The 71,250-nt window shown below is 47.2% G+C and overlaps 1 protein-coding gene and 1 pseudogene across 1 annotated transcript; one reads left to right on the top strand and one right to left on the bottom strand.

The window, feature by feature from the left end:
- Positions 1-4,388: 4,388 nt before the first annotated feature.
- LOC141955645 (hydrocephalus-inducing protein homolog) lies at positions 4,389-38,648 on the top strand (the record flags this gene model as incomplete). The annotated part of the gene is given in 12 exon segments (XM_074895305.1): positions 4,389-4,607; positions 10,438-10,562; positions 15,190-15,391; positions 17,620-17,748; positions 18,055-18,153; positions 18,155-18,215; positions 22,872-22,971; positions 27,214-27,332; positions 29,321-29,544; positions 32,211-32,278; positions 34,639-34,874; positions 38,557-38,648. Coding segments are annotated over 12 exon segments (1,618 nt in total), but the record flags the coding sequence as incomplete, so codon positions are not given.
- Positions 38,649-48,230: 9,582 nt separating this feature from the next.
- On the bottom strand, positions 48,231-49,443 carry LOC141955646 (uncharacterized; annotated as a pseudogene).
- Between the last annotated feature and the right edge of the window lie 21,807 nt (positions 49,444-71,250).

The following is a 71,250-nucleotide window of genomic DNA, read 5'->3' on the forward strand; positions in this document are numbered from 1 at the left end:
TGTCTGCGATGCAGCTGGGAGGCTGGGGCAGAGGGAGCGCTGTGCAGGTGGCAGGGAGCCAGCCTGGCACAGGCACACTGAGCTCTAGATGTCCCTAACTCGGCAGGAGGTTGTTGGGCTGCAGGTGGCTTTGAGACATCTGCCTGAACGAGCACATAGGGGAATAAACGGGCAGGTCCAAGCTGCAGGCAGACACGTTACCCAGAGCCTGCGCTGTGGCTGTGTCATCACACGTGTTACTGTGATTGCTCTGTCAGCTGGCACCTCTTCCATTCCAAACACGCTGTGCCTTTGCTTAAAGGTTTGCACATCAGTGCTGTGGCCCTGGCAGGTCTGATTCTCAGTGCTGTGACGTGAAGGGTCAATACTGTTATCTGGAGGCTTGTTAGTACAAAAGAATTTAATACCTGGCATGGAAGAGAAGCAGCACTGCAGGGAAACAAGGGCAGGCAGGCTGAGTTCTTCCACCAGCATCCTCCTACCTCTTAGCACTGTTCTTCGCATGACTGTTGGAGATGCAAGGCTAGGGGACAGCTCTGAGCCAGCAGATGTTTCTGCAGCCAGCCAGTGGTGCAAGATCTCTTTGGGTGTACCTGATTTTTCATCTTTCACTTCCTGCTTAGATATAGTTTACCACTTTGTCCTATCCTCAAACAGCACGGATATAGAAAACTAAAGAGGAAATGCCCTGTGGTCCCTAGCTCTCCATGCTTGTGAAATAATTTGTTCCTTTGGAGGGACTGAGAAATTATTTAACATCATTAATATTTAGGGTTAAAATTTTTTTGTCCTAGGGCAGTTCTCCTAACTACCCAAGTGACACAAGAGCTTAATCTCATTGAGGTAGGCTTTGCAAAATACACCAATGCCTTCAAAATGGGATTTATTCATATTAATTAGTGTTATTCTTGGGGGTGGTAGAGGTATATTGGCGCCCATGAAGGGCAAAGTGCTGCTCTTCAAGTTTAGAGAGGCAGAACAGCAACACATGAACATCACCACAAATACATGTGGGATGAGAGAACCCTCAAGAACCCCAATGTCCAATATTTTGTCCCTTGTCTTGCCCTTGAACTGTCGAGTGTATGGAGCGGGGAACTCTGCCAGTGACAGGTCCTCTGCAGAGCTTCAGTGACACACTCTGGTGGTTTCTGCTTCACTGGGGGTTGTGCAGGGCATGGGGAGAGGGATGCATGCTGCTCAGCAAGGAGCACATGGGGATTTATACAGCAGAATTAGAATTTTGTACGAATCGAACATTTTTTCTCATACTTGATGGAGTGTGGGTCAGCAAAGCACCAGAGTGCTGTAGCTCAGCTAGAAATGCATCAATGACGCACTCAGGAGGTGCACAGCACCTTGAAAAACCCTTAGCAAAGAGGCTTTGGGAAATGGTTCTGTAGAGCCACCTGCGTTGGGCTTGCAGTGTCTTGCACACAGAATACCTGTGTGTTAGTTGTGGAAGGCTTACAAAGTGCTGCCTTTGAAGAGCCTCTGCCCCTCTGCTGCTCCATCACATGCAAGGATGGTGGATAACCCAGTGAGCTGGGATGCAGGTACAAACCCTTCTGCCAGGGCTGGGCACTCCTCCTGCTGTGGAGTTGGTTTGAATCTGTTTTTCCCTGGGGTAAGTCTGACTTAGTGAAGTCACTCCTGATTCGAGGGAGTAAAATTGTGGCTAAGCCCTAAAAAAAAGGACCATGTGAGTTGTTAGTGGCTGAAATGCTACATGCCTTTCCTATAGTGCTTGCTTGAAAAATGAGCAGTTTCCTATTGTCTTGCAGTCAGTTGGGAATGTGCCACAGGATTGGACTGTCAGAAAGTAAATAAAGAGCTGACATGTTTCTGTTTATTGGCACTTGCCTTAGAAATAAGAAATGCTAATTTTTCTGTTGGGCAACATTTCCAAGTAGTTACTCTTGCTGCTTCTGATGTACACATTTCTGTTTTAGGGCTTCAGTTGCACGGTGTGGGTGTTCTCATGCCATCCTGTGTTCAGGAGTCCTTGCGTTATGGTCTGAGAGTCTCTGCCTAATTGGAAACCATTGTGGAACTGACTGGCAATAGACAGGAATACATACCTTTGTGTGTGTTGTTTGGCTTATTAATAGATTATCTTAAAGGAAGAAGGAAGCAAGAGGCACATGAATACATAGCACAGCTTATTCTGTTTTGTCCTCTTGCTCTTTTTTGCTGTAGCAATACAGTATATTCAAGCAATACAAGTCCAGTCTGTAAGGTTTGCCAAATTCACTACTGTTGCTCAGTGGAGACTGAATTAATGCTCGTTAATATGAATTATGACAGGCTGATGAGTTATTGCATTACTGAAATTAAAATTCAGTTGGGCGCTGTTAGATGTTTGGTACCACACCGAAGCTATTCCAAGTATCCTTTTAAGATGACTTTTGCAGGAGGGAAAGGGGCAGAAAATCGAGGCAAATGGCCCTGTGTAAAATGAACCTGGAGCCAAGTGACTGATTTCAAAGCCTGCTGTGAATTGGTGGCTGAGGAAGGCAGGAGAAGGGCCACCTCTTCTCATGGGAAGCTGTCTTCATCCTCCAGCCTCTCCTCTCTTTTAATGGCCCTTATTTTCCAGTTTTTATGATAGCCTGGTTTCAGTAGGGAGCTTTTCCTGCTTGACTTGCTATGTTACCTCGTGCTACAAGGATCTCTTCTTTGCAGTTGTCTGCTGCAAGTTCAGTGAGGTATTTAGGATTGGTTACACAGCAAAACCGACCCCTGTGTGTGCTGGTGTACTGGGCAGTGAAGGCTGCTGTCACTGTGACAGTAATTAACGTTAACCTGAGTTTGCAAAGAGCCTGAACTGACACCTCTGAGACACAAGCAGTTCTTCAATTTCATTGGGTGAAATTCAAATGCCAGTGGTGATACTTCGCAGGCCAGAGCTTGTAACTTATTGCTTCTTGAAGGTGAATGAGAGAAGAGGAACCATTGTACAGTGACAGGTGTTTTCCTTGAAATTGGGAGAGGAGTTGTATTAAGGATGAAGTTGTATTTTCATGAAAATCTGTAGACTGAAGCTGGTGGGTCTAAAAAGAATCTTTAAAGCGTGGAGGCGATGCAACCCCTCTCTTACCCAGGCATGTTTATTTAGAAACCTGGTTTGAAACCGTTTAAGGATTTGCAGTTGAAAAGTAAAACAAGGCTGTAAACTGGTTCCAGCTGTACCCATAGACTGTAAGCAAGTGCCTAGCAGAGCTGTTAATGCAGGGCAGTGCTGCAGTGGAGAACTGCAGCTTCTGTCTCTTCCCAAGGGAGGGTTATTCAGCTTGCAAATGCTCACAGGACTGTGGGTTCACAGCAGCCTGAACAGCCAGCTTCTGCCTGGCACTCCTCTTCTCTTGGCTTTCCCCCGGTTTGGCCTGAGGCTGCGTTCAGCTTGGTGCAGTGTCCCATTCTGGTGGGTCACAGAGTGTGGCTGAAGGTCAGGGCACTCTGAAAAGCTGACTCCAGCCTACAGGATGCAGCATCCCAGAGCGTCGCTGGAGAGGGGGCTCAGCACGCAACGTGCCTGCCTGTGCGTGAATGGTAAGAGGCAACTTTCTCTCTCAAGGTCATGGTTGTCTCTGAGGCCAAATCCTTGTTGCTTTAGCCTTGGCTTCGTGTACCTGAGATTAGGCACAGGAAGAACTCTTAAGTTAGTGTAGAGCTGGAATAGGCTGCTGAGGGCAGGGCTGGAATTGTTAGTGCTTTTAAGTACTTGTCAGACATCTTGCAGGAATAGTTTGGGTGTAGAGCTGAGCCAGTTCTGGGGTAGGGAGATGGATCAGATAGCTTTTTAAGGGTGTGTGACCCCAGCCTTTTCCCTATAATGCTCTGGGAAGGGGTGGGAAATACACACTTACCCTAAACTCACCTGACATTAAAAAAATTCCCATGTTCAGCTTGTTAAATATTTCACCAAAGACTGAGTGTTAGTTGTGCACGTGGCAAAGTCCTTTTGAAAAGGCATCTAAGCATCCCCAGGCCAGCGTCAGTGAGGTCACTGCGTTGTTGGGATTGGAGTTAGTGCTGTGGCACAACTTGGTTGAGTGCCCAGTGTTGAGCCTTTGATCATCTGCGGTGGTGATGAAAGCGGGTTCTTGTTACTGCTGTAATCCGTTCCATGAAATTGCTCTGTTTTCTTACCTCGAAATCAAAGTATCAGAAAATTTTGTCTGGTTCTGCCAGCTTGCTGTGAAAGCAGGTGAATCAATGAGATTGTTTCTTCTTTGCAAGTTAACAGCCTTGTTCAAGTCACACTACAGGAATGAAAGGTCCCTAAGGTAAAAATCTCTTTGATGTTACTGGATGCTACTGTTACAGTCATAGAAACCAGCAGGTTTTTTTCTGCCATGGGATGGTACTAAATGCACTGTGCTGAGATTGTTTCTTTCCCTGCAGGATTATTTCTACCAGCTCAACTGCATCACAGAAAGGGAAAAGTTTATTGTGCCAATCCGAGCTATAGGTGCCCAAGCTATCCTGGACTTCCCTGACCAGATGAACTTCTCCATCTGTCCAGTCAAGTACAGCTCCCAGAAAACTCTACTCGTTCGCAACGTGGGTAACTGGGAGGCTCGCTACCGCATCAGCGCTGAGAGGTAAAGGAGCTCGTCATCTTTGTGCAAACACTGTTGCATGATAACATGGTTGGTAACAACAAGGAACCAGAGCATCTGAGCTGCTGTATTGCATCCGTAGCTGGAAACAGGCAGGACATGTGGGTTTTGTTGTTGATTATAGTGTTTTAAGCATGATGCAACCTGTGATAAAACTCTGCATGCTGCAGCGAGGTTTTGTACTGCAGTGGTGTCTCCAACACAGCATCTCTCAAGATGGATTCTGTTAGATTGAAAGAGCACACGAAGGCAGGCAACCTGGCTGTCCTTGGGCTGTGTAAGATGCTGCGTGGCAGGCGACAGCTCTAGGAATTCGGTTCCTGTAGACCGAACACACTGTTAAGAGATGGGCAAGCTGTGAGCTGGTGAGAGAGACATTTAAGAATTTACCAGCAGCTGTGTCTTTATATGCAAGTGCCATTAGAGATCGTAGATCAAAGCAATTGGTATTGAGGCCCTGACAAGAAACTGTGTGGTCCAGGAACTTTGTTTTCCAGTAGGTTTGGTCTGGTCCCTGGGACCAGATACTAAGTAGAATGAACTTTCAGGTGGAGATGAGCAGCCACTGGCTTCAAATCTGCACCACAGCCCCAAAGCAGCATGCTAATGAGAGCACAGGCAAAAGATGCAGCAAGTGTCTGGTGCATGGATTGGGGGCCTTTTCTTCTAGAGCTTTATCTCTCCCAGATTTCCGGGAGAGTGCTTGAATCTGTAAGTATCCAGCTTGCAACCTCCTGATCCTGAGTGTCTTCTGAAGTGGTTCCATACCAGTGTCGGCCAAAGACACCCATGCTCTGGGAGGCTGCAAGCACATGGTGTTCCAGTGGTCCCGAATCAAATGCTTTACATGAGTTGTGTTGTGGACAGCCTCTTCTGCTCCTTCTGGTCTCAGAAGACAGTCACTGGTTTCCCAGTTTGCTGAATGGGAGAGGGTGATGCAGCTGCAGGGAAACTAGTTCAGTTGGCTGGTAATTCATGGTGACTTGCTTGGTCCCAGAGGTCTTGGTGTAGGAGCTGAAGTCAAGAATGCAGCAAAGACCAGCAGTCTGACTTGGTGCACCTGAGTTGCTTCAACTTCTTCTCCAGGAAAACAGGGCTCAAAAGGCTACTCTTTACTTTTCTCTTGTGAAACATGAGGGTTCAAGAGGAGCTTCCACCAAAGCCTGGCAAGGCTACTGAAGCATGCTTCTAGGATGCTATTTAAGGAAGCTGCTTCTTTTCCCTGTGGAAACACATAGACAGGAACTTGTAAATCACTGCACAGTTTTCCTCTGGGATCTCCAGATCTAGTTGTTGCCACCAAAACAAATACTCGGTAAAGTCTAGCATCTTTTTGCAGTGGACTCTCCAACTCTTCTATTGCGTGATACAGCACATGTCGTCCTCCTTGATACAGATTTTAAGAGTTTCTGAACTTGAGCAAATATTTCCACCCTGATTTGCAATAAAGAAATGGGAAGCATTGCAAACGTTTTATTTCAAACTACACAAAAAAATATTCTGAGCAACTGGATTGCATGTGTACAGGGATGGAAAGCTGATATGATTTTTCTTGTCAGCTGAGGGCATCTGCCATCTCTTCCATTTCATGATGAACTTTCGAAAGCCACTTTGAAATTTCAAACAGGTGATTTAAATCTTTGAACATAAGTAGCATTTTATTCTAATTAAGTTTTCCTGACTTTCATTCAGATTTCTTTTTAAACACTCTTAAAAGAGTATTTAAAAATATATGCTTGCATGTGAGAGGAGGAGGAGGATGATTAGTGGAATAGAAGGATTGCGAGATTTGTCTAAGCTGATAGATCCATCAGGTGACCTCTGTATCCTTTATTATCTCTCTAAACAATTTCAACTTGTGTTTTCTGGCCTGAGCATATTCAGGCTCTTGCCCATTCACAAGTCAGCTGCAGATGCCATCATTTCCTAGTCCATCGTGCTGCTCATATCACGTTTACATGCAGCTTTTCTCTGGATTTCCTTCTCTGTGGCATCAAGCATAACCTGTCTGCCTTCACCTTCAGTGCATTTTTCAGCCCATCTCCAATCCTAACCTTTCCCCTCAGCTCTTGCATCTGGTCACTTCATGATAACTTTCCCTGCCTGTTACTCATTTATCTGAAGGCTATGATGTTTTCTCTTGTGCATTTCCCTCCAGGGAAGGGCTCTAAAGTGAAGCCATGGGGCCAATTCAGCATCCTTCTGCTGTTCCCGTTTGGAGCTCTCCCTTGCCATGGTTTCTACCAGAAGCATGGCCGCATTTTGACCACTTTTCATGAAGGGAGAAAACCACCAAAGCACTCCCCGTTATGCAGTCTGGCTTAGTGCCTCTCCTTCCTCTGCATGTCCATACCCAGCTCTTAGCTGCATAGCAAGGTAATAAAAAGTAATAATAGTATAAATAGAGAAAGTCTCTTCCTGTTGTCTCTTTGTTAAGGCAGGATAATGAGTTTCTGCTCCATGACATTCACAGAGAGAAATGTCATTCCAGTACATTCGAGTTGAAAAGGGTGTCTGGAAGCAGATCTCAGTGCAGCACTGCCTTTTCCTGACATGGCTGACATTGTGCTGTGACATGCTATGGGGCTAGAGGGGATCAGTTTGAGGCAAGATCCATTTAGGAATGTCCCCACCAAGCTCTGAAGGCTCAGGAAATTATCTTGCGAGGCACAGTGCCTCGAGCCCCATTGCATCCCTCCCTGTAGTACCCATACGCTACATGGGGGCGTGAGACTGGCGAGTTCCCATAGGACATGCAAAGACCATCCAAGGACATGAAAATTGAGCCTAGGTGCAGTGAAAGAGGGAAATGCAGACCTTGCGTGATGCCGATTCCACACATGATTTTTTAGCACAGAGATGGAGTCTTGGATGCTTTGACTGTAGCGGACTGGGTTTACTGGAAAAGTTATATTGCTTGACTTTGGTTGTTATACCATTACTAAAAAAATAATATATGTGAAGATTAAATGACCATTGTTAGGGTTTTTTCCTGCAATAGATCTTAGTGGACAGAAGAGGCAATTCAATCACCAGTAATTTTACTGTCTTCCTTGGGTTTGGAGGTAGCTTGTAATGAAATCTATTTTCCCAAACTCAAATGATTTTATAATGCCCCAGTAGACCAAAGAAAGGTTGGCTGCAGGAGATAAACACTCCACAGCACTTGAAGTGTATTGCAGCCTCCTTGCACACTGTGTGTTCCAAAGGTGTGGTTCAGGAGAACAGGCAGCATGGTGGTTTGAGAGCCCGGGCCACAGAACTGCCAGCTTTGTTCACTTGTCAGTCGTGTTTCTCAATTCTGTCAGGAGTATTTGGCCTCTGGTATCATCACGGGATGCCCAACTGTCAAGATGGGGAGCTGTTGCCTGGTGAAAGTAAGCAAGATGTAAATGCCAAAATATATCATTATGAAATTGCTTACGAATCTAGTGTTGCTTTCTTTCTGAAGGGCGATAACAGGAAAGATCTCAGCAAGTACTGATGGGCAGGTCTCTCCTCAGTTGGTGTGGCTAGATAAGTTTATACAAGCTGGGGACTGCAAGGTGCCATTGGGAGATCTGGGCTTGCGAAAGTCTAGATGTTGTACAACAAAACAAACCTACAAATGGACATAGTTAAAAAGCATGTCAGAAGAAAATGCGCTATTAAAAAGCCTCCAAACCTTAGCTTTTCTGTCTTTCAGGAGCAATAGTGATTCATTAAAAGAATAGATCTAACAGGATGTGAATTATCCCAAAGAACAGCTCACACTTAATGGATAAAAAGCCAATGTCTATCCCGCTAGTGTCATCTCTTGGCAGTGGTTTTCATTTGGCTATGACGGTGTGTCAGGAACATCTCCTTAGCATCTCATCTGTAGGCTGCAGATAACAGCTTAGTGACGGTGACTGAAATTCAGGGGAGTTAAGTTTAACCAGGGAGCTTGCATCTTTGGGTCTTGGAGAACCAGGTCCATGTGAGGGATAACGAGCTCCTGCTACAGCAGGAAGAGAGTTGTCTTGTGGGTACAGCATGGGATGGGATGTAGGACAGGCAGTGTCTGATTTGTGCTCTGTTTCTCGGTCCTGAGAACTAAGTCCTGAACTTGGCTGGATCCTCTTCTGACAATTTGAAAAGGTGAAAGTATCTTCAGGAGGGTTATTCCCATCCTATCCCATCCATCTGAGGGCAGGAGTACGTAGACATGGGGAAGGCGCAGGAAGGTGATGGGATGGGAGGTAGTGCTGAAGTGTTGCCTAGGATCCCCTTTAACTGGCAGCTTATCTGTTCTGGCAACATTTCTGAAAGTTAAAAAAAAAAAAAAAAAAAAATCTCTGCCTTTCCCACACCAAGCAATGATCCCACCCAAGTCCTGGCAGAGACCTGCAGCAGTCCTGGCATAACCCTCAGTGCAGATGCAGGACTGTGTAGAACAGCCCAGTTCTGAGGCTGGTGGTGCCTTGTCTTTCTTCCTCTCTCCAGAGTCTCAGGCCCAGCACACAAACATTGCAGCCCCGTGCTTCGGTGGCAATGCACTCACTGGTTTTAATGGGAGCAGGGCAGGCCCCTAATTGCAGCAACATCTCCTTAATGAGCAGAAACTCCAGCAATTTCATCAGCTGTCACTACTTACATGAAAAAAGTTCATTTTATGCATGGCTCCAGTTGTTCTCAGTATTTTTCTGTGTGTTGCATGCTCTAATCATGGTAAAAGTCTCCAGAGCATGTTTTTAAGGTGACAAATTGACCACCAGCAAAGCACTAAAAGCAATAACTTCTGTTTTCTAAGTGGGGCTGTAGAAGAGCCACAAAGCCCAACTGCAGAAGCATGTTTCACCTGACTTGTCCCTTTGCATTAAAGCACTGAGTTTTGTGTCTGTCAGCCAAGAGCCATTTACCTGGTGACAAATCATAATTGTTCATATTAAATCCAAAGTACCCCAACAGATTTTCATAATTATTTCCAATGCATTGCACAGAATTTGCCTGGTGGGCCAAGCAAACAGTTATCGAGCTTGGATTACAACCCAGAGTCCCAGATTGCAGTGCTTGTGGATACACAGAAAACCTCCTGTTAAACTCACCTTGATGTGCTCCTGGTAATGGCACTTCATGTAGCCGGGAGTTTAATGGTTCAGGCTGTACAAGGGATCCTCCTGCCTTGTCTTGTTTCCATGTCACTGTATCTCTCTAATCTGTGTTTGCATTTATTCCGCTTTTTCTGATCATTCCTTTTCTTAGAGCAGCTTTCACTGCAATGCTGATGAAACGTGCCCTTTCTTAGGCTAAACTAGGATGTTTTCAAGGTAAAAAAATAAATTCTGCAAATTAAATCATATTTACTCTGTTTTTCAGAAAGACACTTATTGTCCCTCCTGTCTGATTGCTAGGCTGCAGTCTCACTGGGACAGGTAGTGCCCTGCATCTCTTGAGGTTGAGTTTATAGGTGGCAGGAAAAGACAGAGTCCTGAGGAAGTCAGTGTCAAGTTGTGCAGGCAGATAGCTCTCACCCTCTCTGTGCTCCTCAGAATCCGTCCTCTGGCTGTATTGCCAGCGGTTAGACTCCTGAGCCTCCCTGCAGAAAAGGGGATGCAGAGTATGGGGGAGGTGAGGTCGTTTGACACCACGGGATGTTTGGAGAGCTGGATCTCTTCAGAAGCGAGAGTCCGTAGCACCATTTCTGATCCTCTATGTTCTGTTCTTTTCTACTGGCTGTGGCTTGTTTGCTTCCTGCTTGCACAAGTGAGCTGAAGTGGAGTAGGCTGCAAAAGGACTGTAGTCCCCGGATTGCCCACAATAGCCCTGATGTGTCTCTTTCTCTGCTTTGCAGCCCCTTTTCTGTGGATCCCTCCATCAGGACTCTTGGGATTGGTGATGCCATGCAAGTGACAGTGGAGTTTCACCCGCTGAAGACAGGGGATCATTCTGGGTCCCTGGTAGTTCACAATGACACAGGTAAGTTCTGGGCACTGCGTGGTGCATGCTCTCTGCATCCTTCAGAACAGAGCCCCTTCTAAGCAGAATAATGTTAAACTTGCTTTGCAAACTACTTCTAAAAGTTTTTCTTTCAAAACCTCTGCACATCTCAGTGCTTAGAAGGGAGCAGATAAGGGGCAAAGGCTGAGCCTGTTCTGTGTGTCCTGTGTGACTGTGTGCTGGTCCATCCCTGCTGTCAGCACAGTGTTCTCCACCCAGCACGCCCCATGACAGTCATCTACCATCATTGCCCGTTGTCGCAGCCACCTTAATTCCCTCTCCAGGTGTACCTCCCCTGTCCTTTACCTCGGGGAAAAAGTAACAAACAGTTGGTGTTTAGGGAGTTGTTAAAGTGGGTCCCCCTCAAGCAAGAATGAGATCTTTGGCATGCTGCTTTCCTGGGAGTTGCTGAGTGGAGGAAGGAGGAACCTTGATTTTCCATTGCAGTGTGCACATGCAGGTGTGAAGTTTTATTCCTAGACAATGCTCTGTTTGAAGTGGAATGTGGAGAATGCATGTCTCTGTTGGACTCTCTCTAAACATCCCCTATCTCTTACACATCTCTGTCCCCTGTACTGCTTCTCTGTTGTCTTGCCACAGACCCTTTTTTTTATGTTGCCCACTACCCGTCTACATCCCACACTTCAAAGAATCAGGACTGAAGCAGCCAGGGCTTGAGGGCTCATGAGGTTTGGCAGAGAGTGCTCACTGCCTCCCGAGATAGGTATAAAATTTATACTAGGGTATGAGAAGCCAAGCTCGGGCAACAGAAATGGTGTGAGCTTTGTAAATCACTTTAAGAGTAAGTGGGAAATAAGAAAAGGTGTGATGTTAAAATGCTTTTGTCTGCCTTGGTTAAGCAGAGGTATCTCGTGATGCTGATCGAGACACTTCCTCAGTTGCCTGTGCATTTGGTGTGCATTTTCTCTTGCCTGAAAGAGAGGTTTGTTTTGTCCCTATTCCCGAACTTCGTTCCTGGGAAGTGTGATGTCCTCACCTAGGTACGACTGTGATGCTTTAGCCCAGCAATGAGCATTTTATTGTCTTGAGTTTGTAGAAGTTATAGAAATGCTCCTATATCTTCCAAATGTTCCTTGTAGCCTTCTGAGTTATCACAGCTTTGTTTAATATTTTTCAGTCAATGACATACTCAGAGAGAATGGTTTATGCTCATTCAGAGAAGCTCATTGGTTTGGGTAACACTTTCTTGACAGAACAACCGAAATTTCAGCAAACAACAAAAGGTGCCTCATTTGTCTGCATTTAGGGAACCTATAGGATAAACTTCAGAGGGATAGATCTTTTTCTGGGTTGGATCAGGGCTAACTACACTAGAGGTCAGGGCTGGTGAAATGAAAAGTCCAAGGGAAGAATCCAGGGCTGGGATCTTCACAGCTTGCTTTGAAGACCTGAGTTCTTGTTCTTACTGAAACACCTGATCCCTCCATGGTTAATCTTTGCAAAAGTGATTTTCATGGACAGGCCACAGGGACCAAAGTATCTGCAGGCTCTGACATGGGCAACTTCCCCAGAACATGGTGCAGCTACCTGGGAGATGAAGGCAGGATTTGTTCCTGCCTGTCAGTACAGTGCTGCAGTTATTTTTCAATAAACCACTGACTGAGAAGGAGAGCGAGCAATAACTAAGGGATTATTTCTCAAACTTTGAAGCATACAAAGAAGTAAAAGGCTGCTGAGATTAATTGCTGAAGTGAAACCAAAGCATTTAATCAATCAGTCTTAAAAGCTGCTTGTTGCAGGTGTAGTGCAGAGCCCCAGACTGTGTTACCCAGCCTGGTGGGGCGAGCCCTGGCTGCTTTGTCCTGCGCTGTCAGACTCCCTGCGACTCGCATACAAAAAGCAGCTGGGTTGCTCTTTCAGAGCCACCAACAGACTGTTTCTTATGAAACAGCAGCACTAAGAGCAAAAAATCAGTGTAGGGTGTTGTTTTCCTTGCTTTACTGTGTGTCTGTACTGACTTGCTCACAAGTGGCAGTAGTTCTCAGTGAATCCCACTGTTGTTAGTGTGACTGATACAGGATCAGGTGCGTGTTGTATGGCTTTAATTTTTGCTGAACTTGAGTCAAATCTGTCCCTAGCGTTGCTTAAGCAGACATGGAGCTCTTCCCTTTGCCTGCTATTTGGTTGATTAGAATTGTGCCTCCTTTACACTGTTCTGGTTAGGAGTGCAGGTGCTGTCCCCTGGATAGACTGTCCACGTGGTCGTAGTTGTGTTGATACAAACTTTACAGGTGAATGTGAAGAAAATGTCTTTGCTGCTAAGAGCATAATGATTTACAATGAAAATTTGACCTTCACTGCTTTACATGTCCCAACTCCTCCATTTCCCCCATGTACATGGATCTGGGTGTGAAAAATCCCAGCTTACACTCCAGCTGGGAATGTAAACATGTTGGGATGCTGAATCCCTTTCCTCAGGTAGAATTGGTGCTGGGTTTGGCTGAACAGGCTTACTTTGGTAATGAGGCCACCCATGCAGGGGCTTGGCGGTGTGTTAGTGGTCACTGTACACATGCAGGAAACTCATGAAATCCCAGCCCTGGCTGTTTATTGCTGTTTGAGGCTGAACAAGTAACTGTAGTGCAGATGTGCCAGCACCTCTGAACATCTCAGCTACCCATGAGGATAAAGCATCTGAGAAAAGCACTGCCTTGCTGTGATAGTCATCTGCAGTTTTGTGTAGGCTTGGGAGAAAACAACCACCTTTGTAGAGCTCTGTTCTCTTTCCTCTAAGAACCCCCTTTCGACCAAGGGTCTTGTCATCTGTCTTGCAAGGCTGGCTTTACAATCAGTGGGTTCCAGGAACTCGTTTGAAAATGAAATGAAAATCCTATTGATGTAGTCTCTAGATAAAGCCTTTTCCTTTCTCTTTTTTCTCCTTTGTAAATCCACTGATGCATGTGGACAGGCAGCAGGGTTTAACTGAGGTTTAGCCCTTGTTGTGCTGCATTTTCTATTCCTGAGATCACTCAAACAAGTTGCTGAGTGTTCTCAATTTGTACTGACTTCAGCCAGAATGGAGGAGGCTCAGTACTTGCCTGAGCAAAGTCCCTACCTCGTTACACACTTGAGTCGTCCCTGTATTGTGCAGGATACCGGGGTGGGAATACAGAAACCATTTTCTGGTTTTAATCTTAGTCTTGTGCCAGTGTTTACAGGGGCTCTGATATTTCTGTGAGTAGCGTTAAGTTACTGTTGAGCTAAATTCATGGCAACAGACCATGAGCTTCTGATGCCCACCGCTGTGTGCCACTGCCACTCCAGTCTGCAGCTGTTCATCTTCGTGCACTTCTCCATTCCTTCCACACCAGGCAGATTTATGGTAGCTGCTTACAAGTTCTAAGAGGTGGGGAAATCTTCCACTTCCTAAGCAGCAGCCCCTTTTGAATCCAAAGCTCCCCTGTGGTGCACTAACCAATGTAATTTTTTTTTTTTAATTTGTGTTTAGTGCTGGCAGATGGTTAGAAACTGACATTATTCTGTGAGTTTTTAAAGAAGGTCTTGTTTCCCATGTTATCCTAAGGTGTAAGCCAAACTGATGCTGTACAAGAGCCTTCTCTAGATTTTCCTTGGGCTATCAGGCATTTAAAAACTTTGCAAAGGGATTTTTCTGTCTGCCTGTCGTACGTGGTGAGTGCACGTTGTGCTTTTTTTTCCTTTCTTTCCAAGGAAGAGTGGGCTTGGTACTGAAGTTGCTCAGCTGGCTCCCAGGAGTTACTTGGCTGGGAAGAAGGAAGGTCTGAAAACTCTGGAAAGGAGGGAGCCTTTGGTGGGAGTCTGTTTGGGAGGGTGATGTGTTGGCAGGTACTCCAGCAAGGCCCCAGTCATTGGTCAGTTGATGTGCACAGCCGGGGACACTCTCCTCTTCAGTGGGGTCTGAGGTGGAAAGCAAAGATGCCCTCGCTCTGGTCGTTGAATGGCGTGGGAAGACGCAGTGTAGATTTGCAGACTCAGGCATAAGCAACAGGGTCCTGGCTGAGGAAATGGGCTTGCAGGGCTGTAATGGGCAGGATGGGGTGGGCCGTGCCCCACCAGTCTTGTTTTAAGACATCTTCACAAACCCACAGCAAGTGAGGGCTCTGCTTCTGCAACACAGTGAAGCTCTCTTCTGTGTCCCATCCTGCCCTGGGCTATCACTTGTTCCTCTGAACTTCCCTTTCCTGCCCACGTGCCCCCAGGCATCTTTGGGTGTCAGCAACAAGGGATCAAGAGAGACACAACACTGGGCAAGCCCTCACTGAGGTGGGACTCCTCAGAGTCACCTGAATGACTTGGATGCAGAATTCCCTGTGACTTGAGTGGAATGGCAACCCAAAGGCCACCTGGGCACATTGGAAAAATCTCACTGTAAATACTGTCGCCTTGGGGATAAATCTCTACAAACACACCCAGAAATAAGGTGCTGACAGTGGTGCCATCCTCATTCTGTACACAGGCAGCTGTCAGGATGTGATGAATCTGCTAATCTGTGGAACTGCTAATACAGCTAAAAGCTGTAACAGTTTCTTCTGTTACTGGTGGTTTGCTTTGTTCCTCGTACTTCCATCAGCGAGATGAACAAAGACTCTCCTGTGCTTTTTTCCAGGTGAAGATATTCACACAAGCCTTTATGGAGCAGCTGTAGATGTCAACATCGGGCTGGCCAGGAGCTCCCTGACAGTTGAGAAGACTTACCTAACGCTGTCAAACCACAGATCTGTAGTGATTCACAATCGGAGTGAAATCAAAGTCTATTTCCAGTGGAAGGCTTTTTCTACTCAGGAAGAGGAGGATTATCAGAAGCTGAGGTTCGTTTGAAAGATTAATTTCAGCAAGATACAATGCCCAGGGGTAAAACGAACGTATGGCCTCAAGGGGTATTGGTGCATTGAATGGTTTAAGACAAGTAAACCATCTATGACATCAGGTTGCATGTCCCTGGGCTTTAGGGTAACGGAGCTCAGTGCCTCCCATTCCAGCTCCCATCCATACTCCAGCTGAGGATGGTGTTTTGGGGAGGAAAGGTTGATTGCAGTGACTGGATTTCCTCAGCCAATTTGCATTTGTGGGAGCCCCAAACCACTGAGATCCAGAGACCCCTGGGCTATGAAGGGTCCATGAAGGTGAGGAAAGTGTCAGCACGCATTCCCTGGGACTGCACTGAGTAGCAGCACTTAACATAGCTGCAGGTAGCATAACTGTTACGATATTCACTGCAGCTTCTTCCACTCCAGCTTTGATAAAGTGACAGGCTCCTTCTCCAGTAATGTGCAGAGTAAAGGGCTTCGTTGGCCCAGCAAGTTGAGGCCATCCTGCTGTAGGATGTTGAATTGCCTTGCACTGTCCCGATTTCCAGCACAATGAGGTATTTCTACCCTTCCTCAGAGACTGGGGAGAATTTGAAGGTGAAGGGTTCCGCAGGGAAGGCAGGGCAGCACAGAACAGAGCACATTTGGTCTGCAGCAGCCTGTGTCTTCATGGTGCTGAGAGATGGGGCAGGTTCTTCCAAGGGTCTCTGTGGTGAAGCTTTGAAATTCCCCTTTCAGGCAGCAGAGAAACATTTATAGCCCAGGAGGATGAACTGGAAATGACACTTAAAAGTTTGGGTGATTAAGGGATCCTTGTGGGACTTTTCAGACTTGCATGGATGTAGGTGTATAGGAGTTAGCTCACAGCTGATCAGGAAACTGCCTTAAACTGGAGCACTTTTTAAGGGCTTCTGAGCCAATAAAGTTCAACATAATTAGGTCAGAAATGCCTCGAAGGCCAAAACTAGTTTTCCACTGTTCTCTATTTTTAATTACACAGTGTGTGACTTCCATGCAAGCTCAGTGTGTTAAAAGAAAACCTCATTGCCTTCTCTGGGCACTTGCCTGGACCATTCCTTTACCGCTCTCTCCTCACCTGCCTGTCTCAGACTGGACCCTGAGTGATCCTCTTTCCCCTTGGAAGCAACCAGGTTTCCCCACAGTTCACTTCAACCTGATCTTTTCCAATTACATTTGATCTCGTGCCAGTTTGTGTCCTGAGTCTGACCAGGACATTCTGTTCTTCCTCCTTGCAATCTTAGGGATGGTCATACTCCAAGGCCACTGTCCTGCTGTCAGAGAAGCTTTAGAGATCTCAGAGCAGGGAGGACTTTTTCCATGAGAGGAGGCAGTGCAGGACCCTGCTCTGGGCTGTGACCCCGGAAGACCTGGATCCTTAGGTGGTGTATCCAGGGGTTTGCTGTGTCTCCCTCCTGCAGGACTTTCTGGGATGTAATGGTGGAATTATTGTCTGCTGATGAAGGTTGGGTTGGGGGTTGCTCATTGGTGGCTAAAAGCTCTCCTCACGTGCAGCGCTGTATGTCAGCCATGGAGAAACATTTCCCACTGCACTCCAGGGGGGGCGAGCCAAAGCAAGTATTTTTGTTGCTGGTGCCAGCCTTTGCCCAAGGCTCTGTCTGTGTACAGCTAGTAACATCCATGACCGTATTTCCTTTCAAACTGTATTTGAATTTAGCTGGGTGATGATTGCTATCCTGGTTATACTACATTGCCTCGATCTTCTGCTACACATGAAGCCTTCCACTCGCTCCCCCAGAGTTGTCACCTGCTGGTTCTTCATGGCCAGGGACTGGAGCATGCAGAGGGGACAGCGATGTGCCAGCTAGGAAGCAACTGCTCTGTAGCAGTGCTCCCTTATCTCTTGGTTGTGATCTTTAAACTCTAGAATGATTTCTGCTACAGCTGCCAAGTAAGGGAGACATGAACTGAGTCAAAGCCCTACAGAGATGGCCAAAAAGAGGAAAAAGATAAGGTGGTTCAAGGCTAGACGTAAGGGTTTGGATTCAGAGATGCTGGTCCAGACTTCTTTAGTGGGTGATGCCAGGCAAAGTGCCTTCCCCTCTCAGGGGCCTCTGTTTCCATGCATGTAAAGCCATTGGTTTCACCAAAGTGATGCAATGCGTGAATTCATAAGTTTGCCTTTCTAGTGCTCTGGTGCCAAGCGGTATAGGGCACAGAGAGCACATTTAGCTTGCTTATCCCCACAGGTCCAAAGGGGAAGAAAAAAGAAGTGATGCCAGTAGCCTGCAGCTGAAGCCCAGCTGCGTCTCCCCCTGCGTGAAGCCCTGCAGTGGGTGCTCCTTCATCTTGATCTGCCTCCCCCAAGCGGCTCTGTGGTAGGAAAAGCCAGTTGGGGTGGCTGGTGGATTCTCCATCAGTTGTGGCAGAGGCTTTGAGCCAGGAGGCTCTTGAGGGCTGCTGGCTTTCAGAAACCTCTTCTGAGCTTGTAAAACTACATGCCATGCCAGCGACCAGCAAGTGATAATCTGACCCGTGTGGGACCCCGCGGCTTGGGGTCAGCCCCTCGCTGAGCTGCTGCTGATCCTCCCCAAGCGCTTTGCTGCCCCTGCGCTCTCACGAGTCTCTGCAGATATGTTGCTCATTAAATTATCTGCTTGGTTTGTCTCTCCCCATGGCTGCAGGCTGCAGAGGCGGAAAGAGGGCAAGATGGATCGTTGTCTGAGGGAGTGCAAGGTGGACCCCACTCTCCGAGAACACCTTTCCCTTCTCTCCCGCCCCTTCTAGAAAGGCACAAGGAAACTCCATGCTTTTCTCCGACGATGTGTTCACCCTTGAGCCACTGGTAAGTGATAGCTGAGAACCTCCCTTCCTTCTCCTCCCTGGCTGAGGTCACTTGGCAGGTCCCTGCATCAGCTGGCTTGATGTGCTGAGAGAAAACACCAGGTTTCTAGTGAGGCTGTGAGAGCTTGTTGGAAAAAGCATCTCTGTGGGCTCCTGGCAGAGCGAGGGGCTGCCTAAAACTGAGCTCTGCTGCAAGGGCTATAAATTAAGGGCACTTGATAAGTGTCCTTACACTGTTGAGAGCTATTGATAATGATGAGTAAGGGCACAGCTTACACGTAGCGTGTGGGGATTAACAAAGGACATTAGAGCACTCTCAGTTCACATATTGACCTGAGGAATGAAATGGTCCTCTGTGGAAAGGAGGCCAAATTCAACCCAAGTTTGATCACAGACATACCAATCTCTTCTTATAACCTGGACAGATACCACGGCTCAATCTCCCTTCCAGTGTCATCTGTGAGCCTGGACACAAGGCTGGCAGGTTTAAACCGACTTTTTGAGTTTCATGGCACATAGGTACAGAAATTTTGTTGCCTTTTCTGTTTATGCAAGCAAAACCCCATACCTTCAATCAGCCAGATCCCTGGTTCTGAGTATTTGCATGGTCTGAGATGAAGAATGCCCACTGTCCGAGCAGTGCAAAATCCCTTTTCATCTTGGAGTAAATCCTAGGATAATCTCAGCTGCTTCTTCCTTTTAAAATAGGTGAAACTAATGTTGGTTTTGGTTTTTTTTTTTTCAAGGAAGGGGATCATCTTCTCAGTTACTCCTATAGCTCATATAAGGCTGAGAGCCACCAATGTTGGCACAGCTTCAGTTTCACACACTGTGGTTGACAGCAGCATGATGTGACCAAGAGATTGTATCAGAGTGATGGGAACTGTAGAGAGAGGGAGCTGATCAGCTGAGCATTAAGCGTACCTTGTGTATCTCAGGGATCCTGCTGCTTTACAGTCAGACTGTGTCTCCACAAGTAGCTTAACCTGCTCTTGAGCTCCTGAATGCTTTGAGGTGAGGTCCAGAAGTCCGGCTGCCCGCAGCGCCGAGTCCTGGCACTCCATGTAGTGACATACGGTGTAGCCTGGCCTCAAGTCTTGAGGGGAAAGCTTTCCTGAATGGCTGTGTTAATGTTACACAGGTTGCTCTAGGACTGAATATAAGTGGGCTACCGCTTGAGTCTCTCACCTTCTGTTTTGTCCAACGTTATCAACCTTTTGATTTCCATGAATTCCATTATTTATGGAACAATCAGTTTCACGTTCACTTTTGCTTGTGCCTGTCTTTCCCCCTGGCGTATGGGTGTCTTTACATCAAATGGTAGTAAGTATTTTCTACTTTTTATTAAATGTAGAATCTAAAACTCCACTGCTGCTGGCTTCCACAGCCTTCTCTCCAGTGACAGCCCTGTAACTTTTAGCTTGGACAGACACCCTTCTGGCACTGCCATGTAAATCTGCTGGAGAGGCCCCCCAGAGATGGGACCTTGCTGCCTCAGGCCTTCTGGCCAAAAGTGGCTGCTCTCTTCTTCCCACCTCTCACCCATGGTGCGTGGGAGCACGCCACAGAAATAATGAAACCCTTGTAACAGGTGACTGGAGGAAATAATTGCTTGCAGGGGTTAGGAAGCTGGTGGAGGGAGAGTAGTCTTGGAAATGCTTTCTGGGTGGGATGGCTTTGCAGGGTTTGTGCAGAAGCTTTGCTATGTCAGTGGACCATTAGCTGCCAGTATTTTCAGGTGCTGCAATCTGTAGAAGCTGCAGCAGGTCACTTCAGTCTGTATAGGGTTAACTCGCTGGTGGAAATAACCACAGAAAAGAGGAAGTGTGATTTTGGAATTACCATGTGGATGAGAACATTTTGAGCAGTTGTCCAAGCCTGTGGGAAACAAGCTGATAGGCAGCTCTGACTTTCTGAGCACATCTCAAATTTGGTTTATTTTTGCATCTACACATGATGTGTCAGCAGAGGCAGCTGTGACAGGCCCAGGTGGCTCCCAAGGGACAAAGTCCTTGCTGTTTGCTGCATCCTCCCCACCACAGCTTGTCTCTAAGTCACATTGCAGACTTGTGGGAGCTGACTCCTTGGAAATGGCAACCAGAGGAGAGGGAGGACGAGGACTTGTTACTGTTACGCTGACCTTGACAAGTCATCACTGTCCTGTCCTTGCCTGGTAGTGACTCCTCAGTGTCACATGTGAACTCTGAGCTGATGGAGGTGGTCGTCAAGATGTCCAGGTTACAAAGGTGCTCCTGTTGTTGATGGAGAGATTGGGCCAGGAGGTGAGAGTGGTGTTTGTTGCTGCAAACCTGCACCTCAGCTGGGGAACCAAGCTGATCCCCATCCAGATAAGAGGCTACTGCAGAGCACTTTGTTTTTTGGTGGGAGGCACCATCTCCAATGGATGCCATGGTCCATCCCACAGCTCCCTGTGGGTTCAGTTATTTATGGAAAGAGGCAGATGTTAGCTTTGGCACTGCCTTTCTCCTAAGTGCCCTGAGCTGAGAGGATGCACTTTGAGTGTCATTTTAGTACTTCTGTTGCCAGCTCTGTCTTGTTTCTTTGACTGCTTTGAGCAGTGATTTCCTTCCATGGATTGCCTTCCCTTTCTGCAAAGCAAAGCAGGTGATATGGCCAGCAGTTGGTGGTGCCTGGCTTTTCAAGACCAGCTTTTTCTGACTGGTGGAGACTGGTGGAGATCTAGCAGATTCTCATTAGTTAGGGGCTGAGGGAGGAGAAATAGGATTTGCATGTATTTATGGTTGGGCTCTTGCAGAGATATCATTTGTGTAGCTGTGAGTCCTGGTGTGCCATCCACTCCTGTATCACCATGCTTTATGCTGGAGCAAAGCCAGGGTAGGACAGCTGGAGTGGTTGTGCTGTACCATCATACATCCACCGTCTGTATTTTATGCCATCTGCCAGTTGCAGCCTGTCTGAGGCCAGAAGTGTTTCAGCCAGAAGTGTTGCAATGCCATGTTCACAGCACTGCATAGTTTTACATCTGTCCTGGTTACCATCCATGGTGGCTCTCCATGCTCCGACTCGACTGCCATCCTATAGAGAACATGTAGCCCAGGCACGTGACTGGCTCCTGAGGTGCCCCAAGGCTCGGACGCGTGTAGCAGTAGCCTGCAAGGGTGGGTAATGAAGCATTTCCTTTCAAGCAGCAGTTCTTTTTTCCCCTGTGGTGTAGCAGGAATGCAAGGAACCTCTTCAACAGCCCATTTTAATTTCCCGGGAGAAATAACTCACAGTATTTTCTGTGAGTTATTTCACAGTTTTTTCCCTCTGTTCTGTTGACTCTGAGCAGGCTGTGCATTAGGGAATTATTTGCAGCTGCAGCCCAATAACTCACCATGTCATAGCTCTTCAAATTTTGTGGGGGCTGTCCTTTGAGCTGTAAGGGCTAAGTCGATGGGAAGCATTAGAGTTACTTAATATTTATGCTGCAGGAGTGCCAGAGGCTCCACTCAATTCAAGGCTCTTCTGGACAAAACAGTGAGGATACCCAGCATCATGCAGAATCAAAGCCTTGCTTTGTGGATAGAAAAAGAACTCTGTTCATCTCCTTCTATAAGCTGAAATTTTCCTTCCTTTGTTTAGTGTTATTACAGTTGTCAGAGGTGCCTCTGTTTATGTCAACAAACACACAAAGAAACATTTGTAATGCCAGGGGTTCAGGGGATGTAAGTGGTGCCTCACTTGCAAGAAGTGAGAGCCTTTAGAAAGCAGGCATATCTCCGAAACTGTGCGACAAGGCTCCCTGGGACTGAGCGCCAGTGCCAGGACCCTTTGGGCGAGAAGCAGAGAGAGAAGACCCCAAGGAAGCAGCAGAGAGTTGCAGACACACTGGTAGCATGGCCCAGACTTAAATCCCTGAGCAAGAGCATGACACAGAAAAGAGCCTGTTGGTCGAAAGAGGTGTGGAGCTGTAAGCAAATCCCATTTCTCCTTGTCTGAGCCTGTGTTCAGGGAAACAGGAACATGTGCACCTTGCAGAGAGAAACAGGATGCATCTGTCTCTCAACTCCTTTCCCAGATCATCCATCAGCTGGAGGACCCTGCATGCTGGCTGGCTGCTCACGGCTCGGGGCAGAAGCAGCCGCCAGTGGGCAGGAGCCTGTTCTTCTTTTATCCCCAGGCAGGAGGGCTCGTTCTGCTTGGTGCTGAGTGCCCCACTCACTGCAGTACGTTAAATACTTAGGTGCATGTACAGGTGAAGGGTATAAGAGGCAGCACCTTTGTAACTAAGAATGGGAAATTCTCTTTGATTTGTTGAATCTCTCCTCATCTGAGTAAAAGTCGTCATGTAGCCATAGTGCTACAGGGATATACGGGAAGGTTTGGAGGTGAGAGGAACCTTTTTCTTAAACTGGCTGGTACCACTGGAGAAATCCTACTTGATTCACTGGAGTGTGAGCCAGTTTGGTGGCTTTGTTATAGCCCTAATTTAACAAAATGCCTATACCACATCCCAGTAAAGGTAACAGACTTAGAAAGATTTTTTGCAGCTGCTTCCAAACCCCCATAAATTTTGTTGATGTTGCTTGTTCCCTGCTCTTCACTGATGCTCTAAGTAAAGGCTACAGGGCTGTGGCTGAAAACAAGAAATGACATTTGAAGATAAATGGTTTGCTGTCTCCTTCTGTTTCAGGAGGGAGATATCTGGCCAAATTCTTCAGCTGAAGTTAACGTGATCTTTAGACCCCAAGAAGCCGGAGTCTATCAACAAACGGTCTACTGCGACATCTCAGGTACATCTCCTTTCTCCTGCTTCTGTTACCCACGGTGGAGGCACGAGTAGTCTTGCAGGCCCCTCAGTTCTCATCTAGTTGGTAGGAAGGGTCAGTGGTCATCAGGGTGCTGGCATGTGCGCCCTGCCCCTGCGGTTTCCAGGTGGTCTCCTGTCCAAGGCCAGGATGTGTGGCTACAAGCCTGGATCACTGTTCCCAGAACAACCAAGGCAGTGAAGAGATAAGTTTTCATGCCGTGGGTTTGCCAGCATTTGCTCTGCTGCCAGGTGCCTGTAGAGGCCAAAGAGCTACAGAGCTAAACAGATTCAGTGGGTGAGCACCAAGTCCCTGTAGACCATTTGCCTCCAGGAGGAGTCTTTACTACACGGATGCATCATCAGACTCCTGAGGCGGTAGGAGCTGAGTTACAAATGTGCTGCCAGACCCTGGATCCCCTCTCACTACCCCGACACTGCCAGACCTTGGGTGGCTGAGCCCTGCTGAGTGCAGGCTGTGTGCAGAAGGACACCTCTGGCCAGCACGTGGGAATTGTCACCTTGTGGCTCTGAGTCTGTGGTGCCTCCGGGTACGCTGCACAGGGCTTGCTGTGCTCAGCGGGGTGAGCACCCTCCCTGGAAATCAGAGTCTGAGTAATTTGCTAGGCAGGCCTTATGCTCATCCTGTCTTACAGAAGTGCCATTGCGTCTTTTGCTGGGATCAGTTATCTCTGGCCCACCTGAGCTGCATCATCTCTGCCCTGGGAGAGGTGATGGCTTTGCTGTGCTAGCACGGGGCAGGGAGTGCCTGCAGCAGGCTGCAGGGTTCGGGTGACCTCGTCCTTCCTCTCTGTCTCTGCGTGGTGCTGCTTAAGGTGTTTTTCAAGACTGGAAGAGCGCTGTCAGGCTTCCATCCAGGGAACATGATGGTTTTTCCCCATCTAAGAGGAAGAGGTGCAAGGCCCATGGTCCTCCAGCAGCCAGGCGCCTGTTCTGGAGTGTGCTGACGTCACTAACCCAACTGCTTTGTCGCTTTCCTTACTGCCCTATGCTGAGGGATACAAATGTCATGAAACAGCTTTTTATTTATACTGTAATTGTCCGGGGTTTACTTGGCAAATGCCACCTACAGTCATTACCCAGGGCTTGTGTTCACAAAATGTCTTCCTGCCCACCAGCTGCAGCTGCTGGAGCTGTGGAAGGAAAGGATTGATTTAAAAAGTTGCTCCTGAGGGATTCCTTGCTCAGTGCTCCTGGCTCTGGGATTTTTGCTCTGGTGATGGAGGTGTCTGTCATTTTGCTGCAGGAGTCTGCAGGGGTTGTGCCAGGAGAGTGTTTTTGTTGTTTGAAATAGGAAAACTAGATGCATGCAACCCTTGAGCTGGTCTGAGAGTTATAGGAAACAGATGAGCAAATGATCTGTTTTTAGAAAGAGAAGCCTGCTCTTGAAAAGGTCCTGATGGGCCCTTGGGAGAACTTAACTCCCCCACTGGCTCCTTGGAAGAGAACCTCAAGGAGGTCATTTAAATGATGCACCTAGCCCCCTCCCTTACAAACCAGAGCTGATCTGCTGTATTATCAGGGTGGAAATTGCCACAGAGTCAAGGTCCCTGAGTGCAGGAAGAGTTTAAAGAAGAAAACAGTGATCTTTAACTAGAGAGTCAGTTAACTTTGCTTCTTGATTCCTCTAAGAAGTGTGACTGCCTTCCTCATGCATTTGCATGCCAGTCACAAACGCCTTTGGAGGATGGTTTGCAGAGGGTGTGTGTCCCTTGCTGGGAATGCTTGGGAGCTTTGCCTCAGTGCAGCCCTGTGAGTTGTGCAGCTGGATCTCATGCCCCACTGGAAAGGGGCTTTGTTGGCCTCCACTTTTTTGCAGGTGCCTCCATGAATTGCCAAGAAGATGCTTCTGCATGCAGTGATTTACAGAACTAACCAGCACTCTGCAACTTGCAAAGCTGGCAGTTAAGAAGTGGCTTGAAATTTGCCCTCGTCAAATATTGAATCTCAAAATGAACTTTCTTCGTTATTCATGGAAATAAAGCTGTGGCTCTTGAGTGCTGGAAGGAAGCACATGGTGTGGGGCTCTCACACCTAAAATTCAGTTTTAGGTTTGTCCGCACACAGAACTGAACTGGGTTACACCTTGCAAGACCCTTTCTTAAGCCACCTTGCAAGACCCTTTCTTAAGCCACTCTTGCAGGGAGAAGCAGAATCTCACGTGATAATTAGTCCCTTAGCTTGTGACAGAACTGTCCTGCATCATGTAACACTGTTTACTGATGTGGTCAGATGAGAATCACGTTCAAAACCAGTCATAAGGGACAGGGACATTCTGTGAACAAGCAACTGAGTGTCGGAAAGCAGCAGAAGTTAAGGACTTCGGCAGCAAAGCTGTTGGGCCACCTAGACCCCTATTTATTTGAAAGCGAGGCAGCAGTGCCACTCTGTGCACCCGGTGACCTGCCACCACGTTATTCCTGCTGAGATCCCAGTGCTCCCTCCACAGCACCAGAGGTGGGTTTGGGACTGAGGACAAGGAGGCTGTAGCCCCTCCATGCCCTTGGCCTGCGTGCTTGGGGATGTGTTATGGTGGGAGCATCCCAGGGCCACAGCCCAGCTGTAGCCAAGCCTTGAGCAAAGGCTGGATGCTCCTGGAAGCCCCAGCTCCCGGCAAAAACTCTCTCTTTTTCCCTCTCAGCTCTCCTGAATGCTGCCTGCAGTTTAGTCTGTTCCTCCTCCTTTGGGAAAAGCCCACTCTGCGGTTCACCTGGAAGGAGGAAAAGCAACATTTCTGGGATTTCCTAAAGTTTTAAGTTCAGCGTAGGGGCAGAAGAAAGGATGGTTTCCAGAGACTTTCTGGAGCGAATGAGGGCCTACTGCAGAAGGGGAAGAACCGCCACTGGTTTTTTGACTGCAGTGGCCATGTGATGTGTGTCTCAGCATGATCATGGACAAAAGCTGGTCACTTGGAAATCTTTGCCATTTCCTAAGAGCTTTGGTTGTTTAGACCTAGAGTTTTTAATGAAAATTAAGACATATGTGATGCAAGGTGGAGTGATCTTTTGACAGGTAGCACCCAATACTGTCTCTTTTATGGTGTCTGTGAAGTAGAAATACACAGCCCTCCAATTAATGCCTGAGCTGTGCAACCTACATGTCATCTCTGCTGACAGCTGGGCTTTGTCTGGATCCATTTAAAAAATGTTGAATTCAACAAAAGCTCCCTCACTCTTCCTTTCTGGCTTGGACATAATCAAAGATCCTCATTCCATAGTTGCAAGATCAGAAAGTCGGCAATCACTGAAAGGGCTGTTCCCAGGAGAGTTTTTTCAAGCTGTGATCTAGTCACGGTGTTGTCCCACCTGGGCTGCTCTTTGCAATAGGAAGTAGTTTTGGACATTCTGGAATAACTATGCATCAGATAAAAAAAATCAACCTTCAGTCCCTAATCTTTAATGAATGGTGAGCATTACACAAAAGGAGAGAGGAATATTTTTGCACAAAAGCTACGCTGAAGGTTAGCTACAACTTCTGGGCCTTTCTTTTTTCCCTTGTGTGACTCACTTTCTGTGCAGAGTAGGATGGGATGTCAGGGAGACCCAAGCCCAAACTGGAGCTAGGGTTCAGGCACTTGAGGCTGCTGCAGTGGTTCAGAGGAGCCTTTGGACTGAACGATCCCACCCTGTCATCTTAGCAGGCTTACGGAAGAAAATGAGCATCTTAGAGTTTAGCTATAAGCCTTGCAGTCTTGGTTCCCTTTGCAGCAAGGGCTGTGTGTATTAGCAGTATGTTCATGGCTTCTCTGACCTCAGCAGTGAGGTTTTCCATAACTGTTCAGCGTGCTTCAGGTAAGGTGTCTTTACAAATCTGAGCTCTCGGTATCATAGTGGGCACAGGCAAGTGCTGCTCTGTGGAGATCATAAAGCTCTGTCTTATTTAGGTGCCACTGCAGGAGGTGAGCCCTGGAGCCCCAGGCACGGAGCTGTGTGTCAAGCACGGGCAGTGCTGAGATGCTCTGCCTGCTCTAGGCAGCTCTCAGACGTGCACAGCGCCGTTAGCAGGGAGCTTCGCCAAGGGGTTGGTTGGAAATTAGAAGCCAGCCCCAAGGCATATCTCCTGAGGGCAGGGAAGAGTCCTGTATCTCCTCCTGGAGCACCTAGAGCTGTTCCCATCCAGCCCAGAGTCAGGGAGTAGCACCGAGGCAGCCTGGACAGTCCGGGATAACAGAGGCAATTACTGTACTGAAGAGGAAATCTCTCTCCAGGCCGCGAGACCAGGCTGCCCCTGCACATCCAAGGGGAAGGCATAGGGCCTCGGCTCCGCTTCAGCTCTGAGCAGCTGGACATCGGGAAGGTTTTTGTTGGATTAGACCACAGCTATGAGGTGAGCAGTCAGGATTCTGAGGGGCTGGGGGGATCTTGATGGCTCCCAGGGCAGCAGTGAGCCTCATGGACCTGTGGGATTTCTGGCAACTCGGGTCATTGTCAGGAAGGACTGTTTGACATACTAGCCAAATTTGGGGGCTTTCTCAGAATCTGGATACTTCTGATGGGATCTGAAAGGTGCCTATGTTGTTTGTGAAGTCTTAATCCCTGCTCTTTGCAACCTTCCTTGGAAATCAGCTGGGAGGCTTCATGTGAAAAAATACCCCTTTGACACATGAAAGCAACACTGGGACAAAAAGATAAATATTCAGAGGGTTTTGTTTCAGCCCTGGATGGAATGCATCTTTATACTCGGGCTGTTAAAAAGCAGCTGGAACAAATGTACTGTGTTTGAACTCCAGGCCATTGCAGCCAGTTTTCTGGTAAGTGGATGCTGCCAGTTCCTGGGAGCTGGAGGAAATCTGTCCAGCCTCTGGCTCAGAGCTGGGTCTGGCAGCAGAACTGGGAGTGCTTTCCCTTGCTGACCAGTCTTTCACCACTCTTCAGATTCGCTGCATCTCTATGAAGAGCAAAGTATTTCTTGAAGGGAAGCAAAGGAACTTTCTACGTATTTGCCTCCCCCTGCCAAAGGTGTCAAGTCTTCTGCAAAAAAATGAGATAGGGCAGCTGAAAGAGGTAGAAAAGGAAGCAATACTTTCAAAAGCTTGACTGGGCAGGGAAGGACACATTAAGGTGTTTTCTTACCCAAATATTGTACTCTCTATGCATTTTTAATGGTGATATTTTATTGATTATCATTTTATTATTTTCATTACTTGAGAAAATGTGACTAAGTAGATGATACTGCTAGTGCTGTGCTGAGCAGCTAGACTGGAGGTAAACCTCAGCTCAGCACAGGATCCCTGGGTGCAATTTGTAACTGAGGTGTAAAAGACATGAGAGGAGAGAGTAGTTTTCAGGTTACCCTTGCAAAGCTTGAATACAATGAATATCTTTAACAGCAACTGCAAAATTAAAAAATGCTTTTGTCTCAATTTTTCTACCAGGCTTTACAAGGACAGAAATTAGGGAAAAGAAATCCAAAGCAGATAGTTAATTCCATGGAAATGGCAGGATTTGACCCTGCAGCAATCAGAAACTTTACTGCTTTGCTTTGGGTGGTTTGTTGGTGACTGACAGCGTGCTGGTACTCGCAGCAGCTGTGAGCATTGCTCGCCCAACGTGAGAAGAGCTGAATCTCAACAAGTGCTGCAGGATTTTGTCATTTGTTCGAGGCAGTAGATCTCTTGAGTGTTCAACAAAATATGGTTTAGTTCTAAATTTGCAGTTTATTCTGATAATGGTAAAGTCTTAGGTGGTGTCTGTGAATATTTAGGAAAGATAAATTCTTTGGAGTAGGTGGAGCTGCTGTGCACCACACGCTCATCCTTTCCTGACACATCTGTTTGAGCAAAGACTAAGAAAGTATCCCATTAAAGCAAAAATAAGAATCGTAAATTACATACTGTAGGAGAGTTGGGGAGTGCTGAAGTTGGTGATAGTGCTGCCCTGAGGCGTCTTCTACATGCAGTAAACTTGTTGGCTGCAACGTATTCTGCCCTCGGCAAGATCGGACTTCTCGGGAGCAGAATCAGTTATGTGATGATTCACTAGTAAAGCTGCAAGTGCCCTTCGTTGCTCTTAGGGACAGGTCTGAATCAACTTGGTGACACTGAGCAGCTCCTCTGCACTGCAAGTCGAAGTGGGCTGCTCTGTGTCAGTGGAATAAACCCCGAGTGACTGTTTCTATGAAGCTGTCACTGCTTTGCATGAAAAATCCAAAGGCAGAATTTGTTCTGTTGCATTTTCTTTGGCTTCTGCCAAGCAGCAGCATACAGCATCTTCTGCTTTTTACAGACATTAATTGGTTAATCAGAAAACAAATCAGCCTTCTGTAAGAAAGGAAGATTCCTTATGTATTTCCCTTTTGCTTTCTTGCTGCTACAGGTGATCCTGTTTAACAGAGGAGCCATCGATGCTGTCTTCAACTTGGTCCCTCCAGCTACAGCTCTGGGCTCCTGCTTCATCTTCCTCCCCCAGGAGGGCATCATTTTGCCGGACGGGCTCCAAGTCATCCGGATCTCCTTCAGTTCCACCATACTGGGGGAGATCACAGAAGAATTCAGGTTCAGTGTGAATGGATCCCCTGAGCCTGTGACCTTGACTATCAGGTGAGGAGGGTTATAGGAGCTTGGTGGGCACATCTGTAGCTGTCTCTGGGTAATCATCTCCCACCTACCTCATTTTAGGGTGAAACAGAGAAAAAAAGGTGTTGTCTAAGGTCTTAGTCTTGGCTTGGATCCTAGCATCCTCATGCTAAGAGCCAAGGCTTTTTAACCTTGACTCCAGTCTGAACCTTGCAGTTGCAGCAGCAAATGAAGTGTAATTGTCTGTGAGAGGAAATCGTAGAATTGTAGAATAGTTTGTGTTGGAAGGGACCTTTAAAGGGCTTTAATTGACTACCTGTGCTGGAAAACAGTTTAACTGGAGGCTGTACAGAAAAGTGTGGAGATGCCTGCTGCCCAGTCCGGGTACCCAGGAGCTGGAATAACTCCTTCCTACAGGTAGCTCATTCCCCCTTGGGCCACGACAGACAGCGGGATAGCATCAGCTTTGGGTGGTAGCTGGTCTGGGCCACCCCCCCTGAACACACAGCAAGGCCAGCAGGGCTTTGGGGATGGACCAGCCTGGGTGGCTGCAGCCAGAGGCAGTGTTTTTAAAATCCTCTGTTAATGATCCATCCCAAATGGGTAGCAGCAGCCTCAGCATCACCTCTCATGCTCATGGGTTGGTACAAGCTGTCCTCTTGTGCAGCCAGCGCTGTGGTGCCTCCTCTCTGCAGACAGAGAAGTACTGATGGGGCAGCTGCTGTCACAGGGCTCGGGCGCCTGTCGGCAGCTGTTGTCACAGGGGCTCGGGCGCCTGTCGGCAGCTGCTGTCACAGGGGCTCGGGCGCCTGTCGGCAGCTGTTGTCACAGGGGCTCGGGCGCCTGTCGGCAGCTGTTGTCACAGGGGCTCGGGCGCCTGTCGGCAGCTGCTGTCACAGGGGCTCGGGCGCCTGTCGGCAGCTGCTGTCACAGGGGCTCGGGCATCATCCTGTGGGCTGGTGCCACAGCAAGAGATAATCCTCACCAAGCAAAAGGGAGAAGGGGGGAAAAAAGCTGGTGATAGGAGAGGCAAAGCTCACTTCTCAGGACCACAGCAGCATGCAAACTTGTCCCAGCTGGTCTTTAACCACGGGGGCTGGTGGGATGACATGGTGTAGGCAGGAAAGCTGGTGCTGGGTGCTCTGCAGCTGTGGGGCTGGCTGTGCCTCCTCAGCAACCAGCCTCCTGGGCTGCTGCTGCTGGGAGGCACTAGACAAAGGCAGTAAAGCAATGGAAGGAGATTGCGGTCGATTTTGCCAATAAAGTGAGGGAAATAGATAAAAAAGAACAGAAAGGTTATTACTTTGCAGGAGAGGAGTGGTGAGTAGGTCTGTTGAGCTCAGTAGAGAAAGAATTATGTTGGCTTTGTGTTTGGAGGGGAAACGCTGCTTTTTTGGGAATCAAAAGGGAACATTTCACAATCAAATAATTTATTCTCCTCTGTCCCTCCCCCAAATTGGTCATGGGGTGTTATTGCATGAGCAGCCTTCTCCTTGAGCAAGGGCAGGTTTTACTGGTAAGGCTGCACTTACCACAGGTAGAATACAGTACTCCTTGGACAGTGCCCGCTGCCTCTGCCCCGCAGTGGCCTTGCTCCTGGGCAAGGAAGGAAGGAACTGTCAGAGGGACGGTTGTGTTTTGGCTTCCCCACAGCCAAATGAAGTGGTCCTTTTTTCCCCAGTGATGCCCTGGCTCCGGGTGCCCAGCATGCCCTCCCCTTCCCTGTGGCCACTCTGCCCTGTTTGGCCAGCACCCCCCTGGGCTCAGTGCAGACCTTCTGTCTCAGTGAAAGAGGATTTCTGGTCCTTTTTAACCTATTTCTTCCCCATCCTTGTACTCCTCCTCCCTGGATGCTGGCTCCTATGCAGCCCATTTGATGGCACCCCGGCACACCTGCCTGCTCCCATGCAGCAGTCCCTCAGCAACAACTCCCATTTTAGTTGTCTCCTCCCTGAGATGGCATCTGCCTCCTTAAGCTCTGTCTTGCTTTTCAAGGATCCCGCTCCATCCCTTCTGTCATTTTCCAGCCCCACAGATTAAGCTGTTTGTTTTCAAATGCCCTTGAAATGTCCACCCACCAGGTCCAGCTGAGCGTCCCTCTTTGGAAGGTTTTATGCACTGGATTTCATCCTCCGTGGAGAAAAGCTTCTGGTTTTTTTGAACAGAGGCAAGCTGGCTGGTGGGACACTGGGCTGCAAAGGAAGGAACGGGGATGAGAGTTCAAGCAGTTCCTCTCCCGCCTTGTGCTATCCTTCCTGCTCTGCCAGGACCCTGATCTCCCTTCACACATGCATTACAAAAAAATTCCAAAGCAGGGAACCCGTGGCTGGGAAGGCTAGTTACAGTGAGTCCCCTTTTGTATGGACACCTCTGTCCATCACATCATGGGTGGGGAAACCGAGGCACAGAGCCATCACTTGTTCAGGGACCTTCATGGGGCCAGCAGCAGCATGGGGGCACAACCTGCCATGGTGCCCTGAGCCTCAGCAGCAGCTGTCGGGTGCTGACCACTTTGCTTTGGCTGCCTGCTGTCCCCATGGGTACTGTTCTGAGCATGGGGATGGCAGGTTGATTTGAAACCCACCGTGGTTCTGAGAGCAGCTTTTACCCACCCGAGCAGTAAGGAAAGCTGAGCGCTTTGCCATTCTCTCTAACCGAGCCAACATCTCTGCCTGTCTTTGTCCTTGCAGGGGCTGTGTCATTGGACCGACTTTTCATTTTGACGTCCCTGCCCTCCACTTCGGTGATGTCTCCTTCGGTGAGTATGCCCTGGGCTTGGTCCACAGGTTGAGAGCTCTGTGAATTACCAAAACAGAGCACTTTAACATAAGATCATCTGTCACTTGTGTTCCTCCATAGCAGCCTTCGGGAGGTTAAAGCCAGGGCTGCTGGTTGCTTAGGCAGTCTTATGCCATCATGAGATCAAATAGGACCAAAGGGATAGAAAGTCAGTATTTTCTGGTGACCTTGTAGTCTGTTCAGAACCAATCTCCCAATCCTTGGCAGCAGAATGACTGTGAAAGTCCTTGTCCCAGAGGGCCCAGGGGATAGGACTGCAGCAGAAGGGAGTTTAAGCCACGTACTAGCCTGTAGCTGCTCTGGGTAAATGTTCCTGTTGCAAGGCAAGGATGCCATTTACCCACCTGAACTTTAGTGCCAGATGTTAACGCTGTGAGGGCCCCTCGTTGTCACCCACCAGGTAACATGCCCAAGCAGTAGCTCTGAATCAGGCACTGCTGTCCTCAGACCATGGGCTCCTCCTTCCCTGCCACAGGCCCAGCTCTGCTGACAGAGCCGGTGGCTGAGCATCCAGAGCGTCTCTGTTGAAATGCAGCTTCTGGTTCTCCATCTCAGTCTCACAAAAGGCTTTTTACTGAAATGATCTACAGTTTAAATGTGAAATCAATTGTGGATTGATTGAGGGGCCATTATCATTCTGTGCCCAGAATGCCTCTGTGTTTTCATGCTGTTCATGAGTCTTTTTAAGAAGATTCATTACCTTTCCTGAGCCGCATCTCGCCTCCCTCCATCACCACTCTGCTACTTCTTTATTTCCTTTTGAATAAAACAACAAGAAACACACCAGACAGAGATGTAGATAGGTAATAGGAGATTCATCCTCCCTAATGTAATTTCATTAATAAGGGCTTTTCAGCTGAAGGCAGCTATTGCATTTTTGCTTGTTTTAACTGTACTGCTGACTTTTGACCTGCATCTGGTGACTTTGGTCTCATTTGGGACTGTGAAGTCTGTGTTTGTCCTTGTTGTACCCCTCCTGCCTCCCTGCTGGAGTAACTGTTGGAAGTGGGCAGTGGTGACTGTTGTTGGACATGGAGAAACCCCCCACTGTGGCTGCAGTTGGTTTTCTTCCCCATCTGTATTCAAACGATGCTTTGTCGGGGTAGGCAGTGGGTCTGCTGGACGCCTGACAGAGCAGATGGAATTCGACCTTGGCCAGATCGTCCCGTATCCGTGAGAAGCCTGCATACAGGAGGGCATACCACAGATAAGGAGCAAGGACAGTGAACATCTGCTGCAAGAAACATGAAACTGTTGAGCACAGATAAGGAACTGCGTGAATTATGTTCAGCAGTAAAACTTTAAGAGAGCTATCCAATCATGTACTGTTGCTATGGGTGTACCGTTGCTATGGGTTTAGCCAATTATGTTAGAGCTTGCAGTAGTTGTAAAAGATATATAAAGTATGTAGATAACAATAAAACTTCCACTTCTTTTGCTTCTAACTTGATTATTGATTGTCGCTTGACCATCTCTACCGCGACAATGCTTGGTGAGCAGGCCACGGGAGATGTCTCCTTCTCGCAGAGCTAGCCAGCCGAGCCAGATGTCCAGGCCAGAGCAGGCTGTGGGCTGATGTCCTGTCTCTGCAGAACACCCCACCAGGTGTTGCTGTGTCACTGGTTTTCCATGAGGGAAGGCGAGTATCACAGCTCAAGTGATGTCAACCTGTGCAGGGCAGTGTGCAGTGTGGAAGCCGTGTCCCATTTGTTAGGTGAGGTGGAACATGGCTCCTGTTGACTTCTGAGCAAGCATCAGGTTTGCCTCCAGTGCAGTGCTGAGTTGTCATGTGCTCAGTCTGGTAGCCCCAGACAGGAGATGCCTTAAGGGTCCTGCCTAGAGAAACTGTGTTAGTGCTTTGCATCATGCTGTCGTTCCCAGTTTCATCCTTCCTTCCTTTTACTGTAGCTTCTCCTCGATGACAATACCCTGCTTTTATATACTGAAAACTGTGAGAGTGTTCGCAGAGTCAACAGGGCGTTGAATTTTCAGAATAAATGGTCTGTCTGGATGGACACTTGTAAGTGAGAACTAATTGGTGCAGGTTTGGGGGCAGGTGAGAGAGCTCCTCACAGTTAGAGAGAGAGAAACTTCTGGTGTTCAGCATCGCCAAGAGTGGGCATTTCCAAGGAAGCATTTTCTGTGATCAGTGTAAAAGAGAACTTAAGTGACAATTAATTCCTTGTGTAGCTTCCCAGTTAGCTGTACTTCAGATTGAAAAGAGCTAAACTCCAAGCCCAGTTTTATCACAACAGGCTATTCACACCAGGAATCATGGTACAGTTGGTGCATAAATTCATATTTGTGTCATTTTCCTAGGCTTTCCTCACACCTTGTCATGTCGCCTCACTAACACCTCCTTGGTGCTCCTGACCTTCAACCTTCGCATTCCTGGGGACGGCCTTGGAGAGCCCAGTGTCAGCAGTTTTGCTCAGATGACAGACAACACTCACCTACTCCAGAGAAAGGGAGCCCAGCGTCACCTCAGGCCAAGAGAATTCAGCATAAAGCCCTGCAGAGGGACCATCCGCCCCCTGGGATTCTTGGATATCCAGGTATGGGAAGAGTCCGGCCGTACGTGCTCGGCGGGTGGAGCTGGAGCTTCACTGAGGGGTGGGAGGGCTTTAGCACCACTAGCTCTGAGCATAACACGGGTAGGATATCTGCACTAGTGTTGGGCTTTTGTTAGCTGGGTTACTCTGGGGCTTTTTTGAAGGACCACTGCTTTGTTTCCAGAATCGTAAGCTGAAGATCATGTAGCATATGGTCAAGTGCAGAAGCCATTCATCTGTTTCTGAAAGCTGCTTGGAGCAGTTTCTTTGATTTAAAGTGGGCAGAGGAAGGGTGAGGACAGAAGGTAGCTGTTAAAAAGAGACATGTCATTGTATAAAGCACTTTGCTTTTCTTCCCAGTCTTATTTCTCCTCTCCTGAGGAGCAGAATGAGTTGTATTCACTGCAGTGGTCTCCAGTGGGGATTGAAAAAGCTCTGGCAGCCGTGAACTGCACAGCACCTGCCGGGCTGCATTTTGCCCTCAGCTTCCCAGTGTAAAGCTGAATCTGTTGAAGTCAATAGATTGCCTCTGGATTTATGCTGTTGTAGTTGAGATTAAAAATTAGTCCTTTAATTTTAATACAGTGGGGAGTAGAGCGTTAATCTAATCATGCTTACATATGCCCTGGTAAGTGCAAGGTGTATTTAACAAAGCAGATTTGTCAAAAGACTTTTGGAGCAAATGCTCTTTCAGCCTGCAGTACAGAGCTCTTTCTCCTCCAGCTGATGCAGAAGTGGAAATGGCTGGCTCTGCACGGAGCTCCAGAGAAAGGGCTCTAACTGTCTTTTGTCCTGCTGTCATGTTTACCGCCAGCAACAATCAGCTCGCAGCGGTCTGGAGCAGCTGCACCAAGAGTCCTCTCGCCAGGGGCATGCACTGGGCACTGTGTCCAAAGAGAAGGAGTTCCTGGAGCTTGAGAAGCCTGCCCTAGAGGTGCAACTGGCAGCCCTGCAGCGGGACAGACGAGGCCTTTCAGAGCAGCTGGCAGAGGCCAGGTGAAGGCAGGGAGGAAATGCTGACGCGGAAATTCTGGACATAACTTATACGACCAATGTGATCAAGTTAATGCCACTTCATTAAAGGATACACAGCAATTTATAAACTACCATAAAGTACATGCCCAGCTACTTGATTGCTCATAGGCTAAAGCTACTTGTCCACGTGCCCTTTTGCCCTCTATGGTTGGTCCCGGTGTGGTGTCCAAGAGCAGTTCTCCTGCCAGGCAAACATCTTGTTTTCCACAGTCCAGCTTCCTTATCTTTTTGCTACGCACACAGTTTCTCAGCCCCTTGGCCTTGCAGGTGTTCTTCACAACAGCTACAGCCTATTGTTACAGTGAAGCCACTCAGTCTGGATCGCTCATAATGTGCCCGTTGTTTTCCAGCCATTCCACAAGGAAACCCTAGGCAGGACATTATATAATGGCTGTAATTATAAAGGTGGCAATCATTACACGAGGACTAATTGCATCCTATGTGCTTTTCAAATGTTTTCACCTTCCATGGGCAGAAATGAAAGAATCTTGAGTAAAATGAAAAAAAGTATACTATGATTTTAATGTTGTTTTCCTGACAGCTAAAACTAGCAAACATCTCCTGGGCCTCGGGCTCAGGTTTATGCCCCCTTGCACATTCCTGTGTGAAGTCCAAAGCAAGGCAGCTTTGCTCCAACTTGAGTAATAATTAAACCATGCAGACGTTTACTGAAACTGAAGTTTCTCTCTGGTTTTGGTTTCTTGTTCTGTGCATTTGAACATAGATCTTTCCTTACCAGGTAGTTTGTTAATGGCTGTTCCATACAGACATTGTGAGTAGGATGCTGCCATCCAGGGTGGAGCCAGAGCCTGGTGCTGCAGATCTTGAGGCTCTTCTGGTTGGAAGCTTACTCTTGTTACCTGTGGCGCAGGACCCAGGGCTGGTTACACCAGCAGCTGGGAAACCTCTTTGGAATCCTCACATCCTTGAGAATTCTTGCCCATCACTGATGTCCGTGTCCTGTACTCCTTACCATGTGCTCTTTAGAGACAGATGTCGTGGAGAAGTTACACACGGAAGGATCAAGATTCTATCCTTCTGCCTTTCTAAGATCATATGTGACAAGTTCTGCTTCTCAGAAAAAAAAAAACCTAACAGAGTTGTTTGTCCTCCTTGTAGGTGTTTTTTAGAAGACTCCTGAACTTGCAGCACTGTACAAATGATGTTTTAGACATTGTTTCTCATGTTTCTTGACTTTTACACTTTATTACTCCAGAGTACATCCTTAGGATGGCTGACAAGCACCCGTTTTGACTCAGTGTGTTTCTTGATTGCTGCTGCTTCTTCTGAGCTCCAGCTTCTCTTCTTTGATCCAGCTGAGTTATGTTGGGTCAGTTATTGGGCTGTTACTAAACTATTAAATGTTCAGCTCCTTTAAAAAAATTTTTTGAAAAGGTATACGTTATTTTTTTAAAAAGATACATTAGTTATGAAGAACCTTTGACAACAGATAAAAAATTCAGCAACTGTTCTTGCCAGATGTTGCTCTCAAGAGCCTTTTGTTGTCACAGTTTTGGACTCTATCTTTTCTGTTCTGTTTTAGAGACTGACTTCTATTTATCCTAAAATGGAGCATATTTACTTTGGACTGCCAGAGATTGGCATAATTAGAACTATGTGCTTGTTCTCCTTCTTAAAGATACACCCTCCATTGTCCATCCAAGTAGTGAAATCCTACTGCTGTAGTTTTTATGGCACCCCCGTGCTAGTGAGGCAGTGCTGTGTGTTGAAGGAACCTGGCACACAGGGCGCTGTGTTAGATCAGGGAGGTGGCTTCAGCTCCTGGTTCCAGAACCCTGCATGTCATACGCAGCAGGTGGTTGAAGTCTGGCTGTAAGAATTTGGCTCTGCAGTACTACAGCTTCCATTTTAAAGGGCAACAAGTCACTTGGGCTACTGCCTACTTAGATAGCAACACTTAGAGAAAAGCAGCAAGTTTTTCTCTTGAACTTTCAACAGTTGAAACTGAAGGCTGCCCGTGTCTCCTTTCAGGTGGTCCTTGTTCAGACAGAATCTAGTCCAGATTTCTTGCAAATGCTGCTGCAAGCGGGAGATCTTACTATATCATCTGATGTATTTCTTGAGCCCCTTTTAAATACAAGGAGTCTGGAAAGTTACTTACTATACTATAGCTATAGCTATAGTGTATATATATATATACTATATATATAGTAATAGCTATATATATATATATAGCTATTACTATACTAATACTATAGCTGCACTGTGAACAGCATTCAAAAAGTCATGAGTCATCCAGGGAAATACTCTTGTTCTGTCCCCCTGCAGAGCAGCTTGGAAGTGCTGATGAGCTGAGGCCTGTGAGCAAAGACCGGGCTTTTGCTTGTTGGCCCAGACTTTGGGCGCAGCTACCTGTGTATGAGCCAACAGCAATTTCAGATTTAGCCATTGAGATCAAATTCAGCTGGGCTTTCTGCGTGATGCTAGGTCATTAGCAAAGCCTGGGCATTCCCCCGGAGGGGCCTGCATTGCTATTTTAAATGGCAGAAAGATGATTTCTGTATACAAGTGTCCTTGCAACCCATTTTCCATACTCGGGGTAGGAATCTTGAATGACTTCTTGCTGGAATAACTTTCAGTGGGCATCAGGAGCAACAAATGCATTTCTCTCTGTATTCACAACTCACAGGTCAACGAAGGAGATGCTGGAATCCAGCCTGTTTGAAGCTCAGCAGCACTTATCTCAGTTGGAGATCACCAGGAGTCAGCTTGAAATCCAACTTCACACCATCACACAAGCCAAGGAGGTGATACAAGGTGAGAGCCTCCTGTTTCTGGTGATCTTCCTGCCTAGGGAAGATGGTATAAAAATGGCTCTGTGTCCGCAGTGCTTCTGAGGAGCAAAGGACATGGAGGCAGATCTCTCCTGCACTGAAGTTCAGATGTCTTAAGGTCAGGGAAGTCAGAACCATTGTTTGTGTAGACTCTGAATCTTGCCGTTTGTCCTGTTTGCAGGGGAAGTGAAGTGCCTTCAGTGTGAGCTGGAAGCAGAGCGATCTCTAATGAGGCAGGAATGGGAAAACCTGGCACAGCAGCTCTTGCAGACAGAGACGCAATATAACAATTCCCTCAAACTGCGACAAACTGAGCATGAAGTGGAAATAAACAAGCTCCTGCAAGACATGGTAGGAAACAATATGCTTCTGAATTCTTCAAGCAAGCTCTATGGGCTGGCCTGAAGGGTGTGAAATGGCAGCAACATGTGTCATAGGTCACAACTTGCTGGACCAGGCAGATAATCCTAACCCCCTACCCCTAACACCCAACCCCTAACCCCTATCCCTTAAGCCCTGACCAAAACACCTAACCCTCAACCAGTAACCCCAGCCCCTACCCTCCAAACCCTGACCTCTACCCCCTAACCCCCAACTCCTAACCCCTACACTCTAACCCCTACTCCATACCCCACAACCCCTACCCCTCAACCGCTACCCCGTAGCCCTAACTCTAACCCCTACCCTATCCCCTAAACCCGACCCCTAACCCCTACCGCCAGCTGCTATCCTTTTCTCCCTAACCCTGAACCCATAACACTAATCCCAACCCCCTCATCCCAACACCTCACCTCTAATGACTAACGCCAACGCCTAACTCCTCACTCCTACCCCTCAACCACTACCCCAACACTCAACCCCTGACCCTAATCCTCACCCCTAACCCTGAACCCCTGCCCCCTAACGCCAGCTCATAACCTCTAGCCCCCAGCCCCAACCCCCCCACCCCTACCTTCTAACCCCAAGCCCCTTCCTTATCCCAAGCCCCTACCTCCTCCTCCAAACCCATACCCCCTAACCCCCAAGCCCTAAACCTACCACCTAATCCCTCACACATAACGTCTAATGCCAATGCCTAACTCTGACCCCTACCCCCAACCCCCCAACCTCCTTACCCCTATCCTCCTATCCCTAGCCCCAGTCCCCTTGCCCCTACCCCTACCTCCTCCCCCCAACCCAAACCCCTCACACATAACGCCTAATGCCAACACCTTTGACCCCTGAACCCTAACCCTATCCCTTCACCCCAACCCCTAATGCTAACGCCTAACCCCGACCCATAAAGCCAACCCATAATCCCTATCTCTAACCCTAATCCCCTAGCTTCCGACCCCTTACTCCAACCTCCTACCCCTAACCCCTACCTTCTAACCCTCACTCCTTAGCCCAACCCCTATCCCATAAGCCCTTCCCCAACCCCCAACCATTATCACCAACCTCCTGACCCTTTTTATCCCCTATTCCTAACCCTTATCCCCTATTCCTTATCCATACCCTATTCCTAACCGCTATTCCTAAACCCTAATCCTTTTCCCCTGTGCCTAACCTCTATTCCTGACCCCCTATTCCTAAAGCCCCTATCCCTTGTCTCCTAACCCTTGTCCTTTATCCCCTAACACCAGCCCTTTACTCTAAACCCTAACCCCATTCTCTACTCCTAATCCCAACCCTTAACTCCATCCTCCTAACCCCCCACACTTAACCCCAATCTCCTAACCGTGTCCCCTAACCCCTAACTCTTACCACCAACCCCTAACCCCTATCCCCAACCCGTAACCCCAACTGCCAGCTCCTAACTTCCATCCCTGTCCTGCCCTGTGCCCCCCTCCAGACCCCCAGTGTGCCCTCCCAAAATCCCTGTCCTGCCCCGTGCCCCCCCGCGAGCCCTTATTCTACTCCCCAGCCCCCCAATATGCCCCCCTCATCCTCCGTCCCCCCCTCACCTAGGTGTCCCCAGGCCCAGAGGGGCCCCCACTGTGTCTGGGCAGGGGGAGGGAAAGCAAAGTGGGGGAGGGGGGCACGTGACATCACAGCCCCCCCGCATGACATCAGTGGTGCCCACCCCTCCCACCCCCAGGAGCAAAGCCCTCCCTCCGCAGAGCCCCAGCACGGCCATGACGTCACCACGGATGACAACACTCGCAAGGGAGAAGTGGCGGAGGAGCGTGAGGCCACTGCTGTCCATGATGTCATGATATACTGTAAAAAAAAAAACCCCACCACAGGATATGACCCCTACTAGGTCTTGCCCCTCCTTGTCACTGTCTCCACCTGACTTGTCCTTGAGGTATGGGGGGACAGAGGGGCTTGGGGAGGACCTATAGGAATGTGGAGTGGGGGGGACACAGGGGTGTTTGGGTAGGACTTACAGGAATGTTTACAGAGATGGGGAGTATAGGGGAGTTTTGTTAGGACCTGCAAGAATGTGAGGGGGTGGGGAATATGGGGGGTTTGTGTAGGACCTACAGAAATGTGTAGGAGTGGGGTATATGGGAGGTTTTGGTAGGGCCCACTGTCACGTCCCACTCAGACAAGGGGGACAAGTGATTCAGATTTGCAAATCCCCAATTGGAGCGGACAACAAGTCTCTAAGTCCAAGCATTTATTAACTACCCACAATGTACTAATTGAACGCATGATAGTTGGCTAAGTATATAGCAAGTTGTGGCAAGCGATACAATATGCCTTGCATTTCTTAATGGAAAAGGAAAAGAGGGAGATAGAGGGAATGGGGAAATACAGATCACCGGTCTGGGTTCCTGCGCTGATCCCGCCGGCGAGGGTTCCAGGAGGCAGCCACCTGCGTCCATCTTTTTTGCTTCACTGCTCTCTCCCGGGCTCCCCCTTGATTTATACCCACTTTCCTTGGGTCTGTCCCCTAGGTCGACCTCCACAGGGAGCAGGAGAGGCTGGGGCAGCTCTTGGGCTGTGGGTGAGGGTTGGTTGCTGCAGTGAGTTGCAGAGGTTTGGAGTTTTTTCTTGGTGTGTGGGAGTTCCCTGTTCTGTCAGGGAGCAGCCAGGGCACTGCTGAGCACGGGGGGTTTCGCCTTTCAGTCCCACTAGAGCTGAATCTGGGGGACTCACCCCCAGAAGGTTTCTCCTGTCATGCATTCAAACTGTGAGTTACTGTCAGCCATTTGTCCTACTTGACTGTAAGCTTCCCTTAATGTGCAGGGTATGCCCTGACCTGCTAGTTAATACTTGAAGCCTTTTGGCTGTTCCATACATTTCTTCTTATCTCTGAGGAGAAAATTGCCTTGCTCCTCAAACTATCAAATAGACCCATTGCCCAACTATCCAGATGTGTCCCGATCCCAAAGTGTCAGATGAATGATTTGTCCCCAGCAAAGATGTCGTCTTTCCTCCCAGCTTTTACTGCTGCATGATTAATATGCTTCAAAAGAGAGTCAGCTGATTAAAGATGGTGTGAGTATGATCTCTTTCTTGATCCTTCTGCAGAGATTTGTCCAAGCTGAAGGCAGAGCAGATGAGGCTTTCTGGATCTGCACTTGTAAACTACTCCTGCCTGAACTCCGGCGTGCAGCTCTGGGAACCCATCAGTCTGGGTAGACCTGTCAGCAAGCACGGCAGCAGGCACAGCAGCAAGCGCCCCAGGAAACAAGCCAGAAGACTTGGGAAGTGATGCACTTACAAGTCAAGGGGGACCTGGAGAAGAAGGAGCTTCAGGACAGGTAAATGTGTTTTAAACTTTGCTATTACCAACATTACCTTCTGTGGCTGCTTCTTGGGTTCATAGATGGGCTGTGCTCACATTTAAAACACACCTGCTCTGCACAGCCTTGTTTCTGTCCCTAGTCAAGCTATCGCCTTCAGCAGAACAGGGAGAAAATCACGTCTGACCGACAGAAGCTTTTGTAAGACAAGACTGGAAAAGAGATTGTTTATTACAGTGTTCTTGCTGTTACCTGATTCTTGGTGAGAAGTTGAGACCAGCATAAAGAGAGCTGTGTCTCTTGTACACCCTTTTGTCACCAAAATGGGATAAAAGAACTTATCGACACCGATGGGATGTAGGTAACAGACCCTCCTTTATTAACAGCCAGGTGTGCAGGGCAGCCGTCTCACCACCAACACACACCTAATTCATATAACATGCTCATTATATAGAATACAATAATACATATTAATCAAGTGCTCATACATAACCATGTTAATTCCTGTAAATCATTTTAATATCCAGCCTCTTCTCGGTCATGCGCACTGAGGTCCTGAAACGAGTCTGGGCTGTAATAAGAGTTGGGGGTACATGGGTTGGTGGTCGCCATCTTCCCCTGTCAGAATTACCTTTTACCGAGTTTCTCCATAACTTGGCAGACATAGGCAGGTTGTTACAGTTCATTTTCTCTAATTTCTATTAATCTTACCTAAGCTTCTACCTTTTGACATGCAAAACAATAAAGTATTATTTCAAGATTAATAATTATTGAACTATGTGGCCCAGATGGTCTTGGTCTGAGACTTTACAGATGAGCTCATAGCAGCATAGCTGGTTGCATGGTTTGCACAGTGTTCCATAGTTACTTAATATACAATGATTCTCTGAGTTTTATAAAACTAATATTCTTATAAAATTGTATTCAGTTATTTAATTATGATTATTTCTCATCATAAGATCCAAAATCATCCACTTAAATCAACAACAAATCAATGGCAATCTGTAACAATTAGCCTCCATGCCTTTTTAAACACTATAGGATTCAAAGACACACACTAGCTTAACATGATTACCCTGACTTCGATTCCTCTTCTTTAATCACTAGACCTCACTTCCATGGGCTATTTGTGATTTGCAGTTGGACATTGTCATTGAACAAAGAACTTTGATCTTTTTTATTTTAGTTTTCTCCTAAATCCTGACAGGTTTAAAAAAAAAAATTTAAAAATCCAGCACAAACAAAACTCCAAACTAAAAACTCCTAATGCTTTCATGAGAAGTTGAAATTTCTCAAGGAAAAGGAGATACTTCTGGCAAACTGAACGGAATAATTATAGGATAGCTGAAGGGAAAATAAATCTTTGACCTGTTTTTGTGATTATTGTTGATGCATGGTTGTTGTTATCATCATTGTCCGAGACAGTGCTCTATTGCTGCACTATTTGCTCTATTGCTCTATTTGTGCTATTCCGCACAAATACAGAACATCAGCAAAAGTAAAATCATTTAATGTAGTGTACTGCATTCAGCAGGAAAATTAGAAAAACCTTTCTTTTTTTATTCAAACGCTTGAGCACAAAGTAAAATTTCTATTTCCAGTGAAAAATGTTCAAATCAAAAAATTTGGAGAAGACATCAGAAAAAAAATAAAAAAGCCTTTCCTGTTTCTCCAGTCCTGCCAATTACTTGTGCTCTTTTGAAGCTATTTCTCAAACCATTCACTGAAAAATTCCTAACTGTTTTGCTGATTAAGGATACCAATTAAACTCAGATACCAAAGCGAAAAGAGCAGGCGTATTTTACTAGTGATAACAGTGTAATACAGAAAACATGCAGTAAGAAAAAGCAGGATAGTGGTCTTAAAGCAGCAAACAGCAAAAGACAGGGTAATGCATTAAATCATGGGGATGAAGAAAAATACATCACCGCTTGCATATATTATCATCATCCAGATCCGCAGTCGCTGGGGAGCCCCGGTCACAGCGAGGGTTTGCAGAGCCTGTCCCGGCAAGTGGGAAATCCTACACGGTGCGTCCACCCGTAGGTGAGGCTGCCAAAGTCGCTGCAAACGGGCCCAGCCTTATATACCAGGGATCGACAGGCCAGAAGAGCTGGCACCTTTGTTTTGAGCGGAAAATTTCTGGTTTCATTCTCCTGTTGGATTCCACTCAAAGCCTGGCCAGGGCTCGGGGGGGAAAACAAGGGAGTTTCTAACAAGGCCAAATACCTGGGTTCTCAGCCTTGAACAAGGCTGAGAAAGGAAAGTTGGAAACATTCTCTCCTCACTACCGACTATATTTTGTCTAAGCTGCGCCTCTCACTAGTGAGTTTACATACTTTATTAATGACTACACACTAAGTTAGCAGCTTCAGCTTGGGGCCTGTTGTTCAGGCTGCAGTACTTCAATGCTTTAGCACTTTTTACATCAGCATAAGTGGGTTGTTATAACTTGGTACAATACCTACTGGCACAATGGTTTTCAGTTATAAAATGTACAGGATACATCTATAGGTCAACTCTGGCTTGGGCCAGTTGTCCAAGCCTTAGCACTTCACTAACTCATAATTAAAACTGTGACACAAACCCAAATCACAAGGCTGGTTTTGCCAACCTGCTCACCTCCCTCTGGCAGAGTTGCAGGTGCAGCTATGTGACCTTTCCAAAAAGTTAAAATGTTGTTTTCAAAGCAAGGCACATTTTTCAAACCGCATTCCTTGTTTATTCCAGAAGGTCAAGATTTCGATTTGATTCAGCTTTGATTACACTGCTGATTTAAGGTGTTGGGAGGAAATTTCAGCTTTATTCTACCCAGAAGCATCAAGTGAACCATCTGGCCTACCTAAAGTACCTGTACTAAGAGGAGATTAATTGCTTTCTGAGCTGCCTGATTCTCTCCATTGCCTGTACAGATAGCCTAGCTCAACATGGGTTCAGATAACCAAATTAGGACCAATACATCTCACCTTTAGTGATGCTAACTCAGCCCTCTGGCTGATGACACTTCTGCTCTACTCAACTTTGCTGCCAGGTTGGTGAGTGCCCTTGGGCAAATTCATCACCTCTTCCTATCTCTTTTCCATTTTCTGCTCATCTGTCCTGTTACAGCTTCCTTGGGGCTCTGTGGCTGGGGGCATATGTTGGGTCTGTTCATAGCAAAAAGCTGAAAAAAAAAAAAAAAAAAACCACCAAAAAAACAGCTTGATATCTGAAATGTTTTCATCCTCACCACTCACCAGTGGTTACTGCTCAGGAGTGCAAGGATACGGGCCACAATAGGACAGTTCTGGATAATCCACGCACAAATTCAGCTTTACCTCCAAGATATCCCTGTGACTCCCAAGGGCACCCTAAAGTGTTGCTGTTGGTACCTACAGTAAAATATTTAGACTGGCTTCATATAAAGGATGTGATAGATTATACAGGCTGTTGCAGAAAAGAGATTGGCATATATAAAGTGTTACTCATGAGGTTGTTTGAAAGTCATAGGGGAAGCTGGTGTCATTTTACCAGTAAAATGGGGCCCTGCAGTGTGGAGGACCACAACCATGGAGCAGACTCTGGGTAAGGTGCAGTATTGCTGTAGCAGTTTCAAACCTGGTCCTGGTCTCTTGCTAGAGCACTGAGGTTAAGTTCTTTGCTTCAACAGGGAAAAATATTTTTAATTGCCATGTTGGATGAGGCTGCTTGGCCTTTGATGGATTCCCTGAAAGATGGATTTCAGTGGCTGCAGCTCCAGCAACAAAATACTTTTCTAAATACAAATAATACATTTCAGTTTGTAATCGTGCATTAATTAAGGTAGCCAAGCAATGCCCACATTTTGTCAGCAACTAGAAAATATCACAAGCCTCCCAGGTAATGAGTTTCACTCACATATACAGCAGTTCTCTGAAATAATGAGCTTTGGAAACAATCCATAGGTGCTGACTCAATATTGATGTTATGAACTCAGTGACTCTGTTCCAGACAGGTTGTGTTTTTCAGACAGCAGCTTCCCTTCAGGTGCAAGCTTCCTCTCATCAGGATAGTAACTCAAACACTGCAGTACACTGACACGCCTGCTTTGCTGTTGTGCCATACAGCCAGAACCTTCTCCCCCAGCCTTCCGCGTTCTGTTTTGCAGGATAAATTACAGCCTGGTTCTTAACCCCTCCCTCCCTCCCTCCCTCCTTTCTTGCTTCCCTGTGGGTTTTCACTGCTCAGATTAAACTGAATCATTGAGCAAAGCCAGAATTTAGAGAGGCCCCTGTTGTGTTGCAAGGTGGGATCATAGTTTGCACTTCTTCTGGTCTCTTGGAAGATGATGCTTCAGATAAAAGTGAATCCAGCTTACTGTTGCCTCTCTTCTCTCGGAGTCAACCAGCTTAGTGTGTACTTGCTGTGGAGGGACTTCTGCTTTTTATGTTCATCCCTCAGTATCCTCAGCTCTTAAGGCTACATTACACTGAAGGCTCTTTCCTGCCCATTTTGCTTAACAGCATGCAGTCCAGGGGAGAGGCTGGAAAAGTCTCTTTTGCCCATTTTCCACCACATTTCAACAAAAACAATTCTTAAGAACCACTGTAAAAAAACTTTAGGAGGTGAAAATGTCCACTGGTTATCACTAAGAGTGATTTGATATTTTCCCCCACGAGGAAATTCAAGATGCTTTAGAGTCAGACACATCACCTGCCTCAAGCTAAAACAAAGTCAGATGAAGAGTTTAGTAACCTGTGGTATCTGTGCCTGTTTTGCTTTGATTTACTGCAAGTTGCTACTGGCAGAAACACAGACTTTGCTGCCATCTTTCCCAGCATAAACTGATGCAACAGTATGCGTGCAAAAGAAGAGCATTTAAACTTTGGTTTGCTTGACCTTGGGAGGATGGATGACTCTTTGATCATTTCTGAGCTGGGTTTTGCCCAGAGTGTCCTTGCTTCTTCCATCAGAGGAAGCGTTTGAATGTGTTTAGTGTGAGTCAATGAGCAGATAGCAAAGGAAAAGGTCAGAAAGGGAGAGTGAGGCCTCCCCAGGATGGCACTGAGCCTTGGCAAGCAAGAGGGGTGTCCCGATCTGATATCAGGGAGGGTTCTTAAACGATCCTAAGAGCAAAATTATATATATATATATATATATATATATATATATAAAGGTTTAAATGATTGATACAGTGGCAGACTTTGATTGGCGAACAACACAAATCTGTTTTACACCATCAGGTGAGGCAGTAGATGTAAATTGCATGTTGGATTAACTGAACAAAGCAAGGAATAATACAGGGCAAAACCATCAAGGCAGCAAATGCACGTATAAGATAAAATAAATGCCGCTTTACCCATGGTGCTCCGGGTAACCAAGACCATAAATCACCACTCCAGCCATTCCATGTTTGAACAGGGACATGGGCCAGTTTCCTAATGTCTGTGGTCAGTTGAAGGACTACTTCACCTGCATCGTCTATTTCCAAACAACAATTAGAAACATGACTTTGTTAACCAATTTATGTGTGAGTGTCCATTGACACCTGCTTTCCATAGTAGGAAATTGAATTGGCCATGTTCCACTATCATCCCAGGTGGTATATTACTAGTTTTGCTATAATTGCTTACAATTTATGCTGGGGTGAGGGGTGCAGAGACCCACGGCCAGCTTGATAGGCTTGGCTATCCTCCACAGACCCGACAGTGATTTAGATTAAAGGTTTGGCTTACAGTTCTTGATAACAAAACAAAATCGTTATCCTCAAAGGGGTCATATGGGTTGCGGGAAGATGGGGGAATTGGTTTCCCTTCATTCTCATAGGTAAATGGACAGAATACTGTAATAAATAGCATACACATCCTAACCAAATTACACTAAGATCTGCGTCTGCTTCACTTCTTCTGTGGGTGCATCTGTGTCGCCTGCTTCCTCCTGAAAGTGAAACAAAAGAACAAATTTGCTTCTCTGGTTAGAAAGAGGGAACAATCCATCTAGTGTGAATCTTATGAGTTTTTCCACAGACATCTTTTGCCTTCCAGGTGTATTTATTAAAGGGTGTGTCCAACACCAGTGGCACTTTGTCCACTGTGAGGAGTTCGACCAAGACAGGTTGTCCTGGGAAATGGGATAGATTGTGGGGGGTGGAGGTTTGCCACCTGCAAGCTGTCCTCCAGGCTAGGCAGGAGGTGACTGACCTTGTCATCCTCCTCAAGGTCCTGGAGACCTTGTACAGCGACATTCGCCAGTTCTGCACAAGTCATTCTAATTTTTGGGTCAGGAGTCCGTCCATCAGGTCCTGGGGAATGCCTTTCTGAAGCACAGGCCTTGTCGAGTTAGGTGCCTCTCTCCCAGAACTCTGACCGCGAGGAGATTCCAAGTCTTGTCCCTTCCTCATGGATGATTGTTGTCCACTAATTTGCTCTGCAGCCCGTATGACCCTGGTTTCAGTTCTTTGGGACGATCCATCATATTTTCTCCTAAAGTTAATCAATTCCTGGGCTACGTCTCCCTATGTTCATACTTTCCTCCTGGCAGTCGATGGTCAGGGGTCACTATCCCCTCCAGAGCGGCCATTGTTCTTTCTCCATTAGGAGTGTTTTGAATCTTCCCTTGCAATTGAATGCCAGTGGGTTTCAGGTAGTCAGGGAGTCCTTGTATCAGGGGAGTCATCCTCTCTGGGTCCACAGGCATCATCATCGGGGAGCCTTGGTTGGGCTTGAGCTCCTGATCATACATCATCTGGAGACAGGCTGCCTTCTGCACACTTCCCACTAACTGATCCACTGTGTCCGTTATGGCAAGGGGCTCTCCCCTCTCTAAGGGGTTCAGCCCTCCGGCCCAGTATGCAACTCTCTGAGTCAATGACCACGGGGCTCAGCATTCGACAGTAGTTAGAAACACACCTGGACCCCAATATCCTTCTGCTTCTTTCTCTGACAACAAAATTCTGTCCCCTCGTGACAGAGACACTCTCCACACATACTCTGTCTCTGATTCTTTTGCAGTCCTTGCAAAATCTTTTTTCCGTTTTGCCAGTTCGATTGCTGTAAACGGGACTTCGTTGGTAATGACATGAGGACGGTTATCACTATCGTCCTTGTACATCTACTCTGTTTTAATCAGTGGATACATATGGGGGAGACTCTATACAGTTTCTTTTGCCTTCTGCAAATCTCCTTGGGGATAGATTTGCCGTATCCCCTTCTCCAAAAGCTTCACTTCTGCCTCTGCCAGTGTATCTATCTCCACCAAAAGGTGTTCTCACAACTCATTTTTCAATATTATATTTTGATTCCTTTCTTCTTCTAGCAATTATTTGGTGTCTCGCCACTGGTTCTGCAGGGTCTGTATGACTATCTGCAGAGAGTCTATTACAGCATCAGCTTGACTAGACTTCTTTCTCTCTTCCACCGCAGCTGCCAGGCTCGCTCCTAGCACAAATTATAGCTTTTTCTTTTCCCTTCTTAACCTTAGCTTCCTTCAGCAATACCCTTATCTGATCCACAACATCTGTGGTTGAAACCAGTGGTTTTTCACCCAGTCTCGCTGCTGGACTGAGGGATGGGATCAGTGCGCCTCCAGAAGATCATATAATTTATCTATTCCTTCAGCCCCTGAGGGCACATCATCTCAAGCATTGGTTGCCTTCTGGGTGGTCATTCTTTTTCCTTTTCCTAGTTCAAAGGGGTTTATTGTCCTGAGACGGTCACACCTTAATGTCAAATTTCCCCTATTCTCTACCAGGAGACCAGATCTGAATCTCACACAGAAGCAACTCAAAGGGGTTTTTGTCCTGAGAGGGCCACACCTTGGTACACAAGCTTCCCCTTTTCACTCTCAGGAGGCCACACCTTACCCAAGCACAAATGCAATATCACTGTCCAGTCTCCACCATTCACTCTCAGGAGGTCACACCTTAATGTAACACAAAGGGGGCTATTTCGTCCTGAGAGGTTTGCATCCAACACAGCAAGGTAGTACAGCACTCTCATCTCAAGGGATGCTGTCTGTGACGCCAATTTAAAATGTTCTGATCTGATATCGGGGAGGGTTCTTAAACGATCCCAAGAGCGAGATTAAGACACAAAAGAGGTCAGATGCTGTACAACCTTATGAACTGTATCTTCTATAACAACTGATAAGAACGATAGGACAGAGAGGAAAAGAAAGGAAAAAGTCAGAATCCCTATGGAAGAGAACAATAGCAATGCAGCTAATTACCACCACCATGACCGGGGATCCAGCGATGTTCTGTCAGCTTGGTCTCGGTGCCGATGATGATGGTCCGTCCTCCTTGCTCCGCCAAAGTCTCAGGCATACGTTATCAAGCATCGAGCAACAGGCAACAATAATCTTTTGAGAGGAGTATACAGTCCATTCTTTTATAGTCCCGGTCCCCATGATTTAGTCCGCCCATTTCCATGGGGCTTGTTGCAATATGTGCCGCCCTGTGGTCCTCCGTGCGGGCATGCCCAAGTATTTACGGTGGTCATGCTGGCAGGAGTTAACCTACGATGCCTTCAGCCTCTTCTTGCCACCTGCTCTCTCGCACCACCTACCCTGCTCGCACACAAGCGTAGCTTGGTGGGCACTACCAAGGCTGCTGCTGTTCCAGCCTTGGGCGGATGTCGTGGTTTTGTCCGGGACTATTTGTCTCCTTCAAGGCGTACTACTTCACAGAAACAGGATGCTGAGGCCAGGATATGGTAGTTGCAAAGCAGCAATGTGAGACAGACTAGACTCAAAACAGTCCCTTAAAAATCCAGAGTCTCACAAAAAAACGCTATCTTCAGTCAGACATTCTTGAATGAGGGTTAGAAATTTAGAGTTAGAGTTATTTATCTTTTCTTCTTTGAGCTAAATATCTAGGAGATGATCATCTGGAAGTTGTGTCGTCAGTTTGCCTTAGCATCAGGAATTGACCAGAAAGCGAGCGGAGCCGGAGTGACAAGTGAAGAGGCTGTCGGAGCAAGTACCTCACATCGGCAGAAAAGGAGCGGTAGCTCCGAGCCATCGCTGGTCAGGTGGGAGCCGAGGGCCGCTGGGTTGCGGAGAGCACGCCCGTCCCTTGGGAGGCTTAACCGGCGGGTGCACAGCGCCCCGGTGCTCCTCCTGGCGCCCCGGTGCTCGTCCTGGCGCCCCGCCGCCTCGGCAGGCAGTAGCCGGGGTGAGGGGCCGGGCCGCGGCTGGCGGCGGGCGGGTCCGCCGGCGCCTGCCTGAGGCCTCGCCAAACCAGGGGGCTGCCCAGGGAGGGCAGCACACGCAGAACAGAGTGGCCTCTAAAGCTGTTGATTTCCACAGAACTGCGGTTTATCGTCAGCCTTCCAAAGGCTGTTATTTGAAACTACTACTACGATAAAGGAAGTTTGATCCTGTGCTTGAATGCAGGTAGCTGTCTGTTGCAGGTACTGGCAGCTGTCAGAAGGTGGCTCCAAATCACACCTCCACTTAGGTACTGGCATGTGGCTTTTCTCTGTTAATCTCGGTCATTTATTAAAAAATATGCTTTGGAAAAGCTGAGATCGCTTACTATAGACCTTCATCCTAGGAAAGGGTGTTTTTTGCCCCAACCCTGGGGGAGTGTCAGCCCTGCGCAGCTGTGGGACATTCAACACCTAAAAGCCAAACTGACATGGGCGGCTCAGCTCAGCTCAGCTCAGCTCAGCACTGCTCGGCTCGGTGAGCTCTACTCCACGAGGGACTGCCTGTGTGGTGAAGAAAATGGCGGCACTCCACGAGGGGCTGCCTGTGTGGTGAAGAAAATGGCGGCACTCCACGAGGGGCTGCCTGTGTGGTGAAGAAAATGGCAGCACTCCACGAGGGGCTGCCTGTGTGGTGCAGAAAATGGCGGCACTCCACGAGGGGCTGCCTGTGTGGTGAAGAAAATGGCGGCACTCCACGAGGGGCTGCCTGTGTGGTGAAGAAAATGGCGGCACTCCACGAGGGGCTGCCTGTGTGGTGAAGAAAATGGCGGCACTCCACGAGGGGCTGCCTGTGTGGTGAAGAAAATGGCGGCACTCCACGAGGGACTGCCTGTGTGGTGAAGAAAATGGCCGCACTCCACGAGGGACTGAAAATTGAACATGAAAGCTCCTTCTGAGGTGGTGGCTGAAGGGCTGTGCCAGGCACCGGGCGCCAAGAGGGGTGGCCACGACTTGAAACTGCCGTGCGTGAGGTAGCAGTGAGCAGCAGAGGAAGGAAGCAAGGGTTGCAAGGGAGGGTTTTGTTTGGGTTTTTTTTCTTTGTTCTGTGGGTACAGAAGGCTGATCTGTACGCTTACTGGAAGAGCTGTGTTTAGTTTGTTTCTTTTACAGCGGGCATTTATGTTCTGTCCAGACTTTAAAGCACGACTACGAGCTAGCAGACGGTACTGCGAAACATCCAAAAATAAAAAAGGCATTCATCTCGTTGGAAACGTTCTTCATGCCGGTGGTTTCCAAAGGTGTCTTTGTCAGTCGTCTGCGGTCCTTGAAACCTCTGTTGATTTAAAGCTGACTGGGTACGTGTTTCGAGAGCCTCTATTTGCCAATTTGTCCAGGCAAGTACAGAGACAATTAACAGGCTACATCACCAAGGGCAAAAAATGATTTAGCAATCCAGAGTCTCACAAAAAAAGCGCCATCTTCTGGCAGGCATTCTTGAACGAGGGTTAGAAATTTTTATTTTCAAAGTTGATGTTGACCGTCCTTCCGGAGTTATTCGGGACTCCAGCTCGCAGACGTGGCAGAGCTCGTAAGAGAGCCTTAGGTAGTGTGCAGAACGAGCACGGCAAACAGGATCTTTCCCAGCTTCCTGACAGGTAAATAACTTCTTGGCTTCTGATATCACTAAGCATATCTTTCAAGATTTAATTGTTCTCATTGGGTCATCTGACAATGTATTCGCTTTTGCGTTGGAGATATTTTGAGAGAGATGTGTTACAGCTTAGCACAAAAAGCTGTCTCGGTAGGGGTGCTAGAATTGTAATTGTTTATTTGATCCTTTGTTTGTAGTACCTGTCCAGAAACCAAACCTGTAAATGAAAGAGACCATCCTCCTAAACGACGCTGTGTTGAAGCATCCAGGAACAAGCAGGATCAAGGATGTGGTACTGGGCCTGACGGTAGCAAATCATCAGGTTTTAGCGGGACGGGTCGTCACAAAAGGAGATATGAGACACCTTACCCTACCTGTCGTCGTCATCCACAGGTGGCGTGACCCATTTTAATCTCGGTTTATTCTCTTTTAAGAAGATAGATGCTCATCTGGGCAGTAGTAATTGAGTGTGGGCTTTTGGGGAATTCTGTCAATGACATTAACAGTTTATTCCTTCGGTGAATATTAGTAGATGGTTATTTTTGCTAGGATTTTATTTCCGTCAGTGAGAACGTATAGTTTGTAGGTATGCTTGTGATACCACAGAACGTACTTCTGCTATTTGTTCACTGGGTATAGTTGAGCAGATGAATGCATAATAACCATCAGTTGGAGTACTTGCAATACAGGCATCGCTTTCATGCCTTCTAAGCTCTTCTTACGACCAGCATTTATTTCAGCCCTGCTCAAAAATCCAAGCACAAGCTTTTAAACTTGCTTTTGACTCAGTATCGCTGCTATAGCAAGGAGCTTATATCAGATTTTTACTTTTTAAAAAATTTATCTAGTAAGATGTTTTAAGTGTCACTGAAAAATCTGTAGAGTCAGGTATGCGTGATGTCTGCCCCCTAGCAGGGCAGGTTTTCTGATCTGTGTTATATATGTAACTCTTAAAAAAGCTGAAGATAGGATTTCTAATCTTCAGCAGAGACAGCCTAGAGGTGATGTATATGCTATTTATGATTTTTAAAACATCAGTTCTTACCCAATAATACCACAAAGTGATTTAATCTCCAGTTCTTAAGATGGGTGTTTTAGTTTGGCCACAAGGTTGGGGTTTAATTTACGATTGATTGAGAGAGAGAGAGAGAGAGAGAGAGAGAGAGAGATTAAATCCTTCACTTTCAAAAAAAATACGGTCACTGAAATCCTGAAGTAAGATTCAGTGAACCAATCTTTAAAAAGAAAAACAATTGTAATTTTTTGTTGCCTTGCCGCTTTGCGTATCTCACCTGAAAATCTGTTCCTTGCCATGTTTTCCTCCTGTAACATAAAGCATGTGCCCTGTGAATTTCCAGGGACTGCATTTGAAATTGCGCCTGCCAGCTGATTGTGGCCTGGCATGTATCTGAATGCCTGAATATCTCCCCACTGAATGAATTTTGTTTTCTGACCTGAATTCACTTGGTTTTATTGATTGGCTGGACAATCTTGCTGCCGTTCCAGAAGAGTCCTCGAAGGAAAAGATCCAGGATCCTAGAGGAGGATGAGGAGGGTCACGTGGTCTGTCGGCGTGGAGACGTACTAAGTGGAAGATGTATAGAACATTCTTCAAAATTTATTAACTTTTCAGATAGATAAGTTCTTTTAGTGTAAGATGTGAGGGGGCTTTGCAAGGCTTTTCTTTCTGTCCTGACCTTTTGAGTTCGGGGGTGGGAATTGTTTTTCTTTTCTGTAGAACTTAAATTTTTCTTTTCTTTTTCCCTTCCCCCCCCCCTTCCCCCCCCAACAATATTAAATGAAGTTAATGAACATAGTAGAAGGGGATCCCTGTAAATGTGCCTCGAGAGCTGTCCAATAATATCTCTCAAACTAGATATTTACAGTTTGAAGCAGCACAGTCTAGAAGAGCTTCAGTGATAGTACTTAGTGTTTTTGTGGGTTTTATTTTTGTTTGCCTGGTTTTCTTAATAGCTGAGGAACATGCAACTTTTGTGACTGAGTTCTTTTTCTTTATAGATGAGGTCATTGCCATTTTGGGTGAAGGTAGTTTTGGAAGAGTAGTGGAATGCATTGATCGCAGAGCGTAAGTCTTGACTTAAATACGTGTAATTTTTCTTACTGATACTGTCACCGAGTGGGTCCCGAAGTGGGCGCCTTCGGATTGTGTCAGGTTTTACCTTTACTTCCTCATCTGCTGCTCTGTGTATTTCTGAAAGGCTGCCGCGGTTCCCAAACCTGGGTTGCTGCTCGTACAGCACCGGGAGGTGAGGGGTGTGCAGGACTGTGGTGGGCGAGGCGATGGGTGTGTCCTCTGCAGGTGCCCCCCAGCCTGGTAGAGGTCGGGGGCTGTTGTGGGGAGGGGCCTAGAGAATGTGGGCGAAGCTGCACCCCCCCAGGGGGCAGCCCTGGGGCCTGGACCACCCCAGGCCTGTATAATGAGTAAGGTCTCGGCCGTCATCTTGCTCACCTTCAGGGATCATCTGTGACGATGCAGGGCCATTGGGTTCCAGCAGTGAGCACCTTACAGGTCACAGATGGATTTTGTGCTTGATGGCGGTTTTGCTCTGTGCAAGATAGTATGAAACTGGATTGTCGCTCCAGTCGCTCTAGAAGGCATTTGACACCTCAGTTACATTTTCACTACCGAAATGACTGAGGGTGGCTTGTCATTTTTGACTAACAGTCGGGTTAGGCCATGGGATGTGGAAGCTCCTCCAGGATTAGCCCGGCGTACATAAATACAAAGGGGAGGTGAACGGGGCCTTTAAGAATAATACCGATATATAAGGTATCGAGTGTGTTTTCAAATGGTAAAGGTTTAGTTGGTTTTGGGCAGGGATGAACCTTGATTCTATTCAGTCTGTATGTACTTTAAAAATCCCTTTTCTGATGAGGTTGCCATTGTTATCAACAATGTATATGGTGACAATTACGGAATAGTCTTGGTTAAAACCACTCCTTGTTCTAATCACTGTTAAAACCTTGTCTTTTCAGGGCAGACAGACACGTAGCTGTGAAAATATTAAAAAATGATCCTCGGTACTCTGAAGCAGCTTATTTCGAAATACAGGTGCTACAAGACTTAAAAAAGTGGGATCCAAACAACACACAGTGAGTAGACAAGGGCGGCTGTACTTTGGTTTGGCTTTTAAGATTTCTGTGACGCCGCTTTCTGCACCGTATGACGTATGTATCTCGGCGCTCTACCACTTCTGTTGCAATTGATGGATTTTCCTGCTCTTGCAGCCACTGTGTCCAGATGTTGGAATGGTTTGAGTACCAAGGGCATGTCTGCATTGTTTTTGAGCTGCTGGGGCTCAGCACCTATGACTTTATTAAAGGGAATCGCTTCTTGCCATTTACGCTGGAGCACATCAGACAGATGGCTTATCAGATCTGCAAATCTGTGAACTGTAAGTAGGTTTCCTTTTTGCTTTATTTGTCACATTTTCTCCACAGAATTTGCTAACTGTGTGTGTTACCTTGCAGTTTTGCACCTGAACAAGTTGACACATACAGATCTGAAGCCAGAAAATATTTTACTTGTGAATTCTGACTACACAGAAGAGTATAACCCCAAACTGGTAAGTTGCTGTCCTCTTCCCCACCTCCCCCTCAGCTCTGCTCTGGGTTTACTTGCTCACTTGCACTCCCTTGTGTGTCGTTTCAGGAATGCGACGAACGGAGACTCAAGAATACGGACATCAAAGTTGCGGACTTTGGGAACGCAATGTATGATGACGAGGATCATAGCCGTTTGGTGTCTACAAGACCTTACAGAGCTCCTGAAGTGATCCTAGGTCAGTAGACATCTGTTCGGCTGCTCTTGAGCGTAGGACTTTCTGCCTGCTACGGAACTGCCACAGCTGTGTCGCCTGTCTCGAGCGCTTGAGCTGTGGAAGTGTTTGCAGTCTGATACACGTGTGAACCTTCTGCATCTTTTCACAGCGCTGGGGTGGTCACAGCCATGCGATGTTTGGAGCATAGGATGTATCCTCATAGAATACTACCTTGGATACGCGGTATTTTGGGTAGGTAACTGAAACTCCAAAGGATGCAGCATGTGCAATGCTCCTCAGCTTGGTCATCAGCTATGCTCCAGGGAGGTGGGGACTAAGGGGAATGGTCTGTGCCAGAAACGAAGCTGCATTTCTCTGGAATGCCAAGGTGAAGAGAACAGAAGCTGCAGGCACAAAGGAACTAACTTCCTCAGCAGAAGAGTGCTACAAGTTGCTTCCAGTAAACATTGTGGCAGCAGCTTGATCGGAAAGTCCACCCTGTGAACATTTGTAACGCACAAGCCACACCAGTAACAGATGAGCTTCCTCTATCACCATCGGCAAATACTACTCAAATACCTGAATTCTGTCATCTTGACAGTATGGCCGAAACTTACAAACAAAGAGGAGAAAGGATAAGGGAGGGACAAATAAGGGAAAAGAAACTTCATTGCACTGTAACTTCCTTCAGGGAACAGATGACTAGAGCCTCTCTTTTTTCCTTAATCTGAAATGAGTTGCAGGGTACAGTCAAGAATGAAGTGTGGTTCTTGATAATTTCCTCTTCACGACATACAAAAATGTCTCTCTCGCTTTCCTTCCAGACCAATAGCGACACACAACAACTGGCGATGATGGAGCGAGTACTGGGGCCTTTGCCAAGGCACATGATAGAGAAAACCAGGTAGTTACATCTTCTGCACCTGGACTGCTATAGTTTAAATATTTTCAGATTTGGCTTAATAGCACATGTTTTAAAAAGTTTAATAAACTCGGATGCACCTTGGGCTGTACTTAACAAGCTGGCCACCTTTGTGGAACAGTCCCAGATCAGTTCCCGAGAACAAACGTGCCGATAAACTTCTAGCGAGTCTTTGAATAACAAGCTCCGGTCTGTCTGTTTAAGGAAACGCAAGTATTTCCATCGTGCCCGGCTGAACTCAGATAAACACAGATGTGTTGGACTAAGTGTCGCAAGTTGGTGTAAGCCCCTAAAGGTAAGATGGCAGAGGGAAAAGGCACTTAGGGAGAGGAGCTTTAAGTACTATTCCAATTTTTAAATAACCGCCATGCTGTGTTGTGTTGTTTTCTTCCTGAAGGAACTCATGACCTCATATTCCAGAGGCGAATGCCGCCCTGCTGACAGAGGGCTGCACGGTACGGTTTACTCCCAGCAGCCGCCGCAGTCGGAGTCGTGCCGGCCGCAGAGTCTCCCTCCTGTCTCTGGGAGGCGCGGGAAGGCCGAGCTGGCGGCCGCGGGGATGGCGGGCGTCCTGGGTGGGTCGCTCGCCGGTGGAGGAGCCGGGCCGCACCCTGCAGCAACGGGGCGAGCGAGCGGAGCCGGCGTGCCGTGCGCGTAGGCTGTCGGAGCAAGTACCTCACATCGGCAGAAAAGGAGCGGTAGCTCCGAGCCATCGCTGGTCAGGTGGGAGCCGAGGGCCGCTGGGTTGCGGAGAGCACGCCCGTCCCTTGGGAGGCTTAACCGGCGGGTGCACAGCGCCCCGGTGCTCCTCCTGGCGCCCCGGTGCTCGTCCTGGCGCCCCGACGCCTCGGCAGGCAGTAGCCGGGGTGAGGGGCCGGGCCGCGGCTGGCGGCGGGCGGGTCCGCCGGCGCCTGCCTGAGGCCTCGCCAAACCAGGGGGCTGCCCAGGGAGGGCAGCACACGCAGAACAGAGTGGCCTCTAAAGCTGTTGATTTCCACAGAACTGCGGTTTATCGTCAGCCTTCCAAAGGCTGTTATTTGAAACTACTACTACGATAAAGGAAGTTTGATCCTGTGCTTGAATGCAGGTAGCTGTCTGTTGCAGGTACTGGCAGCTGTCAGAAGGTGGCTCCAAATCACACCTCCATTTAGGTACTGGCATGTGGCTTTTCTCTGTTAATCTCGGTCATTTATAAAATATATGCTTTGGAAAAGCTGAGATCGCTTACTATAGACCTTCATCCTAGGAAAGGGTGTTTTTTGCCCCAACCCTGGGGGAGTGTCAGCCCTGCGCAGCTGTGGGACATTCAACACCTAAAAGCCAAACTGACATGGGCGGCTCAGCTCAGCTCAGCTCAGGACTGCTCGGCTCGGTGAGCTCTACTCCACGAGGGACTGCCTGTGTGGTGAAGAAAATGGCGGCACTCCACGAGGGGCTGCCTGTGTGGTGAAGAAAATGGCGGCACTCCACGAGGGGCTGCCTGTGTGGTGAAGAAAATGGCGGCACTCCACGAGGGGCTGCCTGTGTGGTGAAGAAAATTGCAGCACTCCACGAGGGACTGAAAATTGAACATGAAAGCTCCTTCTGAGGTGGTGGCTGAAGGGCTGTGCCAGGCACCGGGCGGCAAGAGGGGTGGCCACGACTTGAAACTGCTGTGCGTGAGGTAGCAGTGAGCAGCAGAGGAAGGAAGCAAGGGTTGCAAGGGAGGGTTTTGTTTGGTTTTTTTTTCTTTGTTCTGTGGGTACAGAAGGCTGATCTGTACGCTTACTGGAAGAGCTGTGTTTAGTTTGTTTCTTTTACAGTGGGCATTTATGTTCTGTCCAGACTTTAAAGCACGACTACGAGCTAGCAGACGGTACTGCGAAACATCCAAAAATAAAAAAGGCATTCATCTCGTTGGAAACGTTCTTCATGCCGGTGGTTTCCAAAGGTGTCTTTGTCAGTCGTCTGCGGTCCTTGAAACCTCTGTTGATTTAAAGCTGACTGGGTACGTGTTTCGAGAGCCTCTAACAATTTTTCCAGGCAAGTACAGAGACAATTAACAGGCTACATCACCAAGGGCAAAAAATGATTTAGCAATCCAGAGTCTCACAAAAAAAGCGCCATCTTCTGGCAGGCATTCTTGAACGAGGGTTAGAAATTTTTATTTTCAAAGTTGATGTTGACCGTCTTCCGGAGTTCTTCGGGACTCCAGCTCGCAGACGTGGCAGAGCTCGTAAGAGAGCCTTAGGTAGTGTGCAGAACGAGCACGGCAAACAGGATCTTTCCCAGCTTCCTGACAGGTAAATAACTTCTTGGCTTCTGATATCACTAAGCATATCTTTCAAGATTTAATTGTTCTCATAGGGTCATCTGACAATGTATTCGCTTTTGCGTTGGAGATATTTTGAGAGAGATGTGTTACAGCTTAGCACAAAAAGCTGTCTCGGTAGGGGTGCTAGAATTGTAATTGTTTATTTGATCCTTTCTTTGTAGTACCTGTTCAGAAACCAAACCTGTAAATGAAAGAGACCATCCTCCTAAACGACGCTGTGTTGAAGCATCCAGGAACAAGCAGGATCAAGGATGTGGTACTGGGCCTGACGGTAGCAAATCATCAGGTTTTAGCGGGACGGGTCGTCACAAAAGGAGATATGAGACACCTTACCCTACCTGTCGTCGTCATCCACAGGTGGTGTGACCCATTTTAATCTCGGTTTATTCTCTTTTAAGAAGATAGATGCTCATCTGGGCAGTAGTAATTGAGTGTGGGAGTTTGGGGAATTCTGTCAATGACATTAACAGTTTATTCCTTCGGTGAATATTAGTAGATGGTTATTTTTGCTAGGATTTTATTTCCGTCAGTGAGAACGTATAGTTTGTAGGTATGCTTGTGATACCACAGAACGTACTTCTGCTATTTGTTCACTGGGTATAGTTGAGCAGATGAATGCATAATAACCATCAGTTGGAGTACTTGCAATACAGGCATCGCTTTCATGCCTTCTAAGCTCTTCTTACGACCAGCATTTATTTCAGCCCTGCTCAAAAATCCAAGCACAAGCTTTTAAACTTGCTTTTGACTCAGTATCGCTGCTATAGCAAGGAGCTTATATCAGATTTTTACTTTTTAAAAAATTTATCTAGTAAGATGTTTTAAGTGTCACTGAAAAATCTGTAGAGTCAGGTATGCGTGATGTCTGCCCCCTAGCAGGGCAGGTTTTCTGATCTGTGTTATATATGTAACTCTTAAAAAAGCTGAAGATAGGATTTCTAATCTTCAGCAGAGACAGCCTAGAGGTGATGTATATGCTATTTATGATTTTTAAAACATCAGTTCTTACCCAATAATCACACAAGTGATTTAATCTCCAGTTCTTAAGATGGGTGTTTTAGTTTGGCCACAAGGTTGGGGTTTTATTTACGATTGATTGATAGATAGAGAGAGAGAGAGAGAGAGAGAGATTAAATCCTTCACTTTCAAAAAAAATACGGTCACTGAAATCCTGAAGTAAGATTCAGTGAACCAATCTTTAAAAAGAAAAACAATTGTAATTTTTTGTTGCCTTGCCGCTTTGCGTATCTCACCTGAAAATCTGTTCCTTGCCATGTTTTCCTCCTGTAACATAAAGTATGTGCCCTGTGAATTTCCAGGGACTGCATTTGAAATTGCGCCTGCCAGCTGATTGTGGCCTGGCATGTATCTGAATGCCTGAATATCTCCCCGCTGAATGAATTTTGTTTTCTGACCTGAATTCACTTGGTTTTATTGATTGGCTGGACAATCTTGCTGCCGTTCCAGAAGAGTCCTCGAAGGAAAAGATCCAGGATCCTAGAGGAGGATGAGGAGGGTCACGTGGTCTGTCAGCATGGAGACATACTAAATGGAAGATGTATAGAACATTCTTCAAAATTTATTAACTTTTCAGATAGATAAGTTCTTTTAGTGTAAGATGTGAGGGGGCTTTGCAAGGCTTTTCTTTCTGTCCTGACCTTTTGTGTTTGGGGGTGGGAATTGTTTTTCTTTTCTATAGAACTTAAATTTTTCTTTTTCCCTTCCCCCCCCCCCAACAATATTAAATGAAGTTAATGAACATAGTAGAAGGGGATCCCTGTAAATGTGCCTCGAGAGCTGTCCAATAACATCTCTCAAACTAGATATTTACAGTTTGAAGCAGCACAGTCTAGAAGAGCTTCAGTGATAGTACTTAGTGTTTTTGTGGGTTTTATTTTTGTTTGCCTGGTTTTCTTAATAGCTGAGGAACATGCAACTTTTGTGACTGAGTTCTTTTTCTTTATAGATGAGGTCATTGCCATTTTGGGTGAAGGTAGTTTTGGAAGAGAAGTGGAATGCATTGATCGCAGAGCGTAAGTCTTGACTTAAATACGTGTAATTTTTCCTACTGATACTGTCACCGAGTGGGTCCCGAAGTGGGCGCCTTCGGATTGTGTCAGATTTTACCTTTACTTCCTCATCTGCTGCTCTGTGTATTTCTGAAAGGCTGCCGCGGTTCCCAAACCTGGGTTGCTGCTCGTACAGCACCGGGAGGTGAGGGGTGTGCAGGACTGTGGTGGGCGAGGCGATGGGTGTGTCCTCTGCAGGTGCCCCCCAGCCTGGTAGAGGTCGGGGGCTGTTGTGGGGAGGGGCCTAGAGAATGTGGGCGAAGCTGCACCCCCCCAGGGGGCAGCCCTGGGGCCTGGACCACCCCAGGCCTGTATAATGAGTAAGGTCTCGGCCGTCATCTTGCTCACCTTCAGGGATCATCTGTGACGATGCAGGGCCATTGGGTTCCAGCAGTGAGCACCTTACAGGTCACAGATGGATTTTGTGCTTGATGGCGGTTTTGCTCTGTGCAAGATAGTATGAAACTGGATTGTCGCTCCAGTCGCTCTAGAAGGCATTTGACACCTCAGTTACATTTTCACTACCGAAATGACTGAGGGTGGCTTGTCATTTTTGACTAACAGTCGGGTTAGGCCATGGGATGTGGAAGCTCCTCCAGGATTAGCCCGGCGTACATAAATACAAAGGGGAGGTGAACGGGGCCTTTAAGAATAGTACCGATATATAAGGTATTGAGTGTGTTTTCAAATTGTAAAGGTTTAGTTGGTTTTGGGCAGGGATGAACCTTGACTCTATTCAGTCTGTATGTACTTTAAAAATCCCTTTTCTGATGAGGTTGCCATTGTTATCAACAATGTATATGGTGACAATTACGGAATAGTCTTGGTTAAAACCACTCCTTGTTCTAATCACTGTTAAAACCTTGTGTTTTCAGGGCAGACAGACACGTAGCTGTGAAAATACTAAAAAACGATCGTCGGTACTGTGAAGCAGTTTATGACGAAATACAGGTGGTACAAGACTTAAAAAAGTGGCATCCCAACAACACACAGTGAGTAGACAAGGGCGGCTGTACTTTGTTTTGGCTTTTAAGATTTCTGTGACGCCGCTTTCTGCACCGTATGACGTATGTATCTCGGCGCTCTACCACTTCTGTTGCAATTGATGGATTTTCCTGCTCTTGCAGCCACTGTGTCCAGATGTTGGAATGGTTTGAGTACCAAGGGCATGTCTGCATTGTTTTTGAGCTGCTGGGGCTCAGCACCTATGACTTTATTAAAGGGAATCGCTTCTTGCCATTTACGCTGGAGCACATCAGACAGATGGCTTATCAGATCTGCAAATCTGTGAACTGTAAGTAGGTTTCCTTTTTGCTTTATTTGTCACATTTTCTCCACAGAATTTGCTAACTGTGTGTGTTACCTTGCGGTTTTGCACCTGAACAAGTTGACACATACAGATCTGAAGCCAGAAAATATTTTACTTGTGAATTCTGACTACACAGAAGAGTATAACCCCAAACTGGTAAGTTGCTGTCCTCTTCCCCACCTCCCCCTCAGCTCTGCTCTGGGTTTACTTGCTCACTTGCACTCCCTTGTGTGTCGTTTCAGGAATGCGACGAACGGACACTAAAGAATACGGACATCAGAGTTGCGGACTTTGGGAACGCAATGTATGATGACGAGGATCATAGCCGTTTGGTGTCTACAAGACCTTACAGAGCTCCTGAAGTGATCCTAGGTCAGTAGACATCTGTTCGGCTGCTCTTGAGCGTAGGACTTTCTGCCTGCTACGGAATTGCCACAGCTGTGTCGCCTGTCTCGAGCGCTTGAGCTGTGGAAGTGTTTGCAGTCTGATACACGTGTGAAACTTCTGCATCTTTTCACAGCGCTGGGGTGGTCACAGCCATGCGATGTTTGGAGCATAGGATGTATCGTCATAGAATACTACCTTGGATACGCGGTATTTCAGGTAGGTAACTGTGAAACTCCAAAGGATGCAGCATGTACAATGCTCCTCAGCTTGGTCATCAGCTATGCTCCAGGGAGGTGGGGACTAAGGGGAATGGTCTGTGCCAGAAACGAAGCTGCATTTCTCTGGAATGCCAAGGTGAAGAGAACAGAAGCTGCAGGCACAAAGGAACTAACTTCCTCAGCAGAAGAGTGCTACAAGTTGCTTCCAGTAAACATTGTGGCAGCAGCTTGATCGGAAAGTCCACCCTGTGAACATTTGTAACGCACAAGCCACACCAGTAACAGATGAGCTTCCTCTATCACCATCGGCAAATACTACTCAAATACCTGAATTCTGTCATCTTGACAGTATGGCCGAAACTTACAAACAAAGAGGAGAAAGGATAAGGGAGGGACAAATAAGGGAAAAGAAACTTCATTGCACTGTAACTTCCTTCAGGGAACAGATGACTAGAGCCTCTCTTTTTTCCTTAATCTGAAATGAGTTGCAGGGTACAGTCAAGAATGAAGTGTGGTTCTTGATAATTTCCTCTTCACGACATACAAAAATGTCTCTCTCGCTTTCCTTCCAGACCAATAGCGACACACAACAACTGGCGATGATGGAGCGAGTACTGGGGCCTTTGCCAAGGCACATGATAGAGAAAACCAGGTAGTTACATCTTCTGCACCTGGACTGCTATAGTTTAAATATTTTCAGATTTGGCTTAATAGCACATGTTTTAAAAAGGTTAATAAACTCGGATGCACCTTGGGCTGTACTTAACAAGCTGGCCACCTTTGTGGAACAGTCCCAGATCAGTTCCCGAGAACAAACGTGCCGATAAACTTCTAGCGAGTCTTTGAATAACAAGCCCCGGTCTGTCTGTTTAAGGAAACGCAAGTATTTCCATCGTGCCCGGCTGAACTCAGATAAACACAGATATGTTGGACTAAGTGTCGCAAGTTGGTGTAAGCCCCTAAAGGTAAGATGGCAGAGGGAAAAGGCACTTAGGGAGAGGAGCTTTAAGTACTATTCCAATTTTTAAATAACCGCCATGCTGTGTTGTGTTGTTTTCTTCCTGAAGGAACTCATGACCTCATATTCCAGAGGCGAATGCCGCCCTGCTGACAGAGGGCTGCACGGTACGGTTTACTCCCAGCAGCCGCCGCAGTCGGAGTCGTGCCGGCCGCAGAGTCTCCCTCCTGTCTCTGGGAGGCGCGGGAAGGCCGAGCTGGCGGCCGCGGGGATGGCGGGCGTCCTGGGTGGGTCGCTCGCCGGTGGAGGAGCCGGGCCGCACCCTGCAGCAACGGGGCGAGCGAGCGGAGCCGGCGTGCCGTGCGCGTAGGCTGTCGGAGCAAGTACCTCACATCGGCAGAAAAGGAGCGGTAGCTCCGAGCCATCGCTGGTCAGGTGGGAGCCGAGGGCCGCTGGGTTGCGGAGAGCACGCCCGTCCCTTGGGAGGCTTAACCGGCGGGTGCACAGCGCCCCGGTGCTCCTCCTGGCGCCCCGGTGCTCGTCCTGGCGCCCCGACGCCTCGGCAGGCAGTAGCCGGGGTGAGGGGCCGGGCCGCGGCTGGCGGCGGGCGGGTCCGCCGGCGCCTGCCTGAGGCCTCGCCAAACCAGGGGGCTGCCCAGGGAGGGCAGCACACGCAGAACAGAGTGGCCTCTAAAGCTGTTGATTTCCACAGAACTGCGGTTTATCGTCAGCCTTCCAAAGGCTGTTATTTGAAACTACTACTACGATAAAGGAAGTTTGATCCTGTGCTTGAATGCAGGTAGCTGTCTGTTGCGGGTACTGGCAGCTGTCAGAAGGTGGCTCCAAATCACACCTCCATTTAGGTACTGGCATGTGGCTTTTCTCTGTTAATCTCGGTCATTTATAAAATATATGCTTTGGAAAAGCTGAGATCGCTTACTATAGACCTTCATCCTAGGAAAGGGTGTTTTTTGCCCCAACCCTGGGGGAGTGTCAGCCCTGCGCAGCTGTGGGACATTCAACACCTAAAAGCCAAACTGACATGGGCGGCTCAGCTCAGCTCAGCTCAGGACTGCTCGGCTCGGTGAGCTCTACTCCACGAGGGACTGCCTGTGTGGTGAAGAAAATGGCGGCACTCCACGAGGGGCTGCCTGTGTGGTGAAGAAAATTGCAGCACTCCACGAGGGACTGAAAATTGAACATGAAAGCTCCTTCTGAGGTGGTGGCTGAAGGGCTGTGCCAGGCACCGGGCGCCAAGAGGGGTGGCCACGACTTGAAACTGCTGTGCGTGAGGTAGCAGTGAGCAGCAGAGGAAGGAAGCAAGGGTTGCAAGGGAGGGTTTTGTTTGGTTTTTTTTTCTTTGTTCTGTGGGTACAGAAGGCTGATCTGTACGCTTACTGGAAGAGCTGTGTTTAGTTTGTTTCTTTTACAGTGGGCATTTATGTTCTGTCCAGACTTTAAAGCACGACTACGAGCTAGCAGACGGTACTGCGAAACATCCAAAAATAAAAAAGGCATTCATCTCGTTGGAAACGTTCTTCATGCCGGTGGTTTCCAAAGGTGTCTTTGTCAGTCGTCTGCGGTCCTTGAAACCTCTGTTGATTTAAAGCTGACTGGGTACGTGTTTCGAGAGCCTCTAACAATTTGTCCAGGCAAGTACAGAGACAATTAACAGGCTACATCACCAAGGGCAAAAAATGATTTAGCAATCCAGAGTCTCACAAAAAAAGCGCCATCTTCTGGCAGGCATTCTTGAACGAGGGTTAGAAATTTTTATTTTCAAAGTTGATGTTGACCGTCTTCCGGAGTTCTTCGGGACTCCAGCTCGCAGACGTGGCAGAGCTCGTAAGAGAGCCTTAGGTAGTGTGCAGAACGAGCACGGCAAACAGGATCTTTCCCAGCTTCCTGACAGGTAAATAACTTCTTGGCTTCTGATATCACTAAGCATATCTTTCAAGATTTAATTGTTCTCATAGGGTCATCTGACAATGTATTCGCTTTTGCGTTGGAGATATTTTGAGAGAGATGTGTTACAGCTTAGCACAAAAAGCTGTCTCGGTAGGGGTGCTAGAATTGTAATTGTTTATTTGATCCTTTCTTTGTAGTACCTGTTCAGAAACCAAACCTGTAAATGAAAGAGACCATCCTCCTAAACGACGCTGTGTTGAAGCATCCAGGAACAAGCAGGATCAAGGATGTGGTACTGGGCCTGACGGTAGCAAATCATCAGGTTTTAGCGGGACGGGTCGTCACAAAAGGAGATATGAGACACCTTACCCTACCTGTCGTCGTCATCCACAGGTGGTGTGACCCATTTTAATCTCGGTTTATTCTCTTTTAAGAAGATAGATGCTCATCTGGGCAGTAGTAATTGAGTGTGGGAGTTTGGGGAATTCTGTCAATGACATTAACAGTTTATTCCTTCGGTGAATATTAGTAGATGGTTATTTTTGCTAGGATTTTATTTCCGTCAGTGAGAACGTATAGTTTGTAGGTATGCTTGTGATACCACAGAACGTACTTCTGCTATTTGTTCACTGGGTATAGTTGAGCAGATGAATGCATAATAACCATCAGTTGGAGTACTTGCAATACAGGCATCGCTTTCATGCCTTCTAAGCTCTTCTTACGACCAGCATTTATTTCAGCCCTGCTCAAAAATCCAAGCACAAGCTTTTAAACTTGCTTTTGACTCAGTATCGCTGCTATAGCAAGGAGCTTATATCAGATTTTTACTTTTTAAAAAATTTATCTAGTAAGATGTTTTAAGTGTCACTGAAAAATCTGTAGAGTCAGGTATGCGTGATGTCTGCCCCCTAGCAGGGCAGGTTTTCTGATCTGTGTTATATATGTAACTCTTAAAAAAGCTGAAGATAGGATTTCTAATCTTCAGCAGAGACAGCCTAGAGGTGATGTATATGCTATTTATGATTTTTAAAACATCAGTTCTTACCCAATAATCACACAAGTGATTTAATCTCCAGTTCTTAAGATGGGTGTTTTAGTTTGGCCACAAGGTTGGGGTTTTATTTACGATTGATTGATAGATAGAGAGAGAGAGAGAGAGAGAGAGATTAAATCCTTCACTTTCAAAAAAAATACGGTCACTGAAATCCTGAAGTAAGATTCAGTGAACCAATCTTTAAAAAGAAAAACAATTGTAATTTTTTGTTGCCTTGCCGCTTTGCGTATCTCACCTGAAAATCTGTTCCTTGCCATGTTTTCCTCCTGTAACATAAAGTATGTGCCCTGTGAATTTCCAGGGACTGCATTTGAAATTGCGCCTGCCAGCTGATTGTGGCCTGGCATGTATCTGAATGCCTGAATATCTCCCCGCTGAATGAATTTTGTTTTCTGACCTGAATTCACTTGGTTTTATTGATTGGCTGGACAATCTTGCTGCCGTTCCAGAAGAGTCCTCAAAGGAAAAGATCCAGGATCCTAGAGGAGGATGAGGAGGGTCACGTGGTCTGTCGGAGTGGAGACATACTAAATGGAAGATGTATAGAACATTCTTCAAAATTTATTAACTTTTCAGATAGATAAGTTCTTTTAGTGTAAGATGTGAGGGGGCTTTGCAAGGCTTTTCTTTCTGTCCTGACCTTTTGTGTTTGGGGGTGGGAATTGTTTTTCTTTTCTATAGAACTTAAATTTTTCTTTTTCCCTTCCCCCCCCCCCAACAATATTAAATGAAGTTAATGAACATAGTAGAAGGGGATCCCTGTAAATGTGCCTCGAGAGCTGTCCAATAACATCTCTCAAACTAGATATTTACAGTTTGAAGCAGCACAGTCTAGAAGAGCTTCAGTGATAGTACTTAGTGTTTTTGTGGGTTTTATTTTTGTTTGCCTGGTTTTCTTAATAGCTGAGGAACATGCAACTTTTGTGACTGAGTTCTTTTTCTTTATAGATGAGGTCATTGCCATTTTGGGTGAAGGTAGTTTTGGAAGAGAAGTGGAATGCATTGATCGCAGAGCGTAAGTCTTGACTTAAATACGTGTAATTTTTCTTACTGATACTGTCACCGAGTGGGTCCCGAAGTGGGCGCCTTCGGATTGTGACAGGTTTTACCTTTACTTCCTCATCTGCTGCTCTGTGTATTTCTGAAAGGCTGCCGCGGTTCCCAAACCTGGGTTGCTGCTCGTACAGCACCGGGAGGTGAGGGGTGTGCAGGACTGTGGTGGGCGAGGCGATGGGTGTGTCCTCTGCAGGTGCCCCCCAGCCTGGTAGAGGTCGGGGGCTGTTGTGGGGAGGGGCCTAGAGAATGTGGGCGAAGCTGCACCCCCCCAGGGGGCAGCCCTGGGGCCTGGACCACCCCAGGCCTGTATAATGAGTAAGGTCTCGGCCGTCATCTTGCTCACCTTCAGGGATCATCTGTGACGATGCAGGGCCATTGGGTTCCAGCAGTGAGCACCTTACAGGTCACAGATGGATTTTGTGCTTGATGGCGGTTTTGCTCTGTGCAAGATAGTATGAAACTGGATTGTCGCTCCAGTCGCTCTAGAAGGCATTTGACACCTCAGTTACATTTTCACTACCGAAATGACTGAGGGTGGCTTGTCATTTTTGACTAACAGTCGGGTTAGGCCATGGGATGTGGAAGCTCCTCCAGGATTAGCCCGGCGTACATAAATACAAAGGGGAGGTGAACGGGGCCTTTAAGAATAGTACCGATATATAAGGTATTGAGTGTGTTTTCAAATTGTAAAGGTTTAGTTGGTTTTGGGCAGGGATGAACCTTGACTCTATTCAGTCTGTATGTACTTTAAAAATCCCTTTTCTGATGAGGTTGCCATTGTTATCAACAATGTATATGGTGACAATTACGGAATAGTCTTGGTTAAAACCACTCCTTGTTCTAATCACTGTTAAAACCTTGTGTTTTCAGGGCAGACAGACACGTAGCTGTGAAAATACTAAAAAACGATCGTCGGTACTGTGAAGCAGTTTATGACGAAATACAGGTGGTACAAGACTTAAAAAAGTGGCATCCCAACAACACACAGCGACTAGACAAGGGCGGCTGTACTTTGTTTTGGCTTTTAAGATTTCTGTGACGCCGCTTTCTGCACCGTATGACGTATGTATCTCGGCGCTCTACCACTTCTGTTGCAATTGATGGATTTTCCTGCTCTTGCAGCCACTGTGTCCAGATGTTGGAATGGTTTGAGTACCAAGGGCATGTCTGCATTGTTTTTGAGCTGCTGGGGCTCAGCACCTATGACTTTATTAAAGGGAATCGCTTCTTGCCATTTACGCTGGAGCACATCAGACAGATGGCTTATCAGATCTGCAAATCTGTGAACTGTAAGTAGGTTTCCTTTTTGCTTTATTTGTCACATTTTCTCCACAGAATTTGCTAACTGTGTGTGTTACCTTGCAGTTTTGCACCTGAACAAGTTGACACATACAGATCTGAAGCCAGAAAATATTTTACTTGTGAATTCTGACTACACAGAAGAGTATAACCCCAAACTGGTAAGTTGCTGTCCTCTTCCCCACCTCCCCCTCAGCTCTGCTCTGGGTTTACTTGCTCACTTGCACTCCCTTGTGTGTCGTTTCAGGAATGCGACGAACGGACACTAAAGAATACGGACATCAGAGTTGCGGACTTTGGGAACGCAATGTATGATGACGAGGATCATAGCCGTTTGGTGTCTACAAGACCTTACAGAGCTCCTGAAGTGATCCTAGGTCAGTAGACATCTGTTCGGCTGCTCTTGAGCGTAGGACTTTCTGCCTGCTACGGAATTGCCACAGCTGTGTCGCCTGTCTCGAGCGCTTGAGCTGTGGAAGTGTTTGCAGTCTGATACACGTGTGAAACTTCTGCATCTTTTCACAGCGCTGGGGTGGTCACAGCCATGCGATGTTTGGAGCATAGGATGTATCGTCATAGAATACTACCTTGGATACGTGGTATTTCAGGTAGGTAACTGTGAAACTCCAAAGGATGCAGCATGTACAATGCTCCTCAGCTTGGTCATCAGCTATGCTCCAGGGAGGTGGGGACTAAGGGGAATGGTCTGTGCCAGAAACGAAGCTGCATTTCTCTGGAATGCCAAGGTGAAGAGAACAGAAGCTGCAGGCACAAAGGAACTAACTTCCTCAGCAGAAGAGTGCTACAAGTTGCTTCCAGTAAACATTGTGGCAGCAGCTTG

The sequence above is a fragment of the Athene noctua genome, unplaced genomic scaffold (assembly GCF_965140245.1).
Source record: "Athene noctua unplaced genomic scaffold, bAthNoc1.hap1.1 HAP1_HAP1_scaffold_368, whole genome shotgun sequence".
In the NCBI taxonomy this organism is placed as follows: Eukaryota; Metazoa; Chordata; class Aves; order Strigiformes; family Strigidae; genus Athene; species Athene noctua.